Raw genomic sequence first — 72,089 nt, forward strand, 5'->3', positions numbered from 1 at the left:
TTGATGCAGTTGCAAGGGGCTCCAGACGCCATCATGTGTCGAGCTTTTGCAACCACCCTTAAGGGTACGACTAGAGACTGGTATCGAACTCTTCGACCAGGATCCATTGGTTCCTTCCAAGAGATGGAGCAAATGTTCACCGGCCACTTCCTTAGTAGCCGGAGAGTTGCTAAAACAATAGGCCATCTCATGAGTATGGTGCAAGGGGAGCGGGAGACTCTAAAGAACTTCATGCATCGATTCAACACAGTGACCCTAGAAATCCGCCACCTTGACAACGGCTCTCCAACCTGGAAGCTTCTTATACTCCCTAGGGAAAAAATCGCCGGTGGATATGGGGAAGTTAATGATTTGAGTAGAGAAATACATAAACCTGGAGGAAATGATGGATACGAGAGGAAGTCGCATAGAGCGGAAAAGGAGAAACAATAGCAGAGAATCTGGAGACTCCTATAGACCCGTAAAAAGGCATAAGACTAGTGCGCTGCAAACGGGCCCAAAGATGAGAGGACAGCACAACAAATTCTCCTCCTACACACCCCTAAATGTACTGCACTCAGAGTTACTGATGCAGATAAAAAAGAAGGACTACATCTCGTGGCCTGAACCTATGCGAACGCCTCTACATAAGCGGAACATGTCCAAGTTCTGCGCATTCCATAGGGATCATGGCCACGACACAAAAGAATGCATTCAGTTGAAGAAAGAAATCGAAGTCCTAATAAGAAGGGGACATCTGTCAAAGTTTATAAAGAAAGAAAATCCACAAAGGGAACCACTCGGGCAGAGGAGGCATAGCGCAAAAGAAAAGGAAGAGCAGGTCATAGGGGAAATTGCAGTGATCTTCGGAGGATTCGCTAGTAGAGAAGATAGCGGGAGTGCACGCAAAAGATATGCTAAACAGGTGCTGACGATAGAGAAGGGAGAAACCAGTAGCAAACGAAACAGAAGAGATGACATCATAACCTTTGATAGTGGAGACGAAGAAGGGGTGCAGCAACCACATGATGACGCACTAGTGCTCTCCCTACTCGTGGCTAATTACATGGTCAGACACATACTGATAGACAATGGGAGCTCGGCCAACATCATGTTCTGGTTGGTCCTGGTTGGAATGAAGATCGGCAAGGAACGACTCAAGTTGGTCTCGACCCCCTTGGTAGGATTTGGGGGAGACACTGTTCACCCCTTGGGTACAATCACGTTACCAGTGACAATAGGGACGACCTCGCAGCAGGTAACAACGCTGACAGAATTCCTGGTGGTCGATCGACCTTTGGTATACAATGTCATCTTGGGTCGCCCTTTCCTTAACGCAACTCAGGCTGTAACGTCAACGTACCACCTCAAAATCAAATTCCCCACACCACAAGGGATAGGATTTGCTAAGGGAGATCAGGCCGCTACTCGGAGTTGCTATGTAATGGCCCTAAAAGGGAAGATGGAGGCTAGAGAAACTCTAACGGTGGAAGATCTAGAAGTAAGGGGAGAGTATCCCAAGATCAGTACAGTAGATGAAGATATCAAGCATATACCACTGAAGGGCCACCAGAAGAGAAGTATACAGATTGGGAATCACTTGCCCGACACTTTAAAAGTGGAGCTGAGCGAACTGTTGGACGAATTCACTGATTTGTTCGCATGGTCGGCTGCAAACATGCCCGGCATCAACCTTGCAGTCATAGAGCACAGGGTGCAGGTCGACCCTAACCACCGATCTGTGAAGCAGAAAAAAAAAGGAGCTTCGCAATGGAGCGGATCAGAATAATCGATGAAGAAGTGACGAAGCTAATACGAGCCAACTTCTTCAGGGAGGTAGACTACCCAGAGTGGTTGAGCAACGTGGTTTTAGTAAGAAAGCCGAACGGAAATTGGCGCACTTGCATTGACTTCACTGACTTGAATAAGGCATGCCCAAAAGACAGCTTCCCTTTTCCCCGAATCGACCAGCTAGTGGATTCAACCTCAGGGCACGAGCTCCTCAGTTTCATGGATGCCTACTCAAGGTACAACCAAATCCCCATAAGTTGAGCAGACGAAGAAAAAACGTCTTTCATCACCGAAAAGGGTTTGTATTGTTACCGGGTGATGCCCTTCGGGCTAAAAAATGCAGGAGCCACATATCAGATTGGTGAATAGGATTTTCAAAGATCAGCTCGGAAAGACAATGGAGGCGTACATGGACGACATGCTGGTGAAAAGCTTGGTAGCAGGGCAACATTGCAAATACTTGAGAGAAACATTCGAACTCCTTCGATGGTACCACATGAAACTGAACCCATCGAAGTGTGTGTTCGGTGTTTTTGTAGGAAAGTTCCTGGGCTTTATGGTGACTCGTAGAGGTATAGAAGCAAACCCAGATAAAATAAGAGCGTTGCTGGAGATGGAGGCCCTACGGACAAAAAAGGAGATCCAAGTTTTGACAGGGAGGATAGCCTCCCTCAGCAGGTTTGTCTCCTGCTCAGGTGATAAAGGCTTACCTTTCTTCAAAGCATTACGGAAGAAGGGAGGATTCGAATGGGGGGAGGAGCAAGACAAAGCCTTCGAACTGCTCAAGCAATACCTCGGATCCCCTCCTCTTCTAACGAAGGCAAAGAATGGGGAAGACCTCTACCTGTATATAGCATCCACGGAAAATGCCGTCAGCTCTGTCCTGGTTCGGGAAGAAGGCAGGAAGCATCAACCCATTTATTACACTAGCAAGGTGCTCAGTGGAGTCGAAAAGAACTACTGTAAGGCAGAAAAAGCCGCTTTCTCCATCGTCTGTGCAGTGCGAAAATTGAGGCCCTACTTTTAGGCCCATAAGGTAATTGTGTTAACAAACCTACCGATGAGACAAATTCTACAACGGCCGGAGAGTTTGGGAAGGATGACGAAATGGTCAATCGAGTTAAGTGAGTTCGACATACAATATCAACCAAGGCCCGCTGTCAAGGCCTAGGTGCTCGTTGGTTTTACAGTAGAAAGGTTCTCTGACCCATCCACTAAGCCAGACGTATGGACACTACATGTTGATGGGTCATCTAACGTTGCTGGAGGGGGAGCTGGATTCATCCTTTCGGCCCTAGACGGCAGTGAAACTCTTTTCGCACTGAAGCTGGAGTTCACAGCAACCAACAACGATGCAGAGTATGAAACTTTGTTAGCAGGCTTATGCTTGGCAAAAGCATTAGGGGTGGCACAAATCAAGGTATTGAGTGATTCTCAGCTGGTGGTAGAGCAGCTAAAAGGAGAATTTGAAGCTAGGGATCTAAGAATGAAGAAATATCTCGTTAAGGCCCAAGAATACGAGAAAGCATTTGTTCGGTTCGATATAGAACACGTACCAAGGGCAGAAAATAAGAAGGCTGACGCACTCGCGAAATTGGCCTCAGCAACCAGTGCGGAATGAAAAGACGCCATTTATCTGGAGCGAATAGGGAAACCCTCATACGAGGAAGACAAAGTTAACTCAGTAGAGTCCGAAATCAACAAGAATGATTGGAGGGCGCCTTTGCTCCTATTTCTCCAGGACGGATCCTTACCAGAAGACAACAAGGAAGCTCGAAGAGTGAGAAGGAAAGCTGCAAGGTATACACTGATAGGCCAGGAGCTGTACAGATGATCTCTAACACTGCCTTACCTTTGTTGTCTAAATGATGAAGAAGGGACATACGTACTAAGGGAAATCCACGAAGGAGTATGTGGAAACCACCTTGCCAGTAGGGCCCTAGCCCACAAAGCCATGCGGCAGGGGTTTTACTGGCCTACAATGTAAAAAGACGCGGTGGAGCTCGTCAAGAGATGCGATAGATGTCAACGATGTGCAGCTGTACCACACGTACCCTCTAATCTACTCTCCCCTCTAACCAGTCTCTACCCCTTCGCACAGTGGGGAATAGACATCCTTGGACCTTTACTGCAGGCGACTAGTCAAAGAAAGTTTTTGTTGGTAACAATAGATTATTTCACTAAGTGGGTAGAGGCTGAAACTCTTGCCGCCATAACAGAGTGGAATATTACGCGCTTCGTCTGGAAATCAGTGGTTTGCCGTTACGGCATCCCCTAGGCAATAGTTACAGACCATGGGAGGCAGTTCGACAACGAGTGCTTCAAAAAGTTATGTTCGGACTTGTCTATTAAGCTCCTATTCGCATTAGTGGCCCACCCCTAGAGCAATGGATAGGTAGAGAACATGAATCGGATGATACTACACGAACTGAGGGCGCGACTTGAATCCATGCAAGGAAGATGGGCAGAGGAACTCCCTTCCCTAATATGGGCGTACCACACCACCAAAAGGGCAGCAACAGGGGAAACCCCTTTTATGCTTGTCTTTGGCGCAAAGGCGGTCATCCCAGCAGAGGTAGGGATACCCTCTTGGCGAAGGCAATACTTCAACGAGCAGACCAACAATGAAGAACTCAAATCAGAAATAGACCTGCTGGAAGAGAGACAAGATCAGGCGAGTTTAAAAGTTGCAGCATACCAGCAGAGGGTAGCAAAGTATTACAACAAACGTGTCAAAGTGCGGAATTTCCAGTTATGAGACTTAGTCTTGAGGAAGACGTGAAATAACCCGTTGGATTCAGGGTCGCACAAGTTAAAACCAAATTGGGAAGGCCCATACAGAGTCACCAAAGAGATAAAGCCAGGGACATACAAGTTGGAAGATGTAGGGGGGAAAGAGATTAAGAACACATGGAACTCGGATATGTTAAAAAAATACTATTCATAAAAAGTGCTTCTTACATTGCAGTAATAAAAGTATCAGTTACAATAGCTGTACTATGTCAATAAAGTTTGAAAAATTCATATTACAAGTTCGGTTCCTACAGACTAGTTAGCTTTACTCCCCTCTCCAACTTCCTCGTCCTCCCCTTCCTCATCCTCCTCCAGTTCTTCCACGGACTCAGGACTCGTTGCCATAACCATGAGAGCTCACATCGTCGAGCGGAAGCTCAGGATGTTTGGTCTTGACTTGATCCTGGCACCTCCTGAATCCCACCCGATATGCTTTGGAGGTATCAATGATGAACTGGTTGGAGCCCTTGTATTCCTTTACTGCAGTTCGGGAAGTAGTAGTAGCAGCAGCAGCTTCTCTAGCAGGTAGTTCCTCCCTACGAAGGCGCTCGACCTCAGCTTGCAGAGCCCGCTCATGGACCTCGGCCTCACGCAGTTCGTTCTGAGCAACAACATATTTTTCCCGGGCATCGAGGGTCTGCCGATACATCTCGGCAACCTTCTCCTCCTGGGTTAGAGCCATCGTCGCCAGCTGTGGAAGAATACAAAGTATGGAACAGTTAACAAAATTATGTATAAGGCAAGGAGAATAAAGCCAAATAAAGAATAAATACCTGGTATGAGGTGTGGCGAATCTTCGCGGAGAGAGCATTAGGAAGAGTACACTGGGCTTGCACAAAGTCCTTAGCGTGCACCGCCCAATGGAGAGCAGAGGTAGAACGGGTCGGCTCGTGAAAAATTGCTTCAGTAAGAGGCTGAGGGATCAGAGGAGGAGCAACGTTGATCTCTTCTTGATGGATACTTGAGTCACCTGTAACGGGTGCATCCCTTTGGGAAGATTTCCCCTCGATCTCCCTTCTCTTCTTCCTACTCCTGCTCACCCTTTGTTTTCTGGCTTCCCCCATGAGAGATTCATATCTGCTGAAGTCCATACCTACAAGGGTAGAAAGAAAAAGAGTTAACACTAACAAAAGAGATAATGTACGAATAAATACATATAGAAATCAGAGGCGAAAAGAAACTTGAAGAAACGGGGCTGATCCCCCAATGAACAAGGACGCGCTCTTGGAGCAGCTCCTCATGAGGGAAAATACCCTGCTCGCCAAGGGTTCGAAGCTCTTTCAGGATGGCCAACTCGTCGGGTGAAAGCCTTGGAAGAAGGTGGCGCACCCGAACTACAAAGGAAAAGGGACGAAAGGAAAAAGTTGAGTCAGCGGATAACCTAGTGGTAACCCTGCAGAAGAAGAAGGAGAAGGGAGAGACCATGTTACCATCAAGAGGAGAAGACCAGACCAAAGAGCCCTTGTAGTTCAACTCCCCCGAAGCAAAGAAGTAACGAGACTTCCAGTTATGTATGGAAGAGCTGCCCGGCGAAAAAAGTTTATAGCCTGGTAGAGAGTTGAAATAGTACAACTTCTTCTCTACAGAATGTGTTTGCATCTGGAAACAACTCCTGAAGAGAGGAACTGTTAGCTGGTGGCCGAGGCAGAGCAGAAGGACGGCAAAACAGGTGAGCGAGAGATAGGAATTCGAAATGAGTTGGGAAGGCGCTATCCGGTAGAAACGTAATACACTAGAGACAAAGGGGGAAAAAGGAAGCCTGAGACCCAAATCTAAACAATCCGTATAGAGGTAGAGCTCTCCGAAACCTGGTTCAAGGGCGGACTCGGAAGCAGAGGATAACCTAACAATAATACCCTGTGGTATAGTAAAGAAGTAACGAACATTCTGTAGGTCAGAAGGGGTAAGGCCACAACGGGCATTCCTCACCGTAGTAAGAACCCTCATAGGCTGTGAAGAAGACTCCTTGAGGAAAAACAAAGCGTGAATAAGACAATACCTTACCAATGGATCAAACAAGCAAACACCCAACAAAAACAAAGAAGAAAAGATGCCCAAGCAGATCAAAACAGTAAAATTCCGCACACAAACAGCAAAGTCGTCTTACAAAAAAAAGATCAAACACACCAAGTTAACACAAGAACGGCTAAGAATATGAAGAATAACAAAACAAACACATAGTAGGGAGGGGGAGCATACCTAACGACAAATGGGAGACCTCATGGACTGAAGAAGAGAAAAGAATGAAGGAGCCCTCTACTTGGAAGAAATGTGCAGAGAATGAAGGAGTCTCTTGGCCTTTATAAAAAGAGGAGGGCGCGAATCCCTGAGGCGGGAATCTCCAAATCTCTCATCTCCAAAAAAGGATTGCGTCTCGAGGGGAAAAAGGACGCAGAGAATCCCATTACCCATAGGAGATCTTTGACATAGGTACACTGTGACTTCCTGAGGACAAACGGCGCCTCGAAAAGACTACATCGCCTCGAACACAACGTCAGACAAGGGACCATAAATGAGAACGTTTCATCCAACCCACTTCCCAAGGTATGGTGCATTTAAAACATGCATTTATCACTTTTGCAAGAAAAGAAGGATGTGACGACGCCTCGGGAAAATGAGTAGAGACCTAATAAAGGAGCACGACTCACTAAGCATGACACACCTGTGGCTGTGGCGATGGTGCCAAGCGTGGCTCCAAAAACGGCCCAACAGATGAGCACGACTCATCTAGCTTATAGGCCAAACTGACGAGCATGACTCGTAAGGCCAGAACAGCCCAGTAGATGAGCACGACTCGTCAAGCTTATAGGCCAAACTGACGAGCATGACTCGTAAGGCCAGAACAGTCCAGTAGATGAGCACGACTCATCAGGCTTATAGGCCAAATTGACAAGCACGACTCGTAAGGCCAGAACAGTCCAGCAGATGAGCACGACTCATCAAGCTTATAGGCTAAACTAATGAGCACGACTCGTAAGGCCAGAACAGTCCAGCAGATGAGCACGACTCATCAAGCTTATAGGCCAAACTGACGAGCATGACTCATAAGGCCAGAACAGTCCAGCATATGAGCACGACTCATCAAGCTTATAGGCCAAACTGACGAGCACGACTTGTGAGACCAAAACAGCCGACCAGGTCGGATAACTCGGCCAAGCCCCCTTCATGGGACAGGTAAAAAAAATTCCCCTCAGGGGACAGGTCATCCAAACTTCACTCTAGGGAAAAGGTCGGACAGTTCGGTCAATTTCCCTCCAAGCAACAGTTTGGCATGAATAGCTCGGCCTGAGCAACTCTACGAGGAGCTCGGACAAAAAGCTTTGCACAAACAACTCGGCCTGAGCAACTCTCGCAGAGCTCAGACAAAAAGCTTTTCACAAACAGCTCGGCCCGAGCAACTCTTCGAGGAGCTCAGATAAAAAGTTTTGCACAAACAGCTTGGCTCGAGCAACTCTTCAAAGAGCTCGGATGAAGCAACTCGGCACAAATAGCTCGGCAAGATAGCTCGAAAAAAATAGCTCGGCCTAAGCAACTCTTCAAAGAGCTCTGAAACAACTCAGCGCAAGGAGCTCGACAAAACACCTCGGCACGTGCAGCCCGATGAAAAAGTTTGGCATGAGCAGCTCGACAAAACAGTTCGATATGAACTGCTCAACTATTCTGCCAAAAAAAAAAAAAAAAAGGAGAGAGAGAGATAGGAACACAATGAAGCGTTAAACCCTCTAAGGGGAAAGATGCAGACAAAACCATTATTCAAAATTCTATCCAGAAATTTGAAACAAAGGGGGGGACAACTGATATGCCCATAATAATCTAGCTAATGAAGGTAGGCCAACACCTATCTCCCACTTTCTCCGGGTCTGACATTCTGACAAGCGATTAGCTCCGACCCAATAAAAGGAGGAGAGATCCACGCCAACGCCCTTAATAACCGAGTAATAAGTGCACACACTTATTTTTGGAGAGCGATTCACGCATCCGTGCAATAAATTCGAGCCAACCGGCAGTCAACTCGAGCTCCTATAAGTAGGGATTTGGAGAAAAGGTAAAAAGAGGAGTCATTCAATACAATTATCCTGTTGCATTCAGCCTCTCTAAAAGTATTCCTCTTACTTAGGTATCGGAGTGATCCCTCGAAGTACACCCCGGGTCCTCCAAGCCTTTCTTTTCTTCCTCTTTCAGGTCAACGGGAGTCGAAGGAGCATCCCTGCTATATTTACCCCGTAACATGTATAAATCAGCATGTTAGATTATTTTCTGAATAAACAGAATGGGTACGATTTGGCGATGATTTTCAGGAAATATGGTAAAAATTATGGAATTATAATATGATTATATATATATATATGGTTGTGTGCCAATTCTAAATGGCCGTGTGTCGATGATAAATGGTTGTGTGCCGATTATGATATAATGGTTTTATGAAAATTATGAAATGACAGATTTTATACAAATTTAAGAAAAATGTGATAAAGTTACAGCTTGAATATATGAAATATATTATATGTTATCAGAACCCTGATGGACCAGATATGATTCAAATTGAGAGCACGGTATCGTTGTTAGTGAATGAGTTAGTACAATCATACTATTCGAGGAGAATGTTGGTAATAAAAGTCAATTGGGCCTACGGAGAGATGTTGACCGCCCCTGGGTCCGGACCAGGCTGCGATAGGCCAATCGTACTACAGACGCGTACAGTTTGACTTAGCCTGGTAGGCCAGTCATGGTTAAGTCCTGCCTTCGGGCCGCACAATCCGGTCAAGTGGGGTTATTACATAACGGTGATATAAGAATGTCCACTCAAGTTGGTTCCTCATTACAGACATGGTGATTTTACATTAACAAACATGTTATGTTTCGGACACAGAGAAACTTATTGAGCACAAACATTTATTTTAAGAAAAATATATGATTGCAAATGTGTGTATATATATATATGGTTATGAGTACAATTTTCATGATTTCTTAGTTAAATTAATTATTAAATGAATGTGTTATGATACATTAAAACTCATGTTGTCACATATTGACAATGATTTATTCTGTTGTACTGAGAGGTGCCTCATCTTATGATTATTTAATATTTTTCAGATGCCTTACGGAGTATAATATTGATCAGAGTAGCGCAGTGAAACATGGGTGGGATAGAAGGTTGTATTTAGAATAAATCTTTAATAAATTATATTTTTGATGTATTTAGAATTTTAGGGGTGTTAATTGTGATGTTAGAAATGATATTATTGTTGAATTGAGATAATTTATTACTTTAGTAATTATTATGGAAGCCTTTCATTGTATGAAATATTCAGGTTATTATAAGGGGTATCAGAGAAATTTAAGCAAATTTTTCGGTCATCACATGATTAGTTACTAAACTCTTCATTCCTGCAATCTCAATCTAGATGATAATATTATTGCGTTAAAAATATATTGTTTTGGTTGTTGTTTTATCATATTATTATTTTATATTAAATAGGAAATTATGTTATAATAACCTAATATATGAGATTATATTTACATTTAATGAATTACATGTTAAAATATAATAGTTATAGGATATAAGACAAAATGTAATATTAATAATGTAGGTAAAATAAAATTCTTATAATAAAAATATGATAAATAAAAATATGCAAAGTATAATCAAGTATATGATAAAAATAATTCTAATGACGTACATTGATGATGTTCTGATTTTTTCCGAATCAATTGAACAACATTTCAAACATTTAAACATATTTTTTGAAGTAGTTAAAAGGAATGGTTTAGTTGTGTCTCATCCAAAGATCAAGCTATTTCAAGTTAATGTTAGGTTCCTAGGTCACAATATTTACCAAAATACCAAAACTCCAATCCAAAGAGCATTAGAATTTACAGATAAATTTCCAAATGAAATTAAAGATAAAAATCAATTTCAAAGATTTTTAGAATGTCTTAATTATGTAGCAGACTTCATTCCTAACCTTTGAATTATCCTCAAACCCCTTTTCAAATGACTTAAGAAAAACCCACCTGCGTGGTTTGATGATCATACCCAGGTAGTCATAAAGGTCAAATCTTTAGTCAAGACCCCTCCATGCCTTAGTTTACCCGATCCAAAAGCTCTCATGATTGTTGAAACTGATGGCTTTGATACCAGAAGGGCAAGGATCGTTTATCAGTCAATAGAATGAATCAACATCAGTCAATAGAATGAATCAACATATTCAAAACAACAAATATTGAATAAGCACATATACAACAATCAAACACTTTAGACAATTAATTGAAAATCATATACTAGAAAGAGCGAGTTTAAATACTTACAAATTTTATTAATAAGCTTTGCCTTTTACATTGACATAAATGGACGAAGGTTGAGAGAGAGAGTTTGAGTGAGGCTCTAGGCCTAGGAAATTTTTAGAATCCCTCAAACTGATGCAAGATACAAAAGAAAATAAAACTTCTATTTATAGACTCAAGGGCTTGGACTTCAAACATTTGGAATCCATAAAGAGAAATTAGTTCGGGTGCTCTTTGGGCCCCATCGACCACTAAAATCAACTTTGGATTCATTACAGGACTCGAGCCGATGCAAAAGGCAAGTCAAGTGGTAATAACACATGGGTGGCTACCTTTGGGTGGACAAACCACTACCACATACTTTAATAATAAATTCGAACAAAATTACAATGCTGGCCCCAAATGGTGGACAACCGTAAAAAACACATACACCAATACTCTAATAATTACAGAGCTGGGCCAAAGGGCTAACAGCGGTAAAATAAAGTAATCTAATGATGACTTTTGAGAAGACGACCTTTTGGACGTATCTGTTAGCGTTGCTGACAACTGATAAGAGGTCACCTTCAAGCTTTAATTTCCTTTTGAAAAATGGGAGACAATTACAAAATATCTCTATCAACTTTTGATAAAGAAGAAAGAAGTTATTTCTTTCTTGCTGGTGACTTTGGATCTTTTAAACGGGAAGTATTAGTCGTTGGATCAAAATGATGCTCCGTTTGAAGAAAATCATACCAATTGCTAATACTTGAACTAAATTGATTGAGATCAAATGACTTTGGAGAGCCTTGATCAAATGAGTCAGAGTTGTTCGATTCAAGCTGAGCAATCATTTGAAGCATCTTGACCTTCATACTTTTGGACTTAGAAACTCTTGAAGATAATGAAACAGTATCATCTTCAGATACCTTCTTTTTATATTTTGATTTTGGATAAGAACCTTCATGAATGGTAGGTGGGCTTTGCTCATAACTGTGTGCAAGCCATGCTTGCACTTTAGAACCTTCATGAAAGATAGGTAGGCTTTGCCCAGAACTATGTGCAAGCTATGCTCGCACTTTTCCTTTTGGTAAAATGAGCTTGTCCCACCAACGTACTTTGTAAATTCTTCTAATAGTTTTTGAATAACAGATGGTACTGGCTTCTGGAGGAACAGTGCAATAATCCCAACATAAAATCTAGGTGATCATGAAGTATGAACAGAATAGTAGCATCTTTAAGGATTAATTGGACGGATCATGAGGAGTAGCAAAATTATTTTGAAATAAATCAAAATCATTTTGAATATTATCGAGAAAAGTACTTTTCTCGGGTCCAAAGAATTGGAACCAAGATAAAAACCATTTTTGAAAATTCTTTAAAATCTTTTGATCGAAATGAATCAGCTAAGAATGACTGAAATTCCTTATGAATAAAGTATTGGACCAAGCATTTCCATCAAAACTTCTTTCAAATTTTAAAGATTCATCTTCGAATAATAAAGTTGGAGGTGTCGATTATTGTAATAGGTTCTTTTACTTTTATTCTTCCATGAATTTGAATTTCTTAACTTATTAATTTCAAAGTCACTATTAATTTGATTATTAAAATTTTTTTATCTAAATTGTGAATAGCTTCTTCTTTTGTTAAAGTATTAACATTTTTCTCTTTATCTTGGTAATCTTGTTTAAGTATTTCTAATTTTTTTTTTCATATCTTGTTCATTTTAAGATTCCAGATTAAATTTAAAATTATCTTTAACTGTAAAAGGTTCATAAATGGGTTTTTGCTTTTTAATATTACTCGATTCACCTTTTTCGTAAGTACTACCTATCTTAATGTCTATTGGTTTTTATAAAAGAGTTTCGATCCTTGTTGATTGATTTGCTATAGTGTGTAAGATTTGATTTGTGTAATTATCTTGACTAATAATTTGATCTATTCCATTGTTACCTTCTTTAACTTCTTTGTATGGTGAAGCAATGATTTTTGTACTTTTGTAATTAATTTTTAATGAATCTAATGGTGGATGAATTGATGATACTTGATTATTTTCTGCAATTTTCCAATTCTTCTTATTATCATGAATAGTATTAATCATTTGGCGATCTTTGTAATATTTGAAAAATAAAATATTCTTTTGAGTCTTATGCATTTCTTCAATCCATTCAGATTTTATCTTTTCTCTTTCTTCCTTATTATGTTTTTTAAAGAAATCATCTCTTTTCTTTTTATTAAATTCATGCTTGTAATCTTCTCGTAAGATTTCCATATTAGGTTTAAATTCTTTATTTATAACTAATAATTTTTTTATTTGTTCTTCATCTAAAACTTGTGATATAGATATGGTTGGGGAAATCGATCCATCAGAGTCTCCTTGATAATATTCTTGAGGAACTTCAGATTCAAATTTTACTCCTTTAAGTTTATAATACTTATTAAGCTTAGTGTAAACACTTGAAATGTTTTTTCTTCCTAATTCTTCAGATTTTTTTGAACTTGATGGTCCTAGACTTCGACTTCTAATTAATGCTGTCTCAAAATTAATTTTAACATTTCCATTTGAATCTTGAATAATACTTGTTGCAACTATTTTTTGAATATTCATAACTTTTTCTTCATTATTTTCATTAAGCTCTTCAAAATTCCATTATCCCTCAGTTTGAATCTCTTACCAAGGTAGGTTCTTTGGTTGAGATATTAACGAGATTCTTTCATTGTAATAATAAAGTAGATCCCTTTGAGCTTTCTTTGATTACATTTGGAAAAACTGTTGAGGTGGTGACTTTATAATAAACTGTCCATATTATAATTTTTTGTTTGAATATCTAAAGTTAATAGCTTGTATATGGATTCGTCATGGAGATCAGCTCTAACATTTGGATAACGTTCAAAGTAAATTGGACCTTCAGCTATATTGGATTCTAACATGCGTAATAATGAATCATTAAACTCATGATGTCTTGTATCTCTTAATATAACACATATTGGTTTTGTTGGAACCCTCAAAGAATGGTGGGATCATTATCTCACTACTCATGAAAAAGAGCAAATAATGGAAGCAAAAAAGGTTAAGGAGGAGAATGGAATCCAAACTCAGGAAAGTGATGCAATTGCAGCACTTATATGGTCAATTTTTAGGCAATTTGTTGGAGATTCAACTAGTCAACATGAAAAAGTAGTGTTATACTCTTAAATCTTACTGTGTCCAAAATTATTAGATTTTCAATGGTATAAAGATATTTTTATTGCAAAAATAATGAGTAGACCAGATGGAATATCTGGCTTCTGGAAAGAACAATTCATTAGTGGATTACCAAAGTTATTTGCTCAAAGAGTCAGAGATCGAGTCAAAGAAACCTTAATTTTTTCCATATCTGGTTCAAAAGAGAAGCTTTACAATGGATTAAATATCCTATACCTAATAAGAGAGATTTACTCAATAGACTAAATACAGCAACAATATATTTAAAATTTGACATGAAGTTAGGATTTTGGCAAATACAAATTGCAGAAGAAGATAAATATAAAACAGCATTCACCGTACCATTTGGACAATATGAATGGAACGTTATGCCATTCGGTCTAAAAAGTGCACCAATTCAGGGATTCTCTAGAGAGGATCTAAGACGCCTTGAGCTCCACATGAATTATCTCTTCTCCCTCCTCTCTCTCTATCTTTGTCCTTAGGATTTCTGTCAAAAGTGTAAATCAAGTAAGCTTTAATAAAGGTTTTATTTTATTCAAATTATTTGTACAAAATAAGTATGCTCTGCAATTGCGTCTTTGGATGGTCTTCTACATCAGAAAAAATTGTTGCTTTATATTTATTCAATTGTATGACTAATTGCTTGATTGCTTGTTGATGATTTGTTTGTTCATTAGCATCTTGAGATAGCTCTAGCCTGGGAGAGTAGTGGTATCAGAGCTTTGCTAATCATCATAAGATTTTTCCTTTGATGTTCTTCTTTTAAAAAAGAGCAAATAATGGAAGCAAAAAAGGTTAAGGAGGAAAATGGAATCCAAACCCAAGAAAGTGATGTAGTTGCAGCACTTATATGGTCAATTTTTAGGCAATTTATTGGAGATTCAACTAGTCAACATGAAAAAAGTAGTGTTATACTCTTAAATCTTACGTGTCCAAAATTATCAGATTTTTATATTTTTATTGCAAAAATAATGAGTAGACCAGATGGAAGATCTGGCTTTTGGAAAGAAAAATTCATTAGTGGATTACCAAAGTTATTTGCTAAAGAGTCAGAGATCGAGTCAAAGAAACCTTAGGATCAAATTATGAATCAATTACTTATGGTCAAATTGTTTGTGTCATCAATCATGAAGGTTTAAAACTCTGCAATGAATTAAAAATACAATCTCAAATGAAAAATGAGTTCAAAAGAAACAAAGGAGAATTAGGTGATTTTTGTGCCCAATATGGTTATGAAAGAATCAAAGCACCCTCCAAAAAACATCATAAAAAACATATACATAAAAAGTATAAACCATCAAAAGGTTATTACAAAAAATATGATAAAAATTATTATAAAAAGAAAGAGAGAAAATATGGAAAACCTTCAAAAACTCAAAATAGAGATAGGATTCACAACTAATCTTTGTTCACCAATAAATTATACTCACAACTAGCCAATGTTCACAAACCAACAGTATATTTCATCATTCTGTACTCACAACAACCAATTAAATTATAAAAGTTGTATTCCTACCACATAATTTCTTTCCTTATATATATATATATATATATATATATATATTATATATATCAAAAGTCAATATTTTTCCAAATACCTAACTGTTCAGATAAATCATACCTATATAAATATATATATATATATATATATATATATTTGTATACTCGAATTAATCGGTTTAAAATTTAATAAAGACCCTACTATAATTAATTCCCCTGACCTGTTTCCTAGATTACGCCCGCCAAAACCCCAAACGATGTCCGCGGCACACACCCGATCCCTAATTCAAAAACCCGAGTTTATCAAATCAAATCTTAATAAAACACTATTTTATCATTCCTTAGGCCCTATATACTCCATATTAACCATTAAACTAATATTTAATACCCTTACCTCAGCTTTGGGATGGTGCTCCGGAACCCCAAACTAGAAATTTGCTCCGCCTAAGATGCAAAGAATCTTCCCAGGAACCTCATGGTGGTTCCTGATCATCAATCTGGGCTTTAACGGAGCCAGAATTGAAGAGAAAAGGATAGAGGTTTGTAGGGTTTGGAAGAGAGAGAGAGAGAGAGAGAGAGAGAGAGAGAGAGAGAGAGAGAGAGATTTTATTTTTATGTTTTCAAATGAACTCTCAGATTCTTTTATATTTTTTAATATTGCTAGTTTTCTCTATCTGTCATAAAACCGTCGCCGATTTTCTATTTTACCGGCCAAGATTTACCGTTTACCCGTTACTGACCCGCGGTAAAACCCCAAAACCATTGCCGATTTTCTTATTCCTCCATAAAACTGTCGCCGGTTTTCTCCTTAATCGGCCCCAAAACTTCTTTTTCCCATTTATTTTATTATTTTATTTTCCCAGGTCTTTACATGGTCGACCAGGGAAGATACGTTCAAAGACATTCAGTCGCTCGAGGCATAGTCAACATTTTGACTTCAACCCTACTCGATCGACCGAGGCATTTAAGGGTTAGTCGACCGAGCCCCTTGAAGAATCAAGGTTATGCCTCTCTTTGACCCTAAATATATTCCAAAAATCCCTGTTTAATTTTAATCTTTTAGAAAATATTTTTGGTGCTATGGTTAGATCCCCTATGATCAGCCTAAGGTCGTTCTGAGCTTTCAAACATATCATGCAGATGTATGCATTATTACAGGCCAAAAATATAAAACTTAAATGCAATACAACTAAAATCAAAATGTCTTCTTCTTTTACTCTTCATTTTCCATGAAATTCGCTAGGAGTGTGTAAGCTTTATATTCCTGCTAGCTTCCATTTTTTGACATCTTATGTTTGTGCTGAAATGAAAACCTATTCATGCACTAAATGCATAGATAAGATACTGATTGTTTGTCAGTATCAAAGCAGGGATCGGATTCAAAAAGCCAACAATCCTCAAACCCCTTTTCAAAATACTTAAGAAAAACCCACTTGTGTGGTTTGATGATCATACCTAGGTAGTCATAAAGGTTAAATCTTTAGTCAAGACCCTTCTATGCCTTAGTTTACCCGATCGAAAAGCTCTCGTGATTGTTGAAACCGATGCCTCTGATATTGGATATGGTGGTATTCTCAAACAGAGGTATGATTCAAAAGAAGTCCTAGTTAGGTATCACTGTGGTGCATGGTCTGATCCTTAATCCAAGTATTCAACTATCAAAAAAGAAATTTTATCAATTTTTCTTTGTATTCAAAAATTTCAAGATGATCTTTTTAACAAAGAATTTTTACTTTGCATCGATTGCAAAAGTGCAAAAGAAGTTTTAGAAAAAGACGTTAAAAATTTGGTTTCAAAACAAATTTTTGCTAGATGGCAAGCCATTCTTTCTGTTTTTGATTTTCAAATTGAATTTATTAAAGAATTTTCAAACTCTTTGCCATATTTCTTAACAAGAGATTTCTTATAGGGAAAACATGCCACAACAAAAGCCGAATGACTATTGCTCAAAAGAGAGTTCTTCAAAAGAGGTTACCCTTGGGAGACTTTGCCTTCCTAGTTAGGTATCACTCTGGTGCATGGTCTGATCCTTAATCCAAGTATTCAACTATCAAAAAAGAAATTTTATCAATTTTTCTTTGTATTCAAAAATTTCAAGATGATCTTTTTAACAAAGAATTTTTACTTTGCATCGATTGCAAAAGTGCAAAAGAAGTTTTAGAAAAAGACATTAAAAATTTGGTTTCAAAACAAATTTTTGCTAGATGGCAAGCCATTCTTTCTGTTTTTGATTTTCAAATTGAATTTATTAAAGAATCTTCAAACTCTTTGCCATATTTCTTAACAAGAGATTTCTTATAGGGAAAACATGCCACAACAAAAGCCGAATGACTATTGCTCAAAAGAGAGTTCTTCAAAAGAGGTTACCCTTGGGAGACTTTGCCTTCAAAACCGTTTCCAACCCCTCATTAGACCTCAACCTTCATTTAAAGAAGTTTTAGAAGAACAAAGTTCTTCTCCAAAGAAGACTTCAATTGGCTACATTGACAGAATAATTTTTCAAGATCTGTTTCCAATTGAACTAGAGTGGGATTCTGCCACTCCCTTTGACATAATTCAAAAGTATTTCTTTAGGGGATGTCACTTTGACACTCTTGACCCTCTGAAGAATAAAAAATTTTATGAACTTGTTTTTATCAAAACAAATTATGTTTTCATCGATCATAACTACGATTTAAAATATGTCTCAAGAATTAATTTTTCAAAAATTAAAATTTTGGAAGTTATTACTCCTTCCAAGTGGGGTCAGCACCCACGTGTCTCAAGAAGGTTTCGAAGCGTTTTCAGTCCTCAAACCTATGATTACAAAGATTACATCCTTACTTGGTCCAATACTTTATTCATAAGGAATTTCAGTTATTCTTGGCTGATTCATTTCGATCAAAAGATTTTAAAGAATTTCCCAAAATGGTTTTTATCTTGGTTCCAATTCTTTGGACCCGAGAAAAGTATTTTCCCGAGAATATTCAAAATGATTTTGATCTACTTCAAAATAATTTTGCTACTCCTCATGATCTGTCCGATCAATCCTCAAAGATGCTACTATTTTGTTCATACTTCACGATCACTTGGATTTTCTATTGGGATTATTGCATTGTTCCTCCAGAAGCTAGTACTATCTATTGTTCAAAAACTCTTAGAAGAATTTATAGAGTACATTGGTGGGACAAGTTCATTTTTCCAGAAGGAAAAGTGCGAGCATGGCTTGCACACAGTTCTAGGCAAAGCCTGCTTGCCTTTTATGAAGGTTCTTATCCAAAATCAAAAGATAAAAAGAAGGTATTTGAAGATGATACTGTTTCATGTTCTTCAAGAGTTTCTAAGTCCAAAAGTATGAAGGCCAATATGCTTCAAATGATCGTTCAACTTGAATCAGACGACTCTGACTCATCTAATCAAGGCTCTCCAAAGTCATTTGATCTCAATCAATTCAGTTCAAATATCGGCAATAGGTACGATTTTCTTCAAAAGGAGTATCATCTTGATCCAACGACTGGTACTTCCCGTTTAAAAGATCCAAAGTCACCAGCAGGAAAGAAATAATTTCTTTCTTTTTTATCAAAAGTTGATAGAGATATTTTGTAATTATCTCCCATTTTTCAAAAGGAAATTAAATCTTGAAGGTGACCTCTTATCAGCTATCAGCAACGCCAACAGATACACACAAAAGACCGTCTGCTCAAAAGTCATCATTAGAGTACTTTATTATAGCTGTTAGCCCTTTGGCTAGCTTTGTAATTATTAGAGTATTGGTGTGTGTGTTTTATGGTTATCCACCATTTGGGGCCAGCATTGTAATTTGGTTTGAATTTATTATTAGAGTATGTGGTAGTGGTTCATCCACCCAAAGGCAGCTGCCTATGTGCTTTTACTACTTTACTTGTCTTTTAATAAGATAAAATAAAATATTTATTTTTATCATTAATTATATATAATTAAAAAAATAAATATACACAGGTGTATATATATATATATATATATATATATATTATATATCATATATTATATTATATAACATATATAATATAATATGATACAATATAACACAATATAATTACATAAATCTAAAAAATAATATAAAATTATGATATCATTAAACATAAATTTATCATAATAATATTAACATAAAATATTATAACCATTATTATTAATATTTACACATAGAAAATAATATAACAACATTAAATTATAAAATATTATGATATAATTGTGGTATGGTTATTTATTATATTATTACATATAATCTTCAAAAAGATAAAATATTAATTATTAGTATTATTAATATGATATAATATATATTACATAAATTTTAAAAATAATATTAATATGATGTTGTACATAATATAATATAATACATATTTATTAATTCAAAAAAATAATATTAATATTATGATTTCATTATCTATAAATATTTAATAATATTTCACAATGATTAATATTATTAATGCAAATATATATGAGTACATTTAAATAACAGTATATTATATAAAAGAATATAATAATATTGTGTAATAAAATATATTGTTTTGGTTGTTGTTTTATCATATTATTATTTTCTATTAAATAGGAAATTATGTTATAATATCCTAATATATGAGATTATATTTACATTTAGCGATTTACATATTAAAATACAATAGTTATAGGATATAAGATAAAATGTAATATTGATAATGCAGGTAAAACAAAATACTAATAATAAAAAATATGATAATTAAAATATGCAATCAAATATATGATTATCAAAATGTTTTTACTTTCAAAATTATTTTTTTATTATATTTATTTTATAAAAATCACAATATATGATTCTTGTCATGAAAACATTGACAACTTTATTACAATAACTAACTTATGATTTGTCACCTAAATTTTTCATTCTTGCATTATCAATCTAGATAATTTAGTCATAAATTAGGCCTAATTGCTTAGTCTGACAATAAAATTTTTTTTTTCTTTTAAATGATAATCATATCATTCTTTATTATTATACCATTAAACAAGGTTAATAAGAAAATTGAGAAAAAATTTGGCATGTACTTCGACTTTCCTACAATGTAGATCAACCTAAATAATAGCTATAAATAAAGCCTAGTTGCCAGCCAATGAAAAAAAAAATCTTTTTACAAATCAAATTATGCACTATTAGAATGTTACATATTAAATTATTTGTCAACATGCTTTTGAGCAGTATGAATTAGGGGAAAAAGATAAAAAGAAAGTATAACAAAATGCACACATGTATGGCATTCCATATGTATATAGCCTTTCAATTTTGTAAAATTAAAATATATTTTAATAAACTATTATTGTATATAGTATTTAAATAGGACAAAATATTAATTATTAATATTATTAAGGGATCATTTGGAACTACTTATAAAAAAGTGCTTTAAATAAAAAATATTCAATTTAATAAGTATTGATAATAAGTACTAAATTAAAAAAATATGGAAAATTATAAGTGTTGGATACTTAGTTTTATTATAGGGTAATATATGATTATTTTTAAACATATTTTAAGTCAAAAATATTAATAAATTTTAAATAAAAATTTTCATTAATAATTATTTTAATTATTTTTAATTAAAATTTAAATATTTTATATTAAAAATATAATAATATTATTTTTAATTATTAATAATAATGTTTTTATTAATGTAAATATTACATATTACTATCATATTAAATTATGATAAAAATAATTTAAATGATTAAATTTTAAATATTAATTTATTAAATGTCAATTAAAATTAGTAAACAGTTCATCATAAATCATGAATTGAATTATAATAACCATGATGTATTTTAAAATATATTTAAAATGAAAATATTAATTTTTTAATAATTGAAAACTTGAATGATAATTATATTCTAATTTTATAATTAAAATTTTAATATTTTATATTAACTAAAATAATATAATATTATATTATTCACAATAATTTTGTTATTAATATATATTTATAACATTTGATTGTATATTATAATGCACAAAAAGATAATTTATATTTAATTTATAATTAAAATTTTATTTAGTAATTATGTTAACTGTTATTTTTAATTAACATTTAAGTATTTTTATTAAGTAAAAATAATATGAATATAATTTTTGGTTAACAACAATCTTACTCTTAATTTATATTTGTAATGTATTATTATTACAACATTAATTTATGTTCAAATACTATTATTAATTAAATTAGTATTTTAAATTTTTAATATTAATTTAAACTAATCTAACCTAACATGGTTGTAATCTGAAATTTTCAGAACAACTTAAAACAAGAACAAATAATTGAAAACAATATAAATAAATGACAATAAAAGTAAAGGAATAAAGACAAAAGAAGAGAGGAGGAGGAGAAGAAAGGAAAAAGGAGAAAAGTGGAAAAAAAAAAAAAAACCCATATGGCCAAATGGAGGGTCTCCAAATTGCTTGGTAGGAGGCGCATGACGCTTCTTCCTTTTTGCACAACTGCATGCCTTCCTCCCCTTTTTGCTTCATTTACTTTACTACCACTCCTTTGCATTTCATTTGTATGGTATTTTTCTTCTTTATTTCGGGATCGAATTACGTTTCATTAATAATTAACATATTATAATACATAACAAAATAATATATGATTATCTTCTAATATATTTTTAAAATTATAAAATAGTCATCAAATTTTCTTGTCAATTATGAACAATGTCACTTATAAGTGATAAAAAAGGTATCATAACCCTCATTTGGGAGCATTTAAAAAAAATCTTATAACACTTATCACTTAAAGTAATAACTTTTAAAAATTTTAAAATAAAAATGATGTTTGATTTGTATTACCACAAACACTTATTGCGAAAGGTGTTTTTCCAAAACCACTTTTTCGAAAACGATTTAAGTAAATTTTGAAAAGTATTTTATGATACCTTTTTAATCACTTATAAGTGACACTGTTTCTTGACGGGGTCAATTTAATAAATACAAAAAAATTTAGTGACTATTTTATGATTTTAGAAATACATTAGAAGATAATCATATATTATTTATTATGTATTGTAATATATTAATTATTAGTGAAATAGAATTCAATTTTGAAATGAAGAAGAAAAACCATCCATTAATTTAAATTAATACTAAAAATTTAAAATACTAATTAAATAAATAATATTAATTTAATATAAATTTATATGATAATCATATGTTACAAATACAAATTAAGAACAAGACTATTTTTAACCAAAAAATTAATATCTTATTATTTTTACTTAATAAATATATTTAAAGTGTTAATAAAAAAATATTAAATATAATTATTAATTAAAAAATAATCATATATAATTTTACTATGCATTATAATATATTAATTATTAACAAAATATAATTAAACATATTGTAACAATAAAAAGAACAATCTATAAATTTAAATTAAACTTAACATTTTAATTTAATTATTAATAATATTTTTAATATAAATTAATGTGATAATCATGTGTTACAAGTATACATTAATAACAATTAGTGTGAATAACAAATAATATTATATTATTTTAGCTTTAAAAATAATATTAATATGATGTTGCACATAATATAATATAATATAATACATATTACATAATTCAAAAAAAATAATATTAATATTAGGATATCATTGACTATAAATATATAATAATATTTCGGAATTATTAATATTATTGACACAAATATATATTTGTAAATTTAAATAACAATATAATATATAAAGTAATATAATATTATTGTGTACTAAAATATAATATCGTGGTTGTTGTTTTGTTATATTATTTATTCTTTATTAAATAAGAAATTATGTTATAATACCATATAACATGTGAGATTATATTTAAATTTTATGAATTACATATTAAAACATAATAATTAAAAGACATAAGATAAAATGTAATATTAATAATACAGTTAAAATAAAATACTAATAATAAAAAATATGATATAGCAAAAATATGTAAATTATAATCAAGTATATGATTATCAAAATGTTTTTACTTAAAAAATATTTTATATTATTTTTATTTTATAAAAATCTCAATATACTATTTCTTGTCACGAAAATATTGATAACTTTATTACAATTTCTAACTTATGATTTGTAACCTAAACTCTTTATTTTTACAATGTCAATTTTGATAATTTAGTCATAAATTAAGCCTAGTTGTCTAGTCTAACAACAATGATTTTTTCTCATCTCTAAATGGTAAGTATATTCTTTATTATTATAAAATTAAATAAGATAAATAAGAAAATTGAAAAAAAAAATTGACATATACATCAGCTTTCCTACAATGAAAATACTAGAACCCAAGTGCCCACTACAATAAAAAACAAAATCTTTTTACAAATCAAGTCATGTACTATTATAACCATTATTATTAATATTTATGATGTATATAATAATATTATAACACATAGAGAATACTAGAACATTATTAAATTATAAAATAGTATGATAAATCATGGTATGGTTTGGTTTGGTTTCTTATTATATTATTATATATAAACTTTAAATTAAAAAAAATTTAATTATTAATATTATTAATACAAATATATATTAGTAAATTTCATAGCGATATAATATACAAAAGAATATAATATTATTGTGTAATAAAATATAACGTTGTGGTAATTATTTTATTATATTATTATTTTATACTAAATATAAAATTTTATTATAATATCTCAATATATGAGACTATATTTACATGCAATGAATTACATATTAAAATATAATAATTATAAGATATAAGATAAAATGTAATATTAGTAATACAATTAAAACAAAATAATAATAAAAAATTTGATAAAATAAAAATATACAAAGTATAATCAAGTATATGAATATCATAATGCTTTTAAGTAAAAAAATATTATTAATATTTTTATTTCATAAAAATCTCGATATATGATTCTTGTCATGAACATATTGAAAACTGTATCACAAATTCTAACTTGTGATTTGTTACCTAAACTCTTCATTCCTGCAATTTCTATTAAATAAGAAATTATGTTATAATATACTAATATATGAGATTATATTTACATTTAATGAATTACATATTGAAATATGATGGTTATAGAGTATAAGATAAAATGTAATATATTAATAATGTAGGTAAAACAAAATACTAACAATAAAAAATATGATAAAATAAAAATATGTAAAGTAATCAAGTATATGATTATCAAAATGTTTTTACATTCAAAATTATTTTTTATTATATTTATTTTATAAAAATCATAATATACGATTCTTGTCATGAAAATATTGACAACTTTATTACAATTTTTAACTTATGATTTGTCACCTAAATTCTCCATTCCTGCATTGTCAATCTAGATAACTTAATCATAAATTAAGCTTAGTTGCACAACAAAGATTTTTTTTTTTCTCATTTTAAATGATAAGTATATCATTCTTTTTTATTTTACCATGAAACAAGATAAATAAGAAATTGGAAAAAAAATTGGCATATACTTTAGTTTTCCTACAATGTAGATCAACCCAAATAATAGTCACAAATAAAGCCCAGTTGCATAACAACAGAAAAAAAAAATCATTTTACAAATCAAGTCATGCCCTATTAGAATGTTATGTATCTATTTGTCAACATGCTTTCGAGCAATATGAATTAGGGAATTTTTTAATACTTTTATATAAAATAAAACAAAAATAAAGAAAGTATATTTAAATGTATACATGTATGACATTCTATTTTTATTAAATAAACTCCTCTTAAAACTAATATATGTGAGATCTGAAACACATATTTACCCTTTGTTTTATCATTGAGATGCACACACAAAAAATAAATATGTACATATATAAAATGATCATGTAAATGCAAAAAAAAAAAAAAAAAGCAAAAGGATCTGGAAAACATTCCCATATTTCCAAAATTTTTCGAGAATTTTTTGGCATTTTTCAACATTGTTTTGCAATTTTTTAGGATTTTTAAAGAATGTTTCCTAATTTATTTATTTTTGGTATTTTATTGTTCCATTCTTTTATTCTCTGAGTCAAAAATAACTCAAAGAATTTGTTTTTATTTTTTCTAGGTTTTTTTCCTAATTTTTCGTGAATTTTATGATTTTTTTACTATTTTCCAAAACGTTTGAAAATTAGAATGAATTAAAAATTATTTTAATTTTTTGTTAAAAAAACGAGTAGTTTAGGACGAGTCAGGTCAATTCAATTGGCTTGAATAGGGTGAAGATTTTTTCTTTTTTATTTTTTTTTGTTTTTTTAAATTGAGTGACAAGTGATAAGCGAGGAAGATTTGACACGAATTGCTAACGAGACAATTATCCAACTGTTTAGAAAAAATATAATTTGGATGACTAAGATTACGCCGCGTTGCCCCTAAAAGGCGTGGCCTTGATTGCACCACGTGTCACTATTCGTATGACAATACGTGTCCCTTAAACTTTTTTTTTTTTTAAATTTTGATATACATATTATTTTTTTTCATTTTTATTTCTTTTATTCCCCCCCCTTAATTTTCTTCTTCCTTTCTATTTTCCTGAACTCTCTCTCTCTCTCACCCTCTTAGCTTTCTTTCTCTTTTCTCTTGCACAACTCACTCTCGTTTTCTGCCTATCTCCCTATTTCACCCCAATCTCTCTACCCACCATGGTCACAGTCGATCATGACCACTCTGCTCCGCTAGTGGCCTACGCCGTCAGAGCCTAGGTAGGCTCCCTCACCTCTTTCTTTTATTTCTTTCTCAATCCATTATCTTATCACTCCATCTCCTATTTCTTTTATCCTTTTCATATCTCTTTCCTTCTCTCCCCTAATCCTTCTCTTTTCTTTTTCGATTCCTCCTCTCTCTAACTTTTTATTTCTCTTTCACCCCTTTGTAGGTCACATGAACAATGAAAGTAGAGAGCTTCGAGCTCTTTACTCCTCCTTCCCTTTTATATCCAGTTCATGGATTGTCCCCAGGTAAATTCTTTGTTTTTTATTCATTTTCTTTCATTTTCTTAGGAATCAAATAGAGGGAACCAAGGTACAAGTTGACTTGAATTTGGTTACACTAACCTAGGTTGGGTTTAGTGTTGAATTAAATTAACTTTTTTTTTATCAGTAAAGGTTAAATTGTATTGATCAAAATGGAATATGTACAGACATACCAAACATACACCATATTGGGGCATTGTTCCCCATTCAAAAAAATATCACTAATCTACATTACATCAACACCTGGGCATACCCAGGGGTACGAGGTCATTTCATACAATACTTGTAACGCCCCAGAAAATTAATATGCATGAAAGTGTAAAAATAATAATAATAAAAATAATAATAATAATAAATAGTAAAAATTAGTTAATTAATTATTTATTTAAAAAATTATTTTAAAAATAATAATAATAATTAATTAAAATTAAAATTAATTAAATAATATAATATAATATATTAATATAATAATATGATATAATATTATATATATACATATGTACCTGAAGGATTTCAAATCCTTCAGGATTAAGAAATAGATAGAAATTTTCTCTCAAACTCTCGCTACCACTCTTTCGTCTCTCCCTCGTCTCCTCTCTCCCACTCTTCTTAATTTCTTCTCCAATATTCGATCAATTGAAAAATCGAAGATACCGTTGGGTTCCTATCTCCGCCACCGACATTCCTATCGTAGCGGATTTGTCGTGGGAGTGGCGTAGGCATATCTCCTGGGGTAAGGACAATTTTCACTCTTACCTCAAATTTTTTTTTTAAATCTTAAGCTCAATCGATGAACAAAAATTATCAGGAGATTCGTGGAGAGATTCTCTACAATCTAGTTAGAGCGGGTTTTCGAGTTGGAGCTCCAGGATACCAACCTTAAATTGGGGGTAAGTTTAATAATTTAGGCTTTTATAGTTTATTTAGGGTATTCAGAATTTAAGGAAATTTTAGAGAAAGTTACTCTAGAGATTGTGATGAATAATATGGTAAAGTTTGAATTTCAGGATTTCGGGGGTTTTGAATGTCGTGGGGCATAGGTCGGGGTTTTATTGGGTTTTTTCAGGAATCGAGTAAGGGGATTAAGTTAAGTCAGTAATTTTATGGAAATTGAATCAATTTAATTGTTGTGTTTAAATATATATATATATATATATATATATATATATATATAGACACACACACACACACACACACACACACACACATATTTATTTATTTATTTATTTAAGAATTTAAAGGTTATTTTGAAAACCAACTATTCGAAATGAATTTTACAAATCTAGGATATATGGTATGGTATTTTTGAATAAAATGAATGATGGAAAGCTTGTTTGTTTATATGGTTATGTTAAAATGTGGAAATCGTGAGGCAGATGATTTAATTGGTATGAATTATTATATATATGGATTTAGGATTTTGAAATACTGAAAATGCTTGTGAATAATGCAGGGATTTGATATGACGGCCGAGGGCCGGAGTTTTGTTTAAATGGCTGTGAGCCAGATTGTATTTGTGGTCGGGGGCCGAGTTTTTGGAATAATAGGAAATATATGTGAATTGATGTTTTAAATGGTGTTTTCTATTATCTAAATTGCATGATATATTTTAGGAACCCTGGGGATCAGTGTATTGTAAGCACGGTACCGTTGCTAGGGATTTGTTAAGTGGCCGTGTGCGCCCACACCTGTGTTAAGAGGTGTAGGGTGGCCTTGTCCGATTTACTTATGTGAAGTGAATGTCCCCCCCTGGGTGAGGGCAATCGGACCAGTATTTGGAGCTGCATAGACCTGCAGAGTATGTTAGCGGAGAGTACATATGACTATTGTCTAGGTGGATCCCCCAAGATAATAGTCCAGCATTCGGGCCGCACAACCCGTGCCATGGGGAAAGTAAATGGCGTGTTTTTCACAAGGAGTGTCTTATATGCATATCTATTACTTTTAATAAGATAATTTCGAGGGCTTATTGAGAAAGGTGAGTGCCCTAGTAGTAGCAATGGTATTAGAGCAGATGGAAACTGTAACGACCCGAATTTTAACTGGAATTTAAATAATAAGGAGAGAGGGAAATAGAAACAGATACGGAAGGAGGCCGTAGACTTCGTCGACGACATTGCATTTGGAAGGAAAAGAAAAGGGAATGGAAACAAATAAGATAAAGAAGGAAGCTGCCAAGCTTCGTCAACGAACACAGGGATTCATCGACGAAGGCTTAAGAGAATTCGTCGACGAACACAGGGCTTCGTCGATGAGAAAATACTGAGAAGGGTTCTGAGGCAGCCTGAATTTCGTCGACGAATACAGGGTCTCGTCGACGAAATTTATGAAGAACTCGTCGACGAAGACCGGGCTCGTCGACGAGTTCCGCCGCCTATAAATATGAAAAATCCGATTTTAAATTCATTTTTAAGTTTCCTCTCCTCTCTCTCTCTCTCTCCTCTTCGGCTCTCTCACTCTCTCTCTTCGATTTTGGGCTAGTTTTACATCGGATCAAAGATCTGAGGCTACCACGACGCTCCTGGCGAAGTTCCCTACAAGTTTGTCAGAGCGAATCGTTGGGGAAACAAAGTTGGAAATCATCCCACAGTTGAGGTAAGGCTTTTTAAGCCAAATTAGACTTCATGGTAGTTATAGAAATTGATGTACGCATGAAAATACTGATCATTAATACTGGGAGTTTTGAGTTTCAGGATATTGAGTAGGAAATCCTACGGGGGTCAGGCTAGGATTTTAGGGGGTTTTCTCAGTAGCTAGGTAAGGGAGTAAACTAAAGCAGTTCTTTTCCATGCAAAATATTATTGATTATGAGTAAATTTATTTTCAGAAAAGCATATGATATACCTGTATATTATAGATGAAATGTACGTTTGGGAAATACTGTTATTATGATGAAACGTATATGTATGTATGAGATGATAGAAAAACACGATTTTAAAATACAAAGTATGACTTTTAATAGAGCATGTGTGGCATGAATATTATTTTACGTGAAATGAGATAAGATATGAATGCTTTTACGAGTAAAACACATTTTCAGGTATTTTGGAAAGATGGGTTATGTTATACTGAGTTGACGAATATATGATAAATGAGTTATTTTCAAATGTAAATACCTGAAATGTATTTGGCGCGAGGCCGTATTATTATGCTATCGGCGCAAGGCCGTATTATTGTGTTTTGGGCACGAGGCCATATTTATGTTATCGGCGTGAGGCCGTATTTATTATACTATCGGCACAAGGCCGTATTGATGTTATTGGAGCGAGGCCATATATATATTTACTATGATTTTGGCACGAGGCCATACGTAGGATTTTGGCGCGAGGCCATATCTATGCTTTCGGCATGAGGCCGTGTGGATGTTACGTATGTTCATGTATTATACGCTATTGCAACCACGATGTTAGTTTAGTTCAAACTAGGAGCTGAGTACCGTAGCTATGGGTTGATTTTGGCACGAGGCCTTATTAGTGCTACCGTCTCATGAGGGGATGGGAGATGGATAGTCGATGAGGCTTTTAGTAGAGTGTAGACGTCCACCTGGCAGTTCGGACCAGGGTGCGGCGGGCCCATCGTACTTACAGATATATTTGATTCGGTAGTGGTTGGCCAGCCATTGTCGGGTCCCGCCTTCGGGCTGCATAACCCGTCATGGGGGGTAATACATGACATTAGCTAGCTATTCATCCTGGGTTGATTTCAGTATTACGAGTTATAACAGATGTTTATGTATGTTATGATTTATTAACAAATATGAAAATACATGATTATCCAGCATGATATGATGATTATTTCCAGAATTATGAAATGTACTGTATATGTATAAGCACTTTAAATATTCATGTTGCCACACAGCTTTATTTAGTTTACTTTCCCTTACTGAGAAGTGTCTCACCCCCATCATTATTAAATTTTTCAGGAGCCCTTGAGAGATTGGCGGGTCAAGGCCCCCGTTGAGTTAGAAAGATTACCCCGTGAGGAGGGTAAGATTTTTTTACAAGGGTTAAAGTTATTTTGTGTGACCCTAGAGATATTTTGATGTATATAGATATGTACAAGAGTACACTATTATAATGTTATAAAAGCTTTGGTATTATGTTTTATGGATGGATGTATGGATTTTTATGTTTACTGCTGCGTAGGTTTTTTGCTGTGTATGACAGGAGTCCCCGTTACCAATGGGTTCGGGTTAACTATTTATTTGTTATGTTGTATTATATTGAGGGATGTTACAGAAACTAATTGTATGAGCCGGTAATCTTCCCTATCATCGGCTAATTGTGTGTGTGAGTGTAAAATAAGAATGATTTCATAAATGTGTTTATCTACTTAGTGAACTAGTTATTTTCTGTACACTAAATGCATGCTTGCCACACACTGACATTAACTTAGTCTTTCCCTTACTGAACTATGCCTCACCCCTACTTTACAAACTATCTTTTTCGGAAATTCCAGGAAACGTTCTTAGTAGGCTAAAGGGGCTGAGATGGTAGTATAGTTTTTTTGTATGTGGTGAGTGTAGTTTGAATTAGTTTTGGTATAAGTATAGTACGTTGGTTTGTAATAAGGATTTTGGAACCTTTTGTATATAAATGTAGTGTAGAACTCTAGTAATGGATTTTTGGAGCTTGTATCTTTTATTTCCACTGCATTTTATATGATGAGTTTGGTATCAGGTACATGGACGTCACTAAAGTAGCACCCCGAACCCCATGTGGCGAGTCGGGGCGTTACAGGTGGTATCAGAGCCTAGGTTTGCTAGGTTCTGTAGACTTTGATGGTTGATAATTACCAGAGTATAGGTTAAGATAGGATAAGGATGAGAGTGGGTAGATTAGGTTGGGTGTTGGTCTGGAAGCTTAGAGCCGGAGTTCCTTTGACAATTTTCTTTGTTTTTCCTAGAATGATGATTTTAGAAAAACTATGGTAAATCCATCGATGGTTTCATTTCTGGGTTTAGAGATTGAAGCTCGAAAATTTAGGTTGGGACGTTAGGGCGGTCGAGTACATGTGGAGAGTCAGTATTATATTGGAGACTGATATCTTGTCGGTTTTTTGACAGAACTAGGGGAATGAATCTTTAAACTGAGAATTTATATGTATTAGTAATTTCTTTTTTTCATACTTGCTTCAATTATGATAAATGAGGGGTTTTTAAGTCGGTTTCTATCCTATCTTCGGGATGGATTCTAGGGGAAATGACATAGTAGATGGAGGGGATAATCACGTGGATACTTCCAATGAGGATGATGTTGATGCTTCGACATTGCTACGAAGTATAGCGTGGTAGGCTAGGAAGGAGAACCGGAGGGACTCTAAAGAGTAGGATCAGTCATCGGTTGGTCGGGGCTGCACTTTTCAGCAGTTTACCTAGATGAATCCGCCAATTTTTGTAAGAGGAGCAAACTCGGTTGCAACTAAAGATTGGGTTCAGAAAATAGAGGAACTGCTGGGTGTGCTAGAGTGCATAGAGGAGCAAAAGGTGCGGTTTTCCACCTTTAAATTGTTAGGGGAAGCGAAGAGGTGGTGGAAATCGACAGAGATGGTTGAGGAACAACGTCCAGGGCATACATCTATCACTTGGAGCCATTTTAAGGAGGTATTCTTCGATAGATACATCCCCACTACCATTCGAGAGGCAAAGGTTCAGGAATTCCTACATCTGACCCAAGGACCCATTACTGTACAGTAGTGTGTGGCCAGGTTCGTGGAGCTATTCCATTTCACACCTCATATGGTCCCAGACGAGCCAAGGAAAGCTCGGATGTTTGAGAGAGGTCTGAGGCAGGGAATAGGCACACAGGTGGTGGCGTTGTTGACTTAGAGTTTCTCTAAGCTGGTGGACAGGGTCACGGAAGTTGAGGCTAGTATTCAGGAGGTGGAGAGAGCTACAAACCAGAATAAAAGGCTCTTGCCTCAAGGGTTTCAGACCAGCACTAGTCAAGGCTCATGGAGGAGACTTGGAAATTCCTTGGGCCAGTGACAGGATACATGATCTCAAGCTCGTTAGGGGAGTTCAGTGTGTCCTATTTGTTCTAGATGCCATCAGAGGTATTAGGTTGAGTGTTGGGAAGAACTAGCTGTCTACTATCGGTACGGTGGGCCTGGAAATATGGCGCGGGATTACTGCGCGACATTGAACTGTCCACCTCCACAGCATCAGTACCGAGGAGGTAATCAAGCATCCCGACGGGGTCACTAGAAGGGAAGTTGAGATTAGAGGATATCCCAGTAGTGAGGGATTTTCCTGATATATATTCCCTGAGGATTTTCCGGGACCACCTCCTGATCGTGAGGTACAGGTTACTATTGATCTAGTTCTGGGGATAGCGCCAATTTCTAAAGCACCATATAGAATGGCACCAGAAGAATTAAAAGAGTTAAATGACCAGTTATAAGAATTATTAGATAAGGGTTTATTAGGCCTAGTGTGTAACCCTAAGAAGCACCGGCATTGTTTGTGAAAAAGAAAGATGGGTCGATGAGAATGTGCAACGACTATGTATTTTCATATTTCCATAAGTCGGCCAAAATAGTGGGGATAATTTAATCCTAAAATTAAGATACCCATAAGAATGTAAGATACTAAGTGGGTAACAATTGGACTCCTATGCTTCGAGGAAATTCTTTATTCCTTAGGAAGTTGTGTTATCGCCATAATCTAAAAACAAACATGAGAATAAGATGTCATGGGCATCACATTGCCAAGAATTTCAAAGGATCCTATGAACCAAATAACGCCTAACATAATCATCTTTAGTAACTTACCTAGAAGAACACTCATAATGATACTCGGACCTTTAGCAAACTGCTATCCAAAAGCAAAACCATACATGCTAGGACCTGGAGTTTTATCTTTTTGCTCTATCCTGTGTGATTCCCACTTGGCAATGGGACTCTAATTTAACCGCTTAGGCATCGACTCGGTTGGGATTTAATTTGTATATAGACTAATGTGAAATCTTTAGTTGTTGTCTGCAATTGATTGTGGCTTTTGAAGCCATCTTCATAATCTAACTCCAACTCGGTAATGAAATTCTTCATTCTACCATTAGAAACTCTCTAGCACAAATAAATGTCACCCATTCCTTCTTAGTCCATTTTACACAAGATTTATGCTACTAGATAAAGTTCGATCATAGATCATAGCTGATTAAACAACTTCATTAGTATTGTATTTTGTACCAAGAACCATGACACGTGTTTATTGCATATTTTTCCAGTCACTAGAGCAAGGTCAGGGTTGGCATGAGTCAGTATATCCAGACTTAGACTTGCCATAATTGCAATTCGTGTTTTTCTTTAATGATATTTTCCAATTATGTTTTGATATTCAACGTGTGCCATCATAGGTTAGAAGTTGAGTCTTAAAAACTATTTGAAGCGAGAAAAAAATATAATTAAAATAAAATATATAATAAATTTAGAAACCAATTTGGTAGGAAAATAATACTTTAACCTGCTTTTAAAGTGTGAGCCTGTGCATTAGTATGACATTGAAAAGAAATTGGATGATTAGAATTCAAGACGATGTTTAGAAGCTCATATAATTTTTACTCAAACGAATTACAAAGTTATGATGATAGTTTTGAAGTGCCTTTCATACATTTGATCTGACAGGCAAATGATTACACATCCTGATCTAAGATGTCTCAGTTGGTATGGTATTTGATGAGTATGAGTCATCAATGCAAGTTATCTGTTTAAAGATGAGGCTAACCAATGGAATGATTATCTATTTATCATACACTTAGTTGATTATTTCCAAAAGAAAGTAGTACTTGGAGATCCAAATGGAGTGCTTGTGAAAGGATAGAATTTGGGCACATGCCTAGGATTTGTAGCAGCAATGAAAGAAATATACAAGTTAACGAATCGCCAAACTTCTTTACCCATAGGTGATGAATTTTTTGATATTCTTCTTAGATGATTTATCGGGGCTACCTCCAAGAGGAGATTGAATTTAATATTGAGTTGGTGTTAGGAACGGAGCTTATGTCAACTTCTTCATATAAAATGACATTAACTAAACTAAGGCAACCTAGGGTGCAACAAAAAGATTTTCTTGACGAGGAATTTGTTCAATCTGGTATATCATCATTGGTTGCACCTGTGTTATTCACTAAGTAACATAATGGGACCTTGAGGCTATGCATTAATCATTGGAAGTTGAATCATGTTACATTAAGAATTGGTATCGACTTCCAGGGATTGGTGGATTATTTGATTAATTGGTAAAATCCCAAAATTTTTGAAGATTGATTTGCAATCTAATTTTCGCCAAATAAGAATTGGGAACTACACATCCCAAAGATAGAACTGAGTACACAAAAAGTCGCTATAAGTTCCTGGTGTTACCAATTGGGGTTACCTATGCACCTTGTATTTTTATGGATATAATGAATCAAATTATTCGGCTATACTTGGATAAATTCATTATAATTTTTATGGATGATTTTTAGGATATTCAAAGACTCAAGAAGAGCATTAACAATATATAAGATGAAGTACACAAATATTATAAGAGCATCAATTATATGCTAAATAGGAAATGTGAGTTCTGAACAACTAATACGAAATTTCTTTTTTTTTTTGGTCATGTCATAAACAAATGATAGTTATTAATTGATTGTTCTAAGGTTATGTTAGTGTTAAATCTTTGGAAGACTGGAGATGAAAATTTAAGTTGTTGAGTGCTAGTGCAGAAGGAAGGTATATTAGATAGGATGTATAATCCATCAATTTAAGTTAATTATTAGTTCTAATGGACTTGTTCAAAAGATTAACTCAAAACTTATTGGGTATATTAGAACACAATGTATAATCCATCAATTTTGAGGACGAAATTTTTATGAGAAGAGAATGTAACGCTCTAGAAAATTAATATGCATGAAAGTGTAAATAATAATAATAATAATAAATAATTTAAAATTATTTTAAAAATAATAATAATTAATTAAAATTAAAATTAAAATTAAAATTAAAAATTAATTAAATAATAATTATTAATTAAATAATATAATATAATAATATTATATATATACACACACACAGACACATATGTACCTCAAGGATTTCAAATCCTTCAAGATTAAGAAATAGAGAGAAATTTTCTCCCAGCCTCTCGCCACCACTCTCTCGTCTCTCCCTCGTCTACTCTCTCCCACTCTCTTCAATTTTTTTCTCCAATATTCGATCGATCAGAAAATCGAAGATACTGTTGGGTTCTTATCTCCGCCACTGATATTCCTACCGGAGCGGATTTTTCGTGGGAGCGGCGTAGACATATCTCTTGGGGTAAGGCCAAATTTCACTCTTACCTCAATTTTTCTCAAATTTTAAACTCAATTGATGAACAAAAATTGGCAGGAGATTCGTGGGGAGATTCTCTACAATCTAACTGGAGCGTGTTTTTGAGTTGGAGCCCTGGCGCACAAACCCTAAATCGGGGGTAAGTTTAACAATTTAGACTTTTATAGACTATTTAGGGTATTCAAAATCTAAGGAAATTTTAGGGAAAGTTATTCTGAGGATTGTGATGAATAATATGAAAAAGTTTGAATTTCAGGGTTTCAGGAGTTTTGAATGTCATGGGGCGTAGGTCAGGGTTTTATCTGGTTTTTTGAGGAATTAGGTAAGAGATTAAGTTAAATCAATAATTTTATGGAAATTGAATCAATTTAATTGTTATGTTTTTATATATATATATATATATATATTTATTTATTTATTTAAGAATTTAAAGGTTATTTTGGAAACCAACCATTCGAAATGGATTTTACAAACTTAGGATATATGGTATGGTATTTTTGAATAAAATGAATAGTGGAAAACTTGTTTGTTTATATGATTATGTTAAAATGTGGAAACCGCATGGTAGATGATTTAATTGGCATGAATTATTGTATATCTGGATTTAGGATTTTGAAATACTAAACTGTTTGTGAAATACTGAAATTGTTTAAAAAATACTAAAAGTGCTTGTGAATAATGTAGGGATTTGATATGATGGCCGAAAGTTAGGATTTTGTTTAAATGGCTCTGAGCCAGATTGTATTTGTGGTCGAGGGCTGAATTTTTGAAATAACAGGAAATACATGTGAATTGATGTTTTAAATGGTATTTTCTATTATGTAAATTGCATGATATGCTTTAGGAACCTTGGGGACCAGTGTATTGTGAGTATGGTACTGTTATTAGGGATTTGTTATGTGGTCGTGTGCGCCCACACCTATGCTAAAAGGTGTAGGGTGGGCTTGTCCGATTTGCCTACGTGAGGTGAATGTACCCCCTGGGTGAGGGCAATCGGACTAACAGTTGGAGCTGCATAGACCCGCGGAATATGTTAGCGGAGAGTACAGATGACTATTGTCTGAGTGAATCCCCCAGGATAATAGTCAAGCCTTCGGGCCGCACAAACTCTTCATTCCTACAATTTCAATATAAATTATAATATTATTGTGTAATAAAATATATATTGTTTTGGTTGTTATTTTACCATATTATTATTTTCTACTAAATAAGAAATTATCCTAATATATGAGATTTTATTTACGTTTAATGAATTACATATTAAAATACGATGGTTATATGGTATGAGATAAAATGTAATATTAATAATGTAGGTAAAACAAATACTAATAATAAAAAAATGATAAAATAAAAATATGTAAAGTATAATCAAGGGTATGATTATCAAAATATTTTTACATTCAAAATTATTTCTTATTATATTTATTTTATAAAAATCATAAGATACGATTCTTGTCATGAAAATATTGACAACTTTATTACAATTTTTAACTTATGATTTGTCACCTAAATTCTCCATTCCTGTATTGTCAATCTAGATAATTTAGTCATAAATTAAGCTTAGTTACCTAGTCTGACAACAAAGACTCTTTTTTTCTCATTTTAAATGATAAGTATATCGTTCTTTTTTATTTTACCATGAAACAAGATAAAAAAAAATTTATTTTACAAATCAAGCCATCCCCTATTAGAATGTTGCGTATCTATTTGTCAACATGCTTTCGAGCAGTATGAATTAGAGAATTTTTTTAAAAAATTTATATAAAACAAAATGAAAATAAAGAAAGTATATTTAAATGTATACATGTATGACATTCTATTTATATTAAATAAACTCCTCTTAAAACTGATATATGTGAGATCTAAAACACATCTTTACCCTTTGTTTTATCATAGAGATGCACACACAAAAAATAAGATATGTACAATTATAAAACGATCATGTAAATGCAAAAAAAAAAAAAAAAAAAATTAAGCAAAAAGGATTTAGAAAACATTCCCATATTTCCAAAATTTTTCAAGAATTTTTTGGCATTTTTCAACATTGTTTTTACAATTTTCTAGGATTTCTAAAGAATGTTTCCTATTTTATTTATTTTTGGTATTTTATTGTTCCATTTTTTTATTCTTTGAGTCAAAAATAACTCAAAGAATTTGTTTTTATTTTTTTTAGGTATTTTCGTAATTTTTTGTGAATTTTATGATTTTTTTTACTATTTTCCAAAACGTTGAAAATTAGAATGAATTAAAAATTATTTTAATTTTTTTTTAAAAAAACGGGCACTTTAGGACGAGATAGGTCAATTCAATTGGCTTGAATCGGGTGGAGATTTTTTTTTTTAAAATTGAGTGACAGGTGATAAGTGAGGAAGATTTGACACGAATTGCTAACATGACAATTATTCGACTGTTTAGAAAAAATATAATTTGGATGACTAAGATTAGGCCACGTCGCCCCTAAAAGGCGTGGCTTTGATTGCACCCTATGTCACTATTCGTATGACAATACGTGTCCCTTAAACTTTTATTTTTTGAAAATTTTGATATACATATTATTTTTTTTCATTTTTCTTTTCTTTTCTTTTCTTTTCCCCCCCTTTAATTTTCTTCTTCCTTTCTATTTCCCTGAACTCTCTCTCTCTCACCCTCCTAGCTTTCTTTCTCTTTTCTCTTGCACAACTCACTGTTGTTTTCTGCCTCTCTCCCTATTTCACCCCAATCTCTCTCTCTCTCTACCCACCATGGTCACAGTCGATCATGACCACTCCACTCCGCTGGTGGCCTTCGCCGACAGAGGTTTTCAGGGGTTTTGAACGCCGTGGGGCGTAGGTTGGGGTTTTATCGAGTTTTTTCAGGAATCAGGTAAGGGGATTAAGTTAAATCAGTAATTTTATGGAAATTGAATCAATTTAATTGTTATGTTTAAATATATATATATATATATATACACACACACACACACACACATGTATTTATTTATTTAAGAATTTAAAGGTTATTTTGGAAACCAACCATTTGAAATGGATTTTACAAACCTAGGATATATGGTATGATATTTTTAAATAAAATGAATGGTGGAAAACTTGTTTGTTTATATGGTTATGTTAAAATGTGGAAATCGTGTGACAAATGATTTAATTGGTATGGATTATTGTATATCTGGATTTAGGATTTTGAAATACTGAAATTGTTTGCGAAATACTGAAAATGCTTGTGAATAATGTTGGGATTTGATATGATGGTCGAGGGCCAGGGTTTTGCTTAAATGACTGTGAGCGGGATTGTATTTGTGGTCGGGGGCCGGGTTTTTGGAATAATAGGAAATATATGTGAATTGATGTTTTAAATGGTGTTTTCTATTATCTAAATAGCATGATATGCTTTAGGAACCCTGGGGACCAATGTATGGTGAGCACGGTACCGTTGCTAGGGATTTGTTAAGTGGTCGTGTCCGCCCACACTTGTGCTGAGAGGTGTAGGGTGGCCTTATCCGATTTACCTATGTGAAGTGAATGTCCCCCCTGGGTGAGGGCAATCGGACCAGCATTTGGAGCTGCATAGACCCGCGGAGTATGTTAGCGGAGAGTACATATGACTATTGTCTAGGTGGATCCCCCAAGACAATAGTCCAGCCTTCTGGCCGCACAACCTGTGTCATGGGGAAGGTAAATGACGTGTTTGTCACAGGGAGTGTCTTATATGCATTTCTATTAATTTATGTGAAAATGGATAATTAATAAGATAATTTCGAGGGCTTGTTGAGAAAGGTAAGAATGATTTCATAAATGTGTTTATCTACTTAGTCAATTGGCTATTTCTGTACACTAAATACATGCTGGCCACATACTGACATTAATTTAGTCTTTCCTTTACTGAGTTGTGCCTCACCCTTACTTTACAAACTATCTTTTCCGGAAATTCCAAGAAACGTTCTTAGCAGGTTAGATGGGCAACTAAGACGGTAGTATAGTTTTTTTGTATGTGGTGAGTGTAGTTTGAATTGGTTTTTGTATAAGTATAGTACATTGGTTTGTAATAAGGATTTTGGAACCTTTTGTATATAAATGTAGTATAGAACTCTGGTAATGGATTTTTGGAGATTGTATCTTTTATTTCCACTACATTTTATATGATGAGTTTGGTATCAGGTACGCAAACATCACTAAAGTAGCACCTCGGGTCCCACATGGCGGGTCGGGGCGTTACAGGTGGTATCTAAGCCTAGGTTTGCTAGGTGCAGAGTTTGATGGTTGATAATTATAAGAGTATAGGTTAAGATAGGATAAGGATGAGAGTGGATAGATTAGGTTGGGCTTTGGTATGGAAGCTTAGAGGCGGAGTTCCTTTGACAGTTTTCTTTATTTTTCCTAAAATGACTATTTTAGGAAAACCATGGTAAATCCATCGACGGTTTCGTTTCTAGGTTTAGAGATTGAAGCTCGAAAATTTAGGTTGGGATGTTAGGGCGGTCGAGTACGTGTGTTGAGTTAGTATTATTTTGGAGACTGATATCTTGTCGATTTTTTGATAGAATTAGGGGAATGAATCTTTAACTGAGAATTTATACGTATTAGTAGTTTATTTATTTCATACTTGCTTCAATTATGATAAATGTGGGGTTTTTAAGTCGGTTTCTATCCTATCTTTGGGATGGATTCTAGGGGAAATGACATCGTAGATGGAAGGGATAATCACTTGGATACTTCCAGTGAGGATGATGTTGATGCTCCAACAGTGCTGCGAAGTATAGCACGGCAGGCTAGGAAGGAGAACAAGAGGGACTCTAGAGAGCAGGATCAGTTATTGGTTGGTCGGGGCTGCACTTTTCAACAGTTTACCCAGATGAATCCGCTAGTTTTTGTAGGAAGAGCAAACCCGGTCGCGGCTGAAGATTGGGTTCAGAAAATAGAGGAACTGCTGGGTGTGCTGGAGTGCATAGAGGAGCAAAAGTTGCGGTTTGACACCTTTAAATTGTTAGGGGAAGCAAAGAGGTGGTTGAAATCGGTAGAGATGGTTGAGGAACAATGTCTAGGGCATACATCTATCACCTGGAGCCATTTCAAGGAGGTCTTCTTCGATAGATACTTCCCCACTACCACTCGAGAGGCGAAGGTTCAGGAGTTCCTACATCTAACCCAAGGACCCATGACTGTACAGTAGTGTGTGGCAAAGTTTGTGGAGCTATTCCATTTCACTCCTCATATGGTCCGAGACGAGCCAAGGAAAACTCGGATGTTTGAGAGAGGTCTGAGGCAGGGAATAGGTGCACAGGTGGTGACGTTGTTGACTCAGAGTTTCTCTAAGCTAGTGGGCAGGGTCACGGAAGTTGAGGCTAGTATTCAGGAGGTGGAGAGAGCTGCAAACCAGAATAAAAGGCTCTTGCCTCAAGGGTTTCAGAGCAACACTAGTCAGGGCTCATGGAGGCAACCTGGTAATTTCTCGGGCCGATGATAGGATGCAAGATCTCAAGCCTGTCAGGGGGGTTCGCTGTGTCCTATCTGTTCCAGATGCCATAAGAGGCATTAGGGCAATTACAGGGAAGAACCAGCTATTTGCTGTCGGTACAGTGGGCCTGGAAATATGGCGCAGGATTGTTTTGTGACATTGAACTATCCACCTCCATAGCATCAGTACCGAGGAGGTAATCAGGCATCCCGAGGGGGTCACTAGGAGGGAAGTTGAGATTAGAGGATATCCCAGTAGTGAGGGATTTTCTTGATATATATTCCCTGAGGATTTTTCGGGACCACCTCCTGATCGTGAGGTAGAGGTTACTATTGATCTAGTTCCGAGGACAGCGCCGATTTCTAAAGCGCCATATAGAATGGCACCGGCAGAATTAAAAGAGTTAAAGGACCAGTTATAAGAATTATTAGATAAGGGTTTATTAAGCCCAACGTGTAACCCAGAGAAGCGCCAGTATTGTTTGTGAAAAAGAAAGATGGGTCGATGAGAATGTGTAATGACTACATATTTTCATATTTCCATAAGTCGGCCAAAATAGTGGGGATAATTTAATCCTAAAATTAAGATACCCATAAGAATGTAAGATACTAAGTGGGTAACAATTGGACTCCTATACTTCGGGGAAATTCTTTATTCCCTGGGAAGTTGTGTTATCGTCATAATCTAAAAGCAAATATGAGAACAAGATGTCATGGGCATCACATTGCCAAGAATTTCGAAGGATCTTATGAACCAAATAACACCTAACTGAATCATCTTTAGTAACTTACCTAGAAGAAAAATCATAATGATACTTGGACCTTTAGCAAACTACTATCCAAAAGGAAAACCATTCATGCTAGGACCTGGAGCTTTATCTTTTTGCTATATCCTATGTGAATCCTACTTGGCAATGGGATTCTAATTTAACTGTGTAGGCATTGACTTGGTTTGTATTTAATTTGTATACAGACTAATGTGAAATCTTTAGTTGTTGTCTGCAATTGATTGTGGCTTTTGAAGCCATCTTCAAAATCTAACTCCAACTCGGTGATGAAAATCTTCATTCTACCATTAGCAACTCTCTAGCACAAATAAATGTCACCCATTCCTTCTTGGTCCATTTTACATAAGATTTATGCTACAGATAATGTTCCATCACAGATCATAGCTGATTAAACAACTTTATTAGTATTATATTCTGTACCAAGAACCAAGACACGTGTTTATTGCATATTTGTCTAGTCACTAGAGCAAGGTCAGGGTTGGCTTGAGTCAGTATATCCAGACTTAGACTTGCCATAATTGCAATCCGTGTTTTTCATTAAGGATATTTTCCAACTATGTTTTGATATTCAACGTGTGCCATCATAGGTTAGAAGTCGAGTCTTAAAAACTATTTGAAGCGAGAAAAAAATATAATTAAAATAAAATAAAATAAAATATATAATAAATTTAGAAACCAATTTGGTAGGAAAATAATACTTTACCCTGCTTTTAAAGTGTGAGCCTGTGCATTAGTATGACATTGAAAAGAAATTGGGTGATTAGAATTCGAGGGAATGTTTAGAAGCTCATATAATTTTTACTCAAACAAATTACAAAATTATGATGAGAGTTTTGAAGTGCCTTTCACACATTTGATCGGACAGGCAAATGATTACACATCCTGATCTAAAATGTCTCAGTTGGTATGGTCCTTGATGAGTATGAGTCATCAATGCAAGTTATCTGTTTAAAGGTGAGGCTAACCAATGGAATGATTATCTATTTATCATACACTTAGTTGATTATTTCCAAAAGAAAGTAGTACTTGGAGATCTAAATGGAGTGCTTATGAAAGGATAGAATTTGGGCACATGCCTAGGATTTGTAGCAGCAAGGAAAGAAATATACAAGTTAACGAATCCCCAAACTTCTTTACCCATAGGTGATGAATTTTTAGATATTCTTCTCAGATGATTTATCGGGGCTACCTCCAAGAGGAGATTGAATTTAATTATGAGTTGGTGCTAGGAACGGAGCTTATGTCAACTGCTTCATATAGAATGTCATTAACTGAACTAAGGCAACGTAGGGTGCAACTAAAAGATTTTCTCGACAAGGAATTTGTTCAATCTGGTATATCATCATTGGTTGCACCTGTGTTATTCACTAAGTAACATAATGGGACCTTGAGGCTATGCATTAATCATTGGAAGTTGAATCATGTTACATTAAGAATTGGTATCGACTTCCAGGGATTGGTGGATTATTTGATTAATTGGTAAAATCCCAAAATTTTTGAAGATTGATTTGCAATCTAATTTTCGCCAAATAAGAATTGGGAACTACACATCCCAAAGATAGAACTGAGTACACAAAAAGTCGCTATAAGTTCCTGGTGTTACCAATTGGGGTTACCTATGCACCTTGTATTTTTATGGATATAATGAATCAAATTATTCGGCTATACTTGGATAAATTCATTATAATTTTTATGGATGATTTTTAGGATATTCAAAGACTCAAGAAGAGCATGAACAATATATGTGATGAAGTACACAAATATTATAAGAGCATCAATTATATGCTAAACAAGAAATGTGGGTTCTGGACAACTAATACAAATTGGAGCTCCGGCGCACCAACCCTAAATCGAGGGTAAGTTTAACAATTTAGGCTTTTATAGACTATTTAGGATATTCAAAATCTAAGGGAATTTTAGGGAAAGTTACTCTGAGGATTGTGATGAATAATATGGTAGAGTTTGAGTTTCAGGGTTTCAGGGGTTTTGAATGCCGTGGGGCGTAGGTCGAGGTTTTATCGGGTTTTTTCAGGAATCATGTAAAGGGGTTAAGTTAAGTCAATAATTTTATGGAAATTGAATTAATTTAATTGTTATGTTTAAATATATATACATAAATTTATTTATTTAAGAATTTAAATGTTATTTTGGAAACCAACCATTCGAAATGAATTTTACAAACTTAGAATATATGGTATGGTCTTTTTGAATAAAATGAATGGTGGAAAACTTGTTTGTTTATATGGTTATGTTAAAATGTGGAAATCGTGTGGCAGATGATTTAATTGGTATGAATTATTATATATCTGGATTTAAGATTTTGAAATACAAAACTGTTTGTGAAATACTAAAATTCTTTATAAAATACTAAAAATGCTTGTGAATAATGTAGGGATTTGATATGACAGTCGAGAGCTGGGATTTTGTTTAAATGACTGTGAGTCGGATTGTATTTGTGGTCGGGGGCTGGATTTTTGGAATAACAAGAAATATATGTGAATTGATGTTTTAAATGGTGTTTTTTATTATGTAAATTGCATGATATGCTTTAGGAACTCTGGAGACCAATGTATTGTCAGCACGGTACCGTTGCTAGGGACTTGTTATGTGGCCATGTGCGCCCACACCTGTGCTAAAAGGTGTAGGGTGAACTTGTTCGATTTGCCTATGTGAGGTGAATGTACCCCCTGGGTGAGGGCAATTAGACCAACAGTTGGAGCTGCATAGACCCGTGGAATATGTTAGCGAAGAGTATAGATGACTATTGTCTGGGTGAATCCCCCAGGACAATAGTCAAGCCTTCGGGCCGCACAAACTCTTCATTCTTGCAATTTCAATATAGATTATAATATTATTGTGTAATAAAATATATTGTTTTGGTTGTTATTTTATCATATTATTATTTTCTATTCAATAAGAAATTATGTTATAATATCCTAATATATGAGATTTTATTTATATTTAATGAATTACATATTAAAATACGATGGTTATATGGTATGGGATCAAATGTAATATTAATAATGTAGGTAAAACAAAATACTAATAATAAAAAAATGATAAAATAAAAATATGTAAAGTATAATCAAGTATATGATTATCAAAATGTTTTTACATTCAAAATTATTTTTTATTATATTTATTTTATAAAATCATAAGATACAATTCTTGTCATGAAAATATTGACAACTTTATTACAATTTTTAACTTATGATTTGTCACCTAAATTCTTCATTCCTGCATTGTCAATCTAGATAATTTAGTCATAAATTAAGCTTAGTTGTTTAGTCTGACAACAAAGATTTTTTTTCTCATTTCAAATGATAAGTATATTATTCTTTTTTATTTTACCATGAAACAAGATAAATAAGAAATTGGAAAAAAAAAATTGGCATATACTTTAGCTTTCCTACAATGTAGATAAACCCAAATAATAGTCACAAATAAAGTCCAGTTGCTTAACAACAAAAAAAAAAAAATCATTTTAAAAATCAAACCATGCCCTATTAGAATGTTACGTATCTATTTGTCAACATGCTTTCGAGGAATATGAATTAGGGAATTTTTTTAAAAAATTTATATAAAACAAAATGAAAGTAAAGAAAGTATATTTAAATGTATACATGTATGACATTCTATTTATATTAAATAAACTCATCTTAAAACTAATATATGTGAGATCTAAAACATATGTTTACCCTTTGTTTTATCATAGAGATGCACACACAAAAAATAAGATATGTACAATTATAAAACAATCATGTAAACGCAAAAAAAAAAAAAAATTTAAGCAAAAAGGATCTAGAAAACATTCCCATATTTCCAAAATTGTTCAAGAATTTTTTGGCATTTTTCAACATTGTTTTGCAATTTTCTAGGATTTTTAAAGAATGTTTCCTATTTTATTTATTTTTGGTATTTTATTGTTCCATTTTTTTTTCTCTAAGTCAAAAATAACTCAAAGAATTTGTTTTTATTTTTTTTCTAGGTTTTTCCCTAATTTTTCGTGATTTTTATGATTTTTTTACTATTTTTCAAAACTTTTGAATGTTAGAATAAATTAAAAATTATTTTAATTTTTTTTTTTAAAAAAACAGGCAGTTTAGGACGAGTCAGGTCAATTTAATTTGCTTGAATCGGGTGGAGATTTTTTTTTTTTTTAAATTGAGTGACAGGTGATAAGCGAGGAAGATTTGACACGAATTGCTAACGTGACAATTATCCGACTGTTTAGAAAAAAATATAATTTGGATGACCAAGATTACGTCGCGTCGCCCCTAAAAGGCGTGGCCTTGATTGCACCACATGTCACCATCCGTATGACAATACGTGTCCCTTAAACTTTTTTTTTTTTAAAATTTTGATATTCATATTATTTTTTTCATTTTTCTTTTCTTTTCTTTTTTCCCCCCTTTAATTTTCTTCTTCCTTTCTATTTCCCTGAACTCTCTCTCTCTCTCTTACCCTCCTAGCTTTCTTTCTTTTTTCTCTTGCACAACTCACTCTCGTTTTCTACCTCTCTCCCTATTTCACCCAATCTCTCTTTCTCTCTCTACCCACCATGGTCACAGTCGATCATGACCACTCTGCTCCGCTGGTGGCCTCCGCCGTCAGAGCCTAGGTAAGCTCCCTCGCCTCTTTCTTTTATTTCTTTTTCAATTCATTATCTTGTCTTTCCATATCCTATTCCCTTTTATCCTTTTCATATCTCTTTCATTCTCTCCCCAAATCCTGCTCTTTTCTTTCTCGATTCCTCTCTCTAACTTTTTATTTCTCTTTCACCCCTTTGTAGGTCACATGAACAATGAAAGTAGAGAGCTTCGAGCTCTCTACTCCTCCTTCCCTTTCATATCCAGTTCATGGATTGTGCCCAGGTAAATTTTTCTCTGAGTTTTCTTTGTTTTTTTATTCATTTTCCTTCATTTTTTTTTAAGAATCAAATAGAGAGAACCAAGGTACAAGTTGACTTGAATTTGGTTACACTAACCTAGGTTGGGTTTAGTGTTGAATTAAATTAACTTTTTTTTTTATCAGTAAAGGGTAAATTGTATTGATCAAAATGGAATATGTATAGACATACCGAACATACACCGTATTGGGACATTGTTCCTCATTCAAAAAAACATCAGCAATCTACATTACATCAAAACCTAGGCATACCCAGGGGTGCAAGGTCATTTCATACACTACTTGTAATGCCCTAGAAAATTAATATGCATGAAAGTGTAAAAATAAAAATAATAATAATATTAAAAAGTAAAAATTAATTAATTAATTAAAAAAATTTTAAAATAAAAATAATAATAATTAATTAAATTAAAATTAAAATTATTTAAATAATTATTGTTAATTAAATAATATAATATAATAATATAATATAATATTATATATATATATATATATATATATATATACATATATATATAACTCTTCTCAATTTCTTCTCCAATATTCGGCCGATTGGAAAACTGAAGATACTGTTGGGTTCCTATCTCCACCAATGACATTCTTATCGTAGCGGATTTTTTGTGGGAGTTTCGTAGGTATATCTCCTAGGGTAAGGCCAATTTTCACTCTTACCTCAATTTTTCTTAAATCTTAAGCTCAATTGACGAATGAAAATTGTCAGGAGATTCGTGGGGAGATTCTCTACAATCTAGTTGGAGCGGGTTTTTGAGTTGGAGCTCCAAGACACCAACCCTAAATCGAGAGTAAGTTTAATAATTTAGGCTTTCATAGGCTATTTAGGGTATTCGGAATCTAAGGGAATTTTAGGGAAAGTTACTCTGGGGATTATGATGAATAATATGGTAAAGTTTGAATTTCAGGATTTTAGGGGTTTTGAACGCCGTGGGGCATAGGTTAGGGTTTTATCGGGTTTTTTTTTTCAGGAATCAGGTAAGGGGATTAAGTTAAGCCAGTAATTTTATGGAAATTGAATCAATTTAATTGTTATGTTTATATATATATATATATATATATATACTCATATTTATTTATTTAAGAATTTAAAGGTTATTTTGAAAACCAATCGTTCGAAATGGATTTTACAAACCTAGGATATATGGTATGGTATTTTTAAATAAAATATTTGGTGGAAAGCTTGTTTGTTTATATGGTTATGTTAAAATGTGGAAATCGTGTGGCAGATGATTTAATTGGTATGAATTATTGTAAATCTGGATTTAGGATTTTGAAATACTGAACTATTTGTGAAATACTGAAATTGTTTGCGAAATACTGGAAATGCTTGTGAATAATGCAGGGATTTGATATGACGGCTGAGGGCCGGAGTTTTGTTTAAATGGCTGTGAGCTGGATTGTATTTGTGGCCGGGGGCCAGGTTTTTGGAATAATAGGAAATATATGTGAATTGATATTTTAAATGATGTTTTCTATTATCTAAATTGCAAAATATGCTTTAGGAACCCTGGGGACCAGTGTATTATGATCACGGTACAGTTGCTAGGGATTTGTTAAGTGGCCAGTGCGCCCACACCTGTACTGAGAGGTGTAGGGTGGCCTTGTCCGATTTGCCTACGTGAGGTGAATATACCCCCCCCCCCCCGGGTAAGGGCAATCAGACCAGCATTTGGAGCTGCATTGACACGCGGAGTATGTTAGCGGAGAGTACATATGACTATTGTCTAGGTGGATCCCCCAAGACAATAGTCCAGCCTTTGTGCCACACAACCTGTGCCATGGGGGAAGTAAATGACGTGTTTGTCACAGGGAGTGTCTTATATGTATATCTATTAATTTATGTGAAAATGGATAATTAATAAGATAATTTTGAGGGCTTCCTGAGAAAGGCGAGTGCCCTAGTAGTAGTAATGGTATTAGAGTAGAGGGAAGCTACTTGTATGGGCGGGTAATCTTCCTTATCCTCGACTAATTGTGTGTGTGAGTGTAAAATAATAATGATTTCATAAATGTGTTTATCTACTTAGTGAACTAGCTATTTTCTATACTCTAAATGCATGATGGCCACACACTGGCATTAACTTAGTCTTTCCCTTACTAAGTTGTGCCTCACCCCTACTTTATAAACTATTTTTTTAGGAAATTCCAGGAAACGTTTTTAGCAGGTTAGAGGGGCTGAGACAGTAGTATAGTTTTTTTGTATATGGTGAGTGTAGTTTGAATTGGTTTTTGTATGAGTTTAGTACGTTGGTTTGTTATAAGATTTTGGAACCTTTTGTATATAAAGGTAGTATAGAACTCTGGTAATGGATTTTTAGAGATTGTATCTTTTTATTTTCGCTGAAATTTATATGATGAGTTTGGTATCAGGTACACAAGCGTCACTAAAGTAGCACCCTGGGCCCCACGTGGCGGGTTAAGGCGTTACACTACTCATCAGTCTAACATCAATATAAAGGGGATAAAACTATCCCTTTCAAATACACTAGAGGTCAAAAGTGTGAAAGTCAAACTAGTCAAATACAACTCTAAAAATGTGTCTTTGGATTACTTCAATCATCTACTTTGGGTTAATATTCTTTTTTTTTCAAACCTTATCTTGTTCCTGAAGTTCCGTAGGAAGAAAACTGTAGTAGACAAACCAACCCTTTTCCCTACGACACTTATGACATTACCTTTCACCCCTTTATATAGCCACTTCACTGCAGCTTTCAATGTAGACATGGCCCTTTGGATTCCCAACCATCTCCTAATAACATTCCATGCATGTGAAGAGAACCTGCATTTAAAGAAAATATGATCAACAATTTCAGTAACTTTTTTACAAAAAACACAAAGATGATCCTCATTTCCCCAGCATATTTTATCACAAGTGAGCAACTTCCCTATGATCCCCAACCACAATGTAAGAGAATGTTTAGGAGAACTACCACTCTTCCATACTTCTTTAACCCAAGGGACTTTGTCCCTCTTTAGTCTCCAAAAATCATAGCATTTTGAGGTATTGTTATGGTCCAAATCCCACCCCTCCAGAGTTCTTTCTGCCACATCAACTTGGTTCCCCCATTTTAGAAGTAGCTGGTTCTTTATATCAATCATTTTTTTGAAAAGGGGGGAGTCATCATGCTACGAGTTCATTCACCAAATATTTGAGCCCTTCATATAGAAATGATTAGCCCATCAAGACCACAAGGAGTCTTTTTTGGTCTGTACGTTCCAAAAAGTTTTAGTAAGTAAAGTCTTATTCCATGGATTGAGATCATAGAACCCCAGCCCTCCTTCGGATTTTGGGAGACAAACTACCTTCCATGCCACTAATGGTTTCTTCCTCCCCCCCCCCCCAACAAGAAAGCCCTACAAAGTTTAACCACATGCTCAAGGACCTTGTATGGAATAGGAAAGATGGCAAGCCAAAAGCACTCAATGCCCTATATAAAAGAATTAATCAATTCCAACCTTCTAGCATAAGATAATGTATGGCTAGGCTAGCATTTAAGCATATTTGCAATTTTATTTATCATTGGGAGATAGTGAACCACATTAAGTCTAGATGCAGCAAGTGGTATGCCAAGGTATCGAAAAGGGAATACCCCTTCATTGAAACCAGTCATCTGTTTGATTCCCTCCAGGTCATATTCTTTAATGCCTGCATGGTACAGGTTAGACTTGAGACAATTAGCAGACAGGCCTAAGCATTCTGAGAATTTTCCAAGACATTCCATTAACAGCTTAACAGACTGAAAATCCCCTCTAGAAAAGAGGATTAAGTCATTTGCAAATGCCAAGTGTGTAATTCCCAACTTTTCACATTTTGGGTGGTAATTAAAGTCTGAATTTTCCACTATATCCTTCAACATCCTTAATAAATATTCCAGACATAACACAAAAAGCAGGGGGGATAAAGGGTCACCCTATCTCAAGCCCTTCTTTCCCTTAAAAAAACCATGGAAGCTTCCATTTAATGATAATGAGAAGGATGTAGTTGAAAAACACTCCATAATGCAACTAATCATGGTTTAAGGAAAGTTTAAGTGCTGCAACATCTCTCTTAAAAAGCTCTAAGAGACTGAGTCATAAGCCTTCTTAAGGTCAATCTTAAGCATGCATCTTGGAGAAATTCTTTTCCTTGCATACTTTCTCACCAATTCTTGAATTAGATAAATGTTCTCCACCATACTCCTCTGTTGTATGAAAGTAGACTGGTCAATGTTGATAATTCCTTCCAGGTATGGTTTAATTCTCTCTGCTATGATTTTAGCAATCACCTTATACATTACATTACAATAAGAGACGGGTCTATAGTCTCCAACAGAAGTGACATGATCATGTTTGGGAATCAAGGCTATGGAAGTATGGTTAATCTGCTTAAGTAACTTCCCATAAGTAAAGAATTCCTTCACAGCTTTAGAAAATTCACAACCCACTGTGTTCCAAGCTTTTTTAAAAAAACATGCAAAAAAACTATCAAGGCCTGGTGATTTGTTGTCCCCACTACTGAACAACGCCCATTTAATTTCTTCATCTGCTATGGGAGCTATCATTCTTTCTTTTTGAGAATCAGTTAACCGGGGCCCATTCCCAACAATCGATCTATCAACCCCAGCAGTGATCACTACCATACCCAGAAGCTGATGATAAATCCCAGGAATTCCCCAACCACTTGAGACTAAGAGGTGGTTTGTTCACCATTGCTCTTGCAAATACCAGAAATATGATTTCTGCTTACATGTCTTCCCATAAGGCCATGGAAGAATGACATATTTTTGTCATTTCTTTCAAGTATTTGAATTTAGCTATCTGGGATGTAAACATCCTATTGGCCTCAACAAGTCTAGAAGCCATTGCTTTTCTTGCACTCAATTCCATTTGTAAATTTGCATCTGTAGGGGAATTGTGAAGCCTCCGTTGTAGTTCTAACACTTCATCATTTGCCTTCTCAGCTCTGGAAGAAATGTGGGAACAGTGAGCTACATTTAGAGATATGAGAGGTCTCTTTAAGGCCTGAATCTTTTTTGAAATTTGAACTGTCTAGTACACTGAACACTAAACTTCCAACCCTCCATTATCACCTCCTGGAAATTGTGATGTAAGGTCCACATGTTGAAAATTTTGAATGGCTTCTTGATTCTTTCCTCTTCCTCACATATAGATACAATACCCACAAAATGATGAGATAAAATTTCGGGGAACTGAAACTCTGCATATGCTCTAAAACCTGCCAAATGCCAGAATTGATTAACCATGATTCTATCCAATTTACACCAGATGTTGCCATTTGACCAGGTCAAAAAACTCCCAGAGGATCTCAGACTAGGGTTTACTTAGATTAGATGTGGCTCAGACTAGGTTTAATTAAGTTTAAATTGGGATAATTAAGCTTAATGGGCTCAAATTGGGTCAAATTGGGGTAGGCCAATTTGGCTTTTGACTGGATTGGGTTTTCTTAATTGGGCCATAAGAAGTTGGGATAAAATAGGCTCAATTGGTTCATGGGCTTAAATTAAGTCCAATTGGGCCTTGCACTTGTTGGTCTTGGGTTGAGCCCATTTGGGCCTAGAGGTGTAGGATTTAATTGGGTATAGGTTTAGCAATTAGGCTGGGTTTGGTTATTGAATTTTACCAGGTTCACCAACTGGGTTGTGGGTTTAGGTAAGCACATGGTTTGAGTTGTGCTCTATTTAGGTTTAATTGGGCTGATGTGTAATGACTCGAAAAATTTTAATGATTAAATAATTAGGAAAATAATAGATAGAAGAGATAAATAAGGAATAAAGGGAAAAGGGAAGGGAATAGCAGATCTCGTCGACGAGTTTCATGTCCTCGTCGATGAGTGTTCTACTAAAGACCGTCAACAAAGTTCAGTTCCTTCTCAATGAGAAGATCTAGAATGAGCAAATTTTAGGTTTTAAGACTCGTCGACGAATGAATCTCCTCGTTGATGAATTTCCTTCGGTGACTCGTTGACAAATCCTCTCTACTCATTGACGAGGCCACATGGCAAAGCCAAGTATAAAAGGGTTTGGGGAAGCTTCTACGCGAAGAAACTCATTTTTTGCTTTATTTCTTTCTCTAAAAGTCCCTTTGCCTTATCTCTAGCTCTCTGGCCCAAATTCAGCCCAAATCGACGATCGGAGACCACTACGGTGTTCTAGGGAAAATTCTCTATACATTTAACGGAGCAGTTTTCTAAATTGGGCTTTTCAGGAAACGCTCCTATGTTGAGTTAAGGGTTAAGATTCTCAGTTTTGAGTTTTTAAAGGTTTATTTAGGGTTTATAAGTTGAGAAAATGTAGAAATAGTAGTTTATTTGGAGTTTATTTAATTAAACTAGGGTTTTTGAACTAGGGACTGGGTGAGCGTCACAGACATCTTTTGGGGACTCCTGTTGGCATAGTTTAAGAAAGTAGGTAAGGGGGAATACATATTAAACCAGGATTTTATGAATTAAACCGATAAAAATGGATAATTTATATATATGTATATGTTTTTGTATGGGTTTAAAATGCCAATCGTTTAAATTATGTTTTTTGAGCCTAGGGCAGTGTTATTAGATATGTATGTGTGAAAATGAACTAATGAAAGTGAAAGATATTTTCAGGATAATTATGTAAGAAATGAAAGGTATATTTTCAGTATATGAATTTTAAATGTCGGTTGGCATATTTTACAGGAAATATATCTATATATAAATTTTACTACTAAATAGTGTGGCATGAGTAAAATAGAATTCAGTGTGGAATTATGTTATATATATATATATATAAGATGTGGGATATACAGGAAATGAATTGAAATGAAAATGTTATATGAAATATGTTGCATGTGAGTGTTAATGCAATCATGGAACCAAAAACAACTGCAAGATGCTAGGACTAGCACAAAAACAGTTGAAAGATGCTAGGTAGCAGACTAGCGTATTTCTACGTGGACTAACACAAAAACAGTTGAAAGATGCTGGGACTAACACAAAAACAACTAAAAGATGCTGGGACTAACACAAAAATAGCTGAAAGATGTTGGGACTAACACAAAAATAGCTGAAACATGCTGGGCCTAACACAAAAACAATTGAAAGATACTAAGTATATTATGAAATGAAAATGAGAATGAGAATGAAATGAAAATAAAATGTGAAATGTGAACAATGTGAAATGGGAAAAGCCATGTAAAGTGAAATGAAATGAAATGTAAAAGATGAAAAAGTGAACAGTTGTGAAAGGCATGATAAATGACAGATAAAATAATGTATTATGGTAGTATCATTATTTATGCTTGTAGAACATGTTACATTTGAGTGGGGTAAATTCTTCACCCGAGGGCTTGCTAAGAAAGGCAAATGCCCGGGTAAGTATCAGGTGTAGTAGTAAGCTGCATAACGTACTAGGGTAAAGGGAAACTACTTGTATTGGCGGGTAGATTTCCCTATTCTCGTGAGCCTTCACTAGTAAACTTTTGTATAAACTGTGTGAGTACGAGATTACCTCTTCATCTGAGGGCTTACTGAGTAAGGTGAGTGCCTTGGTATGCTTCAGATGTGACTTTAGGGTTGCCTAAAGTATCAGAGTAGAGGGGTGCTACTTGTATGGACGGGTAATCACCCATATCCTGAGGTTTTTCTCATGGGTAAAATATCTTGCATGTGATTGATTAGGTTAAGAAAAATGATTTCAGAAATTATGTTAAAAATTTGCAAATGTTGAATATTATGTTGATTATAATCTCATGATTATCCACACGCTGATTTAATATATTGTCTATTCCTTTACTGAGATGTATCTCATCCGAATACCAATTATTCTTTTTCAGTACCTCCACAGGATCGAGCTTAGAGAGCTCGAGGTTATTATAACATTTTTGAGTTAGAGAAAGGAAGAAAAAGGGTATAAACTTGATGATATTTTGGGTTGTATAAATTTATGTTTTATGTCTTAAGTCATCGGAGAAATGGATGAATGTGAATACTAGAAGTTGTGGTTTATGTTTTTGGAGTTATGTTTATATGTGGATACAGGTGGATTATATGAATTATGTTGGAATGTAGATAGATGTAGAAAACTCTAGTATATTATTGATTGAGGATTGTAGTTATGTTTTCCATTGCGTTATTATAAATGGAATAACAAGTACAGGAAAATGAATGATGTGGCACCTGAGTCCCACAAGGCGGGTTCGGGGTGCCACAAGACACGATTAATTAGGTATAATGCACCGGACTGGGTTTACGGGTTCGGGGCGTTACATGATGAGTCTTAGGTAAGCTCATGGTTTGGGTCAGGGTAAATGGATTTATGGATTTTGACTTATGATATGGGCATTCAGGTCCTATCCTTGAGTTATGGGCATTCAAGTTTTTGGATCAAATTTCGAGTTTATGGGTTAAAAATCAAAGTTGAATTTTTGTAGAATTTTTATTTAAAATTTCAAGAATCCAGTTTGAATTTTGATCCTATAACTTACTAACTCCTTAAAATTATGAAATCAATGAACCTGTTTGAACCCAGTCTTGAATTACTTATGACAATTTAAACCCAAACTCAAAACAAATCTTACAACAAAGTTTAAGGCAAAGGGTAGTTACCTTTTAAGTCTTCAGAAGCCTTTTTGCTTCATTGCCTTTGCCTTTAGATCCTTAACCTATCTCTCCGAATCTCTTTAGTCTCTGAATTCTGAATTTTACAGACTCCAATGTTGTAGTAACCCAAAAATTTGCTCTGATACCAACTGTGGTAACTCGAAAATTTGCTTTAATACCAACTATAGCAACTCGAATTTTATAAATCGAAAGACCTCAAATTCATTATACCAGAGTACTAAATAACCTTTTATTACAACAATATCTTCAATATTAAATATTATCATCTGTAAAATTCTAAAACATTAAAAAATACAACTAATCTAAGATCTATTCTAAATAACTTCTATTATCCCACCCACGCTTCCATTACGCTACTCTGATTTTGACTATACTCCTCAAGATATCTGAAATGTATAATAAAAATTTGGGTGAGACGCCTCTTAGTATGTAAGGACTAGATTATTATCAGTGTGTAGCTAAAATGAGCTTTAGTATAAAAATAATTTAATAATAATTTTAAATAACTTTACTATATTAGAAATTGCATTTATAAACTTTGAAACACATATTTAAATAAATACACACACTTTTCTCCAAAACAACATATAGGCCTATTTAATGGCCAAAGTCACATAAATACACAAATATGTATAAAAGAACAACTTCTCGTCGATGCATGTTATGTTTAACCCCCATGACGAGTTATATGGTTCGAAGACTGGACTTAGCATTGGTTGTCGACCAAAGTTAAGTCAAAAGTTTATGCCTGTAAGATCAGTTTGCCTACCACATCTTGGTTCGGAAATAGGTGGGTACAACCCAAATGAGGCCAAACTTGTAATGCCCCGGCCCTTTATTTGACCCTGGAGTGCTACTACACTTGTATAATACACCTGTCTCTGATAAACATACATATACCACCCGCCCTAAATAGGGACATACGGGTGTTTCATACTGATATATAATCTCATGCACAACGGAAAACATAAACATTCATATGGAATCCAAAAGACATAACCAGAGTTTCTAACAGTATCCTCACATACATACGATCGTACTTGAAACATAACCTGTTTTTACAACCCCCAAAAAGACATTCGGAACTAAGTCTATTATATATACAAAACACTTACGTAATCTACACACAATACAACACTCCAAGTTCCTCTAGCAACTAGGACCGATGTCCTGCATGACCTGAAACAAAGGTTGTATGTTGGGGTGAGACACTTCTCAGTAAGGTGGAAGATATTACATCAGTGTGTGACAATACATATTCAAACCAGTAGAAAGCAGTTACATATATAGTATATTCTTAATACTGTAATATAGGAGATATTTATATATTTTCTGCAATAAATAATTAAGCATTGTTGCAAGCGAGAGTTCCTGAGGTTAGGGTAGGATACAGGCTCATACACTGTACAATCCCTCCGCCCGAAACTCAAACCTGTGACTTTGCCTATTTTAGTTTTTAAATCATGTATATGCATATTTAGAACATCATCCAGCTTAGAAACTTCATAACAAATGCCAAAACTACCCCTTGGCACGGGTTGTGCGTTTTACTATAGTCTGACTGAATCCACCTGGTCCATTAATCCACCAGTGGCACACACCTACTCAGCCGACTATCTCGATACCCACACTGAAAATCAGATCTGTGGTTGCAGTGTATCTAGTATAGCAACGAAACCGCGCTTAAGATTTTTTAAGGCTTCATATAACGTTGAACTTTTTAAGGCTCTTATAGTAACAAGTTGTGGTCCCAATATCATATATATAATTTATAATAAAACAAATTAACTTGTTTTAAATTCATAAATCACCTATACAGGTGCAGTATTTTCACAAACTCATTCATTCATACTGTGGTATAAACCGACACGCACACTCTCGGTTTAACCCTTTTTACATACAAAACTCGATATATGATCAACCCCTGTTTTCCACATTTTAGATAGCAAAATGGAACTCCAGTTTCCATAGTTCATATACGTATTTAAATAGATTCACATATTCCATTTCATATCATATGTCACACTCATTTGGTCAAAAATCGGCTATATATAGTATATAACTCAAAAAGTAACATTTAAACGGAAAACAAGGGATTCAAGCATCTCCTACATTAAGTTTAATGCAAATAAAGAAGTTTTGAAAAGTTTGGAGATCATACGCCAAAACCCTCATTTTTACCAAACCGTAAAATATTAAAACTGACATTTTTATCTGGTAAAACTTTGGAAATAAGCAGTCAATACGTGCATATAAACATAAGCAAACTTTTTAACGGTTTAGTTTTATAAAATAACTGATGTAAACAAATTCCCTTACCTTCCCCCGAACTCTGAAACACAAACTATACAGCTCCAAAACAGCGAATCGAGTTCTTAGAACCCATAAACTAAAGAACAGTACTTCAACACAATCCTACTTACTACAAACCTACTGAACCAAAAATGAACTTACACCCTTACCTCGATTTCGGAATGAAATCCGGAAATCCTCAAAATGAAGATTCAATTCTCTATAATCATAGAGGTTTTCCCCTTTATCCACTTAGTAATTTCTGATCATGGATTTGGGTGACGAATAGCGGAGGATCAAAAAGAGAGAGATAGAGAGAGAGAGAGAGAGGAGAGAGAGAGAGAGAGAGAGAGAGGGAGCTCGCTGATTCTAGAGAGAGAGAGAGATTTTTGAGTTTCTTCACTATGAAGCAATGAAATAGATTTTTATAATTTAGTTGACCCGGTCAGACTCGTTGACTAAGTGGAGCGCTCGTCGACGAACAGAAGAAGGGCATTTGTTGACGACAGAGTTGGCCTCATTGATGAGCCTGAGATTCCAAAATTCCAAAAATCTCTCAGTATCCACTCGTCGATGATCCTTTGAACCTCACCAACGAGCCACAGAAGAGACTTCGTCGATGAGTGGAGGGGCCTCGTCAACGAACCTTGTTGTTTTCACCTTTTTAAATTCCTTCCCCTTTTCTTATTTATTTAATCCACATTTCTCGGGTCGGGTCCTTACAACCTCCCCCCCCCCCCACCTTATAAGAATTTCGTCCAAAATTTGTTAACCGTTTCTAAGCATAACCTTACCTTATAACTCAGTTCTACAGAAGAGTCGGCAGCCACCCACATAGCGGCTTCGGCCCAAGTTTATTACATACCCTCACATATGGCAGAGGAATACCGTGGTTACAATGTGATGTTTTGGAAGATTACAATACACATACAAAACTCTTCTAAAAACCGTATCTAAAATAACATGTACCGCCTATTCTACCATACATACATACACTCTTACTTACTTGTCTTACTCTAACTATCTCTAAATAACTTAGGGTACTTCTGGAGTATCTCTAACTCTAATTCCTATGAAGCTTCCTCTACTACGTGATTACGCCATAGTACCTTCACCAACAGTATCTCCTTAGTCCGTAACTACTGCACCTTTTGATCTAATATCTATATCGAAACCACTTCGTATGCTAATGCATCACTGGTCTCCAGAAGTTTGTAACTCAACACGTGCGAAGGGTCTGGCACGTATTTTCTCGGCACTGACAAGTGAAACACGTCATGAACTCTGGATAGATCTGGGGGCAATGCCACTCGATAAGCAACCGAACCTACCCTTTCTAGGATCTCGAATGGTCCAATGTACTGAGGGCTTAGTTTCCCCTTCTTCCCAAACCTCATTACTCCTTTCATCAGAGCGATCTTCAGGAATACCATATCTCCTACCTCGAACTCTAGCTCTTGTCAATGAGTATCTGCATAACTCTTCTATTGACTCTGACCTACCCTGATTCTCTCTCTAATCAACTCGACCTTTGCAGAGGCCTGCTGAATCAATTTCAATCATAGTATCTACCGCTCGCCTACTTGATCCCAGTACAACGGAGACCGACACCGACGACAATACAATGCCTCATATGGTGTCATCTTTATACTGGACTGGTAGCTGTTATTATATACAAATTCCACAAGTGGTAGATATCGTATCCAACTGTCCCCAAAATCTAGTACGCATGCCTACAGTATATCTTCTAAGGTCTGAATAGTCCTCTCGGATTGTCCATCCATCTGCGGGTGAAACGACATATTGAATGTGAGTTGCGATCCCAAGTCATCTTGTAAACTCTTCCAGAATCGAGAGGTAAAACGTGAGTCTCGATCTAAAACGATAGAAACTAGGATACCGTGGAGTCTTACAATCTCTTGCACATATAGCTCTGCCAGCCTATTCAGAGAAAAGCTGACTCTAATTGGAATGAAATGTGCAGTCTTTGTTAGCCAATCTACTACAACCCATATAGCATTTTGCCCATGTACCGTCATTGGTAACCTTGATACGAAATCCATCGAGATATGCTCCCATTTCCACTTGGGAATGTCAAGTGACTGAAGGGGTCTTGCTGGCCTCTGGTGCTCTGCCTTGACCTACTGACATGTCAGACACTACTCTACAAAACGGGCAATCTCTCTTTTCATGTTTGACCACCAAAAAGATTTCCTTAGGTTTTTATACATCTTTGTACTTCTTGGATGTACGGTATAGAGTGAACGGTATGCCGCCTCCAAAATGACCCGCTTAATCTCGGCGTCATTTGGTACACAAATTCTGCTGCAAAATCTCAATATCCCATCATCAAAGATATTGAAATTTAGTTTTGAACCACTATGTACCCCTTCCATAACCTCTACCAGCTCTTCGTCTTCCTTCTGAGCTGTTCGGATCCTCTCCTGTAAGGTCGGCTGTACCACCAAGCTAGCAAGAAGAGCCTGGTGATTTCCTTCAACAACCTCTAAGCCCAACCTTTCCAGGTCCATACAGATCTGATGCTGAACTCCCACTGCTGAGACTGACACATCAACAGACTTCCAAGTTAGAGCATCAGCTACCACATTTGCTTTTCTTGGGTGATAGCTAATGGTATAGTCGTAGTTCTTTATCAACTCAAGCCATCTACGCTGCCTCAAATTCAGCTCTTTTTGGCTGAAAATGTACTTAAGACTTTTATAGTTGGTAAAAATTTTGCACCTTTCACCGTACAGGTAGTCCCTCCAGATTTTCAATGCAAACACTACCGCTGTTAATTCCATATCATGTATCGGGTAGTTCTTCTCGTACTCCTTGAGTTGATGGGAAGAATAAGCAATCACCCTTCCATGCAGCATTAGAACACACCCAAGACCTTTCTTAGAGCCGTTACTATAGATAAAAAATCCCCCATCCCCAAATGGAATGGTTAGAACTAGAGTAGAAACCAATCGTTGTTTCAACTCTTGGAAACTCAGCTCGCACTCATCAGTCCAATCATACTTCACGTTCTTCCTCATAAGTCACATCAATAGATCTGCTAAAGTAGAGAACCCTTCTATGAACCATCGGTAGTATCCTGCAAGACTGAGAAAACTTCTGACCTCCTGAACATTCTTCGGCCTCGCCTAGTCCACTACCGCTTCTAATTTACTAAGATCCACTAATACCCCTTTTTTGGACACTACATACCCTATAAATGCAATCTGTTCTAGTCAAAACTCGCATTTCTTCTATTTAGCACATAACCTCTTTTCCCTATGCATTTTTAGTACCAATCTCAGATGAACTTCATGTTCTGAAACATTGCTGGAATACACTAGGATGTCATCTATAAATACCACAATGAACTGATCTAAGTATTCAGGAAAGACCCTGTTCATCAGATCCATAAATGCCGCAGGTGCATTTGTCAGATCGAATGGCATAACCATGAACTCATAATAGCCATACCAAGTTTGGAAAACTATCTTCAGATTGTCCTCCTCTTTCACCTTCAACTGGTGATACCCAGATCGTAGATCGATCTTAGAAAAGATCTGTGTGCCCTAAAGCTGGTCAAACAAATCATCAATCCTAGGTAACGAGTATTTGTTCTTTATGATCGCCTTGTTAAGCTCTCTATAGTCGATGCATATCCTTATCGACCCATTTTTCTTCTTTACAAATAGCACCGGTGCTCCCTAGGGTGAAACACTCGGTCGAATGTACCCCTTAGCTAGTAGCTCCTGTAACTGCTCCTTCAACTCTTATAATTCAGCTGGAGCCATACGATATGGAGCTTTCAATATTGGAACCGTACCTGGAACTAACTCTATAACAAACTTCACCTCTCGATCTAGAGGTAATCCCAGAAAGTCCTTTGGAAACACGTCTAAGAACTCGCACACTACAGGAATCCCCTCCAGTTTACGTTCTTCTTTCGGCGTGTCTTTCACAAATGCCAGGTACCCTTGGCATCCCTCCATGAGTAACTTCCTAACCTACATAACTGAAAGGAACTGTGGTTTTGAACACATTCACAACCCTAAGAACTTGAATTCTTGCTCCCCTGGCGGTCTAAACACCACCTCTCCCATGGCAATCGATACTAGCATAATTGGTAGATAACCTGTCCATCCCTAGGATGATATCGAAGCCATGGATGTCAAATACAATAAGGTTGACTAGTAGTACCCTCTCCTGAATTTCTACTAGAAAATCACTTATTACTATATTACATACTACTACAGACCTTGATGGCGTAGCCACTACCAGTTCATAATCTAACCGTTGAACCTCTAATCCACACAATTTAACGAATCCCTGGGAGATAAAGGAATGTGTTGCTCCTGAATGAAATAATATAACAGCTTCATGAGAAAGCATGTAAATGATACTTGTGACTACATCACTAGCGTTCTCTACGTCGCCTGGAGTCAGGGAATACACCCTTGCCTGGGCTGTACCCCCCTTTTGACCACCACGCTACGCCTGCGTACCTCCTTTGTATGGCTGTTGTAGGGCTCTGCTGTAATGACCTAAGAAATTTAATTAGGACCTCGTCGATGAATGCAGGGGATTCGTCAACGAGGGTACATGAGGACCCCGTCGATGAAGTCATGTTTTGTCAACGAGAAGAAGTCGAGGGGCTGTTTTTCAAGTTCTGAATTTCGTTGACGAGGAGATGGTGTTCGTTGACGAACCTCCTTCTTGACCTCGTCGATGAAACCCATAGTATAAATAGACCCTAAAGTTAGATTTTTATGCAGAAAATTCAACAAAATCTTCCCTCTCTTTCTCTCCTCTACGATTTCTCTCCCTTCTCTTTTCGATTTTGGCTCTGTTAGTAGTCGGATCGACGATCTGAGACCACCATTACGCTCCTAGGAAAGTTTTCTCCAAGTTTGCCAGAGCGGATCATTGGTGGGATAAAGTTGAATTTCATCCCAAATTCAGGGTAAGGCCTTTTATTTAATATTTGGCTTTCCAACAGTTGTAGAAAGTGTAGTAGTCGAAGAAATAGTGATATTTTGTTCTGAAAAATGTCATTTTCAGGGTGTTGAGTAGGGAACCCTGCGGATATAGGTAGGGGAGTTTAGTAGGAATTAGGTAAGGGAAATATGCTATGCTGGGAAACCTTATTATGATTTCAGTACAAATTATATGTTTTCATTAAATTATTATTCAGGTCATAAATATAGTTTTCAGAACTTGATAACATGGATATTTAGTTGTGTGACATGAGTTTAATATTAGATCAACACAAAATTTATACAATTTCCAGAATACCATGATTTAAAGTATACGTACAGAAACTTGCATTTTACAGCATTTTCAGAATATTATGATATACCAATTTTAGAACCATAACATTCAGTTATCACAGTTAATCAAATATTTCAGTTATTCAGTTATGCAGATGTCTTAGATATTCAGTTATTATAGTTTATTTAGATCAGTTTATATAATGTTATGGTTATTTCAGTTGTTACAAAATCATGGTAAAAGCAATATTTTAGAAAAATCAGTTATTTATATATACTATCAGACCCTGATGGACCATATTAAGCCAACACAGCACGGTACCGTAGCTATATTCAGTTTAGAGTGCAACCATTACTCAGATAGTATGTGGTATTTAGAAGTCGATCGTGCCTATGTTGTGGACAGGCTCCCCATCAGATATGGGTTGAGGGGGCCGATTTGACTGTCGGAGTTCAATTAACTTACCCTGGTCGGCCAACCAGGTTAGGTCCCACCTTCGGGCCGCACAACCCTATCATGAGGAAATCATGACTTTCAGTTATCCATCCAGGGAATTTTCTCAGTTATTATATATATATATATATATATATATATATATATATATATAAGATTAGCTTAACAGAAAATAGTATTTCCTATCGATATTAACAATATTATAAATAAAATATTCATAAAAATCAGTTTATGTTAAGCAACCTAGGTATGATTTATTTTACAGTAGGTATACAGGTTTAATTTAGATGTGTTATTTATGGTATTTTTCTAAATCAGATTTTAGGAGCATGTAGCTCACTTGCCACACACTAGCAATAGCATGCTTCGTCTTATTGAGCGTCGTCTCATCCCATTGAATTAATATTTTTTAGGTGATCCATCTAGGCGAGTAGATTAGGCTCGTAGATAGAGGGGGCTACGGTGCTACTTTGTTAGTAGGGTGAGTGTGTTGAGGAAAGGAGTATTTTTGTGTAGCTCTAGTTTAGTTGTGTATGTGTATTTTGGGAACATTCTAGCGCTTTGGTATTGTACATATTTATATATGGTTGTGGTTATATGATTTTAGCTTCTTGCTGCTTAGGTGGATGGTTAGTTTTAGATATGAAGGTATCAGAGCAGTGGAATTTCCCTGTATTCATTATTATAAAAAAAAATCTCAATTAATTTTAGCCAGTCGTTACAGTTTGGTATGAGAGCCTAGGTTGCTAGGTTTTGTAGACTTTAGAGTGCAGCGGAGGCAATACCAGAGTATAGGAAAGGATTTAAGGTTATTCTGTAGTATGGGTACATGATTTTTGTGGTGGTTTCTGTGTTTTTCCTAGGGTGACGATTTCAGGAAAACCATAATAAACTATCGTCGGGTCGTGTGTCTAGGTTGCAGAGCTGGATTTTGAATTAAGATCAGGGAAAGTAGTTAACTATGAATTTGGGATTCAAGTTGAATGGGATAGATTAGGTTTGTATAGGAGATAAGATTATTAAAGTGTGTTCCTTGTTTTCAGGATGGACCCAGGAAGTAGTGGCACGAATGCTGGGGAGGACAGGCTAGGACCTTCCAGCAAAGGAGGAGGAGACACTGATGTCGTACTATGCAGTGTCACCCAGCAGGTGATGGCTAAGATGGCCAGGAGCTCAGGGGAGCGTAGCTGCACGATCGAGCAATTTATGCGGATGAAGCCCCCATCTTTTGCAGGAGGATATGACTCAATTATAGTTGAAAATTGGGTACAGGACATTGAAGAGACGTTGGCTATGCTTCCATGTACGGATGAGCAGAAGGTGGAATTTGTGGCGTTTAAACTGACAAGAGAGGCAAAGCGCTGGTAGAGATCAGTGCGACTGATTGAGGAGCAGAGGCCAATTCTAGTACCAGTGACATGGGACTGTTTCAAGGAGTTGTTCTTTGAGCGATATTTCCCCACTATTGTTTGGAGCGCGAATGGCAGCAGAGTTTATACACCTAGTGCAGGGGTAGATGACCGTATCTCAGTATACAACTCGATTTATTGAGTTGTCGCATTTTGCCTCGTATTTAACACTAGATGAAAAGAAGAAGGCAAGAAAGTTTGAAGAGGGTTTGAGGCAGAACTTATTTGAGCAGGTAATTGGTTTCAAGGCTCAGCCATTTACGGAGGTTGTAGACAGAGCAGCGAATATCAAGAATGGTATACAGAGAGGTATAGCAGTTTAGAGTAAGAGAAAGAGGCCTGCGCCTTAGGGTTGTTAGGCTGGCTTCAGCAGAGGTCCATGGAGAGGAGGCCATGATAGGGGAGATTAGAGGTAGACGCCAGGACCTCGGAAGAATCAAGGTGTGCAGACTTTCCCAGTATATCAGACATGCGAGAGACATCATCTGGGGGAATGCTGGGCAGGAAGAGATGTTTGCTACCTTTATGGGACACCCAATTATATGGCGCGTGCATGCCCGAGTTCGCCAGATCAGGTTCCAGCTCCCAGGCCTTATCGAGGAGGATATCAGACACCTCATAGAGGCCAGCAGAGGAATGTAGCCCCGGCGAGGGTTTACGCTTTGACGACGGGTGATGCCAAGACGGCCGCGGATGGGGTGATAGGTACTTTTATGATTTTATCATATCCAATTGTTGTTTTATTTGATTCAGGTGCTACTTATTCCTTTGTCTCTGCATCCTATATTAAATTATCTAGAGGTGAGATCGAGTCATTAGATATAGAATTGTTAGTAGCTACACCGTCAGGGTCAGTGATGAGGTGTCAACGGGTACTCAGAGGTTTTCCAATAGAAATTCAGAGGAGAGTGCTACCAGCTGACCTGATCGTGTTAGAGATGTGTGGGTTTGATGTCATACTAGTTATGAATTGGTTAGCAGTTAATCACGCTAGTATTGATTGCCATTAGAAAGAAGTAATTTTCAGACCCCCTAGTGAACAAAAATTTAGGTTTATTGGTTCACGAGTATGTGCTCCATCGAAGCTAGTGTCAGCCATGGAGGCAAGAAAATTGCTCCTAGACGGAGGTCAGGGGTTTGTGGATTTTGTAAAGGAAGTGTCAAAAAATGAATTAAAGCTTGACAGTAAACCAGCAGTAAGAGAATTCTTAGATGCTTTTCCAAAAGAGCTCCAAGGGTTGCCTCCCTAGCGCGAGGTGGATTTTGCTATAGATTTACCTCCAGGGATAGCATCGATCTCTAAGATTCCTTATCATATGGCTCCAACTAAATTAGGAGAATTAAAGGATCATTTGCAAGACTTGCTGGATAAAGGATTTATACGACCCAGTGTATCATCCTGGGGAGCTCCAGTTTTGTTTGTAAAGAAGAAAAACAGGTTTATGAGGATGTGTATTGATTACAGGGAGATAAAAAATGTCACTATTAAGAACAAATATCCTCTACCTCATATGGACGATCTGTTTGTTCAACTCTAGGGTCCATGGGTGTGTCGCGACATCCCGGAGTGCGTGTACCCCGGGCGGCGAAATTAAAATGTGTTTTAAATTTTCAAGAAAAACATGGAATGGTCGGAGTCGCCACTAACCTTTTAGTGTGGTTAGAACATATGATTACTACCCCGTTAGGGGTAGAATTGGCCTACGTTACCAGAGCTGGGGTCGGGAGTTCGGTTACGCGAGGGGAAGGTATGAGCACCCCCTACGCGCCCGTTCTTACGAACGGTACCTAATTAATTTGAAATTATCCCTAAGTTAATTTAAAAAGTCTTTAAATTACTCATTTTATGAATTTATAAATACACATGAAAAATAAATAAATATAATATATACATATATATTCCCTCAGAGCTTAAGGTACGTGAAGCCCGAAAGCTCAAAGCTCATACCCTAGCATTAAAATCATAGGGATAAAAAATTAAGAAAATACTTAAGAAAATACACTCCCAAATTTTGAAATTGTATTAAATTTTTTTATAGTAAAATACTAGTATGGGAGGTTTTAATATATAATTATAGGATAATAAATAACAAATTATCATAAGATAATATATGTATCAAGATACTAAAGACATCATAAAAGATAATACCATATATATTAGAAATAAAAAAAAGAATATCTTAATAGATAATACATAATATAAGTATAATAGTAATACCATAATATTCTATATATTATAATAGCAACTTACCTAATGGGAATACACAATCAATACATATATAAACAAAATTACCAAAACTAAGGAAACAATCTACTCATCAAATTAAATCAAGTAACCCTAAGACTAGCAGGTAATTATACAAAGGGTAAGCAAGCTGTGAAACTATGAAAATAATTTAAAGCTAATACTAATATGTAAATATCCAATATGACTATCAAATGGGAAATTAAGGAAATAAATCAAATCAAAAATTAATGTACATATGATATAAACACTAAGTATACAAAATAATAATAACCCCACATGTGAACCTTAATTATGGAAAAAACCCTAAACGCAAAATAATCAACACATATTATAATAGTAATAAATACATGACAATATGGGAAAAACGAACAGACAGAACTTTAACAATAAATAATAAAAGAAATAACGAGAATAACAATAAATCAATTAATATCTACAACAAATATATGTAAACAAGAAAATTATTAAAATCCTACCATAACGAGAATAGGCTAGTTAATGTCTACAATAAATGCCACAATAATAAAAACCCAAAACTCAAGATAAATATATATAGTGATACTATGACTAAAAAGCAATTAACTTACTAACATATACACCTTAAAAGATCTTATGAATAATACCATATAATAGAAATATAAGAACTTGACAATATTATAATAAGTATAATAATATACAGCATATATTTAGCGTGTGCAGTGTACGCGTAGGCAGTGTGCTGAGTGTGTGGACAAGCTGTCCAAGAGATGAAGATAAAATTAATAAACTCAAAGAAATTAATCAAACTAGTAAATATTAACAAGGGAGAGTCAGAAACAATCGAGTAAGGTTTCAGATCGATCATATAAGAAATCGCTGCTCGATTGGCTTCATTTAACTGAATGCGTAGACGCTGGTGATTCCACTGCTGCGGCGGTGAGACAGCTGTGCAATAAATTAAAATGAAGTCGTAAAACTCAAAATAATAATCTGAATAGTGAAAATTAAGATGAAATGGTTAGAAACGACTTGGTAAAATTTCACATTGATCGGATAAGAAATCGCCGCTCGATTGGCTTCGTCCAGTTGAATGCGCAGATGCCGATGACTCCACTGCTGCGGCGGTGATACGGCTGTGCAAGAAATTAACACAAAAGGGGGAAAACTCAAAAGAAGAATCTGAATGGTGACAATTAAGAAGAAAGGGTTAGAAACGGCCTCGTAAAATTTTGCATTGATCGGACAAGAAATAGCCGCTCGATTGGCTTTGTCCAGTTGGATTCGCAGACGCTGATGATTCCACTGCTGCGGCGGTGATACGGCTGTGCAAGAAATTAACATGAAGGGGGAAAACTCAAAAGAAGAATCTGAACGGTGAAAATTAAGAAGAAAGGGTTAGAAAAGATTTCGTAAAATTTCGCATTGATCGGATAGGAAATCGCTGCTCGATTGGTTTCATCTAGTTGACTGCGCAAACGCCGACGACTCCATTGCTGCAGCACGAGACTGCAAGGTAAGGTTTCTTCTTTTTTTTTTTCTTTGGTCTGTGCTTCCCCTTTCTGGCTTGGCTGTGCCCCCCTTATATAAAAAAAAAATTCTGTAAACCCTAAAAAAAAAACTTCCTTTTTGATTTTATTTTTATTTTTCTTTTATTTTTCTGCTTTTACTATTATGGTAATAATGAAAATAGTAATAATAATATAAGGATCAATAAGGTAATAATAATAATAATAATAATAATAATAATAATAATAATAAATAATTATAATAAAGATACTATCAGTAAAATAATAATAATAATACTAATAACAATAATAATACTAATAGTAATAGTAAAAAATACTAAAAGTAATGACAATAATAATAATAATAATAATAAAAGTGATAAAAATAATCATAATAATAATAATAATAATAATAATAATAATAATAAATATATCTAAAATAATAATAGTAAAGTAATACTAATAATACTACTGGTAATAAATAATAATAAATAAAAATAATTATAAGAAAGTAATAATGAAAATACTAATAATAATAATAATAATAATAATAAAAATAAGGTAATAATAATAATAATAATAATAATAATAAAAATAAGGTAATAATAATAATAATGAAAAAAATAAGAGGGGACCTCTTGTTCTATTTGGCTAGGACAAAAATAGGGTGTCTACAGGGTGTATTCCAAGATTGACCTCAGATCAAGTTATCATTAAGTGAGGGTAAAAGTAGAAGACGTTGCGAAGACAACCTTCAGGACCAGGTGTGGGCACTATGAATTCCTTGTTATGCCATTTGGTCTAACGAACACCCCAGCTATGTTCATGGACTTGATGAACAGAGTTTTTCACCAGTATTTAGACCAGTTTGTAGTGGTTTTTCTTGATGATATATTGGTCTACTCGAGGAGTTTTGAGGATCATGAAGTGCATTTGAGATAGGTACTGCAGATGCTCAGAGAGAGAAAGCTCTATACCAAGTTTAGCAAGTGTGAGTTTTGGCTTGAGAAGGTTGCATTTTTGGGCCATGTGATCTCAGGAGACAGTATTTCAGTGGGTCTCACCAAGATTGATGCAGTGGTGAATTGGACCAGGCCAAAGAACATGCAAGAAGTTAGAAGTTTCTTGGGACTGGCAGGTTATTATCGTCGATTCGTTGAGAGGTTTTCAGATTTATTAGGACCTCTCACACGTTTGACTAGGAAAAATGCCAGATTTGTGTGAGATGAAGAATGCGAACAAATTTTTCAGGAATTAAAGTAGTGGCTCATCACTGCACCAGTACTGACGAATCTATCAGGAGGTAATGGTTATGTAATTTATAGTGACAAGTCTTTGAAGGGGCTCGGTTGTGTATTGATGCAGCATGGTAGGATGGTAGCGTATGCGTCTAAGTAGTTGAAAGAATATGAAAAGAACTACCCTACTCATGATCTGGAATTGGCTGCAGTGGTGCATGCACTAAAAATCTGGAGACATTACTTATATGGTGAGAGATGTGAAATATTTTATGATCATAAGAGTCTAAAGTGTTTCTTTACACAAAAAGAGTTGAATATGCGCCAGAGGAGATGGTTAGAACTCATCAAAGATTACGACTATACCATTAGTTACCACCTAGGTAAAGCAAATGTGGTGGCTGATGCATTGAGCCGTAAATTAGAAGATACAACCCAGTTAGCAACAATAATTCAGCACCCAATTCAGATGGACTTAGAAAGGCTCGGCATGGAGTTAGTGGAAGATGATCCTCAGGCGTTTATTGCTAGTCTAGTTGTACAACCTACATTATATGAAAGAATCAAAGCTGCTCAGGGGGATGATCCAGAATTAGCAGAAGTAAGAGCCAGAATACAGGATGGTCAAGGAGAGGAATTCAATATTTCTGATGATGGAGCTCTTAGATTTCGCACTAGATTGTGCGTACCTGCAAATGATAGCATTAGAAGAATAATTCTAGAAGAGGCTCACAGATCTCTATACACAATTCATCCCAGCAATACGAAAATGTACAGGGATCTGCAAGAGTTCTACTGGTGGAGTGGTATAAAGAAAGAGATCGCCGAGTATGTAGCGCAATGCTTGACGTGCCAGCAGGTTAAAACTAAGTATTAGGGACCAGTAGGATTGTTACAACCACTTTTCATCCCCGAATGGAAGTGGGACCACATATCCATGGATTTTGTTACTGGGCTACTGCTGGCGCCACATGGTCAGAATGCTATTTGGGTAATTTTTGATAGGTTGACAAAGACGACTCATTTCCTACCCATTAAAGTTAGCTACCCTATGAACAGACTAGCAGAGATTTATATAGAGGAGATTGTTCGACATGGAGTGCCAGTATCCATAGTCTTAGACCGTGTTCCATGTTTTACATCACGATTCTGGAAGAGCTTGCAAGAGGCTTTGGGGACTCAGTTGGCATTCAGCACCGCTTTCCATCCTCATACAAACGTTTAGACAGAGAGAACAATCCAGGTGCTTGAGGATATGCTGCGAGCGTGTGTGTTGGATTTTGGGGGTAGATGGACTCAATATTTGTCATTAGTGGAATTTGCCTACAACAATACCTATCAAACTAGCATAGACATGACACCTTATGAAACACTTTATGGTAGAAGGTGCCATTCTCCTTTATACAGGAGTGAGCTGGGAGAGAGGCAAATTTTGGAGCCAAAAATAGTACAACAGGCATATGATAAAGTCTGACTTATTTGAGATAGAATTAGTGCAGCACAGAGTCGGCAGAAAAGCTACGTGGATACTCACCATCGGGAATAAAAATTCGAAGTGGGTGACCATGTATTTTTGAAGATGGCACCATTGAAGGGAATCATGAGGTTTAGGAAGAAGGGTAAGTTGAGCCCTAGGTTTATTGGCCCATTTGAGATACTCGAGAAGATTGAGTCAGTTGCTTATCGGCTAGCTTTACCACCATCTCTATTCAGGATTCATGACGTATTTCATGTCTCTATGTTAAGAAATGCGTCCCAGATCCTTCCCATATTATCAGCTACACAGAATTGGAACTTAGTGATGTCCTAGCATATGAGGAAGCTCTAGTGCAGATTTTAGATAGAAAAGAACAGGAATTACGCAATAAAAAGATACCATTAGTGAAAGTCCTGTGGAGGAATCACACGATAGAAGAAGCTTCTTGGGAGCTTGGAGATGAGATCAGACAAAAATACCCCCATTTGTTTAGTGGGTTATAGCAGTGATGTGTAAGTTAAAGTAGTGATGATTTTATTTTGTTTAGTACAGTGTAATTGTAATATAGAGTATAGGATAGGTAGTATTTTTGTTTTGGGGGAATTTTCTTTTATAGTTGTAATCTCCTAGAACTACCTATGTAACC

This window comes from Malania oleifera, chromosome 5, assembly GCF_029873635.1.
Source record: "Malania oleifera isolate guangnan ecotype guangnan chromosome 5, ASM2987363v1, whole genome shotgun sequence".
In the NCBI taxonomy this organism is placed as follows: domain Eukaryota; kingdom Viridiplantae; phylum Streptophyta; class Magnoliopsida; order Santalales; family Ximeniaceae; genus Malania; species Malania oleifera.